This window comes from Notolabrus celidotus, chromosome 24, assembly GCF_009762535.1.
Source record: "Notolabrus celidotus isolate fNotCel1 chromosome 24, fNotCel1.pri, whole genome shotgun sequence".
Lineage (NCBI taxonomy): Eukaryota > Metazoa > Chordata > Actinopteri > Labriformes > Labridae > Notolabrus > Notolabrus celidotus.
In genome coordinates this window covers 3,029,683-3,083,644 of record NC_048295.1, presented here as the reverse complement: position 1 = coordinate 3,083,644, position 53,962 = coordinate 3,029,683, and the positions used below count along the sequence as shown (strand labels likewise).

Genomic DNA, 53,962 nt, shown 5'->3' with positions numbered 1-53,962 from the left:
AGTAATGCAACCTAGCTTGCAGAATTGTTTGCTACCTAGTTAAGGTGGCTAGCAGTGTGATTGCTAATTAACCCAAGCTGATCTTAATTAACTTTTCATAACACATTCAACAAACATGTTTTAAAGTCAGATACAGTCAAATACTCCCTGGTCTTTCACTTCTCAGTGTCTCTCCAGCTGCAGATGATGAAGGAGCATTAACAGGACAGCTCACCTGCTTCCTGGTGTGTCAGAGTGAGCACATGAGGCCACCCCCCCTCAGAGTGACATCAGAGCACAACATGTGACTATGATGAATTGCATTACAAAAAAAAAGAAAGTTTGACCTCATTGCACTAACATGTATTAAAAGATCTATTTGGTATTAAGTTATAATTGATCTGAGCTGTCGTTTGTAGTTTGGCTGCAGAAAGTAAAGTCTTTGTGATTCAGGGGATTTGGAGGCCATGCATGTTAATTACCATCTGTTCTCATGGCCCCGAAACAGTCTGTGAACACATAAATAACACAGGAGAGGAGGACTCTCAGGGAGGCAGCATGACTTGGATGGATGACTGTTATAAATTTGGAAACAGAAGGAGAAAGGGGGAAAAAGGAAAAGGAGATGTTTGCACCAGAAGGTCACGTTCTATATGCAGGGAATCATCTATTATCAAATGCAGAATAACAAGTGGGAGGATAATGTTGCATTTTATGAGTGAATTACTTCAAGATATAGACATGTTTGGATTTTACAAAAGGCTGAATGTGGGGTTGGACAGGTCACTGATTCATTAGTGATGACAGGGCTCCATCTAGTGTTCAAACTCGAGGAAGCAGCTCCTCTTAATCCTGGCAGGTGAAATTTATTCAAGTTTTGTTGAAGCTTGGTGTCCAGGTTTGTGTGAAACCTGCATTAAAAGGCCTTCCATGTGAAAAAGAACAAACATGCACCGCAGGAGAAACATTATAGTTTATTCAGACTTGTTCAGACTACCTGGATCATTTCAGTTCTTTCTGTTGACACATTCACTGGATGCAAATGGTCACAATTAGCCACTGACTGCTCCTTAAAGAGGCTGGAGGTCATGGTTTGCACGCCAACCAGCAGAAATACTTCAGAACCACTGTCACTTCTGTTTCAGGAGAGGACACCTTCATGGCAGAGAGCAACCTGTAGGAAGAGAGGAAGACAGGAAGAGAGACGGAAATATTGAAGTGGTAAATGAATCTGCGTCCTCCCTTTAGACCACACAAGACTAAACATAGGTCGACTCTTCCCAGACACAGAGAGCAGAGCTGTGCGTAAATCTTCCACAAAGTGTGATAGTAATTAAATACAATGTCATACTTTTTTTTTTATCCATGTGAAAGTTATGGCTCAGCACTTCCCCTCCATATATTTTGCTTGCTGGGCTATTCTGTCCTGTCACTGGCAGGAAGAATTAATGGCGTCTATATTATCAAAGCAGTAAAAGCCTTCACCGGTTAAGCTTAGTCAAGCAATGTTTGGCTTTTCTGATTAATGCCCGAGACTGTGACAGTATTCAAAGACGAGCTTTCAGCAGTTTTTGATGGTGATAAATGAATTCAGGAGGGAGATTAGGAGATCAACGTCGAGGCAGGGAGGGCACAGGGTCCAGGAGTTAATGATTAAACTCTTGGAAGGAGTTGGAGGTTAATATCTCACTTGTTCCTGATGTCGTCAGAGAGACGTTTGGCCTCCGCGGGGTCCTTTTTGAGCAGCTTCTGGTAGGTGGAGAAGGTCTCAACCATGCCGATGTAGCTGCTCAGAGGCATGGGGTTTTTAATACGGAGACACTCGTTCCTGGGAACAATAAAAGCTCACATGGAAACATCGTATTTATAATTATATTAGCCTTGTCATGGGGGTTACATTCATTAAAAAGGTTTGTGTTAAAGTCAGAAACACTCACCACTCCTTGTCTGTGTAGGAGCAGGACTCAAACATGTCCAAGTAGATCTTCTTTGAGCTTGATCCTATGTAAGGATCTCGGAATGGAAGCAGGGCCGCGTAAAACTGATGAAGACAAGATGAATCAGGAATTCTTGACAAAGTTAAATCAAAAACATACATTTGTCTACATTCAGGCAGAGACTGTAGTTGTTGGAGAGAGGTCAGGGTGAATAATGACAAAAGAAAACACCCCAAAAACATCAAAAGGATGTCCGTCTGTAGAAAACAATTTGAGATACTTGTTTCCTAAGGCCAGATAAGGCCAGAGGTTAAGGACACACCTCTTTACAGATCTTGTTGAGCATGTCAGATTGGTCCTTGTACTCCAGCTCCATGTCCATGGTGTAGCTCAGGAGAGCCAGGCACCCTCCCGGCCTCAGCACCCTGTCGGCCTCCAGGAGGAACTCCATCCGGTTGAACCAGTGAGCCGCTGTCATGGCCGTCACGAGGTCCACCTCACCTGAAACGAACGGCAGCACTTCTGCAGGAGACTGCCTGGGAAGTGGAAGAAGGACAAATGTTGCAAAAGTCTTTCGTGAGAGAGCAACCTGGAGGAGATTTGTATCATAAGGCAGCTCACCTCACCTGTAGGAGACATTTGGAGGACTGCTTGTGGTCTGTGCCATCTCCAGCTGGGCCTGGCTGATGTCTGTCCCGACAACCTTGGTGAAAAATGGAGCCAGCAGGATCGTCCCTTGGCCTGAGCCGCAGCCTACGTCTGCTGCAAGCTTGAACTGGTTGGGTGTCTAAAATGAAGGAAGTTATGTTCAAATATCTCCTTAGAAATGAACCTGAATCATGCTTTAAAAGAAGTCCCAGTGACTCTTCTTGTCCTACAGCCTGTGACATTAGGCATCACAGATGTTTGGATGTGACACCTATCTCACTTTGTCCACATGGGGGAGACAAAAAAGTAGAAAAATCCTCACAGGAGCTGTAATAAGAAGTGATGTTTAATTACTGAAATAGGGAGTACAAATCCAAACCTTGCACACAGCTTGCACAGATTTTTGTTTGAAGGGTCTCTGCACAATGCAAGGTTAAACAGGAAGTTTAGAAGAAATATAGAAGAACAGCAACTCAGATTAAGGGCCCCCCTTTTAATCACCTATCATGATGTTTCATCAAAGAGCAGGGCAAAGTGCATTCATTATAACTAATGCTGAAACCCTCTGAGTACAGAATAAAAAGGAAAGTTAGTCATGAAGAAAGATAACTGCAAAATATATTGATATAAAAAAAACATCAGCTATCATCTGCAGAGAACCTCAAACAGCACCAAAGCATACATATGCATGCCCCTGTTCAAACTTTAAAAACTCTAACCTGCACACTTACCCTTTTCTCCATGAAGCTCATAATCCTGCTGATTAATTCATGGGGAGCTACTCGGTACTGCAGGTAAGCTGCTGCATGATCTTTCCCCTCAAAGAGCTGCACAGACATGCTGGTTCTTTTGGTGCCAGAGTTGCCGAACCGAGCAAACACTATGACTCTGCACTTCCAGCTTGTCCTGAATAAAGCCTCACGTTACACATTAACCAGAGATGACCTGCACACCCTGGAGCAGTGCTGCAGAAAAAGAAACAAGGGTGCAATATTGAATAAGCATTCAATATGATTTAAGGATTGCATGATACATGAGGTTATTTACTGCAATGCACTTTGAGTGGAAAGAGCAAACAATAAAAGAAGTGTGCACCTTTATGAGAAGATGGGGGATATATAGAGTTATAACTTCAACATATAGAGAGACTTAAGGAATGCTCAAGCTGTATGCAGCCATTAAAATCACATATTTCTTCCTAATTTCACCAAAATAAACACTTTCAATTTGATTTCCCCAGTATTTATTTTTGCATGCACTAGCTTGTTTTCAGCAGCAGGTGGCAGTAAATCCACACAAATAACACCCAGTGCTGACAGGGAGACCAGAGCTGCTGAATGTGGGAGTGATATTAGTTTCTGCTCTGAGATCATCAATTGATTCCCTTGTTTAATCTCCATTAGCATGCTTTCTTTGGCATACTGATGTATTAGCCTTGGGCTACATGATGGTATGAGTATTTAGAGGAAAGCAATGTGTGGATAAAAATACGAGTCTGATTAACTTGTACAAGAATGATGCCAATTCTTCTAAATTTAAAGCTTGTCTGTTTGTATTAGTAATTTCACTTTGATAGTCATAAGTCTATTTTGAGTTATTATTTTAATGTCAAGCATACAGTTCAAAGCATATTTAGGAATTATTTCCGTTATAATCCCTCAAACAGTCTTGAATAGATTTGGTCAAAAGCTGAAAAGCTTCTTTGCCTAATGCTAGTCCTTTCAATTTTTTCCACTCAGAATTTTCAGCTGGGGTCTGGGATGGTATTCACTTGAATGCAGACTATTCCAGTCGTTCATTCATTGGATTTATTGACTCAGAATACCAGGCAGGCTGGAGAACTGGGTAGAGACTGGTTTGTTTCGGGTACACATTAAAGCTCCTGTGAGGAACCTGAGGTTTGTGGACAAATCTGTCATCTTCTGAATCTTTGTGACACAAAAATCTCATCTTGCCTTCTTTGAACAGTTGTATATGTCCCTGATTGTGAATACTTGCTGCAGAAAATGTAAATGAAAGGCTGTTTTTTTCAGCGTATCGTAAATCATCTTGATGACACCTTGAAAATTATGGTCCACAGTTAGTTAGTCTCCTGATTGATGGTCCTGTTTGCTTTTGTATGATGGAAGATCAGGGCAAAATCAAGGATGCAGAAGAACAGATTTTGGGCATGTAGGATGAAGTCAGAATTTTACAAGAATTCACTCCTAAATTTGAAAGAATGCACTAAATTTACAAGATCTTTATGTAAAATAATATAGAGGATATCAAAAGAGCTGCCTGTGCTAAAATGAGGAGCATGGAGCATCTTGTGAAGTTCTATTCAACAGCTGATGACAAATAGGGATTGCAAAGCATGCACACGATGCATATCAGCCTGCATGTTAAATATTAATAAATTAAGTCTGTTTCAGAACCAGTTAAGATCTTCTCACAGGAGCTTAAACTCTGCTAAATGGTCTGGAGTTCCCCAAGGCTCCATTCTCTGTCCTCCTTCGTTCAGAGTTAGAGGGACACATAAAGCTAAAATGTGCTTGAAATACCTTTAAAAGGTAAACTCAGACTTATGTGACAACAAAACGTGACCAAAGTTAATTAAGAATTACAAGAAAGTTCATCACGTGTATGTTCCCAATTTAAAAACAGTGTTGTCCAATCAACAAGCATTGATCCCTCCCAATCGTCCAATCAATGACCAGTGTCAGATATGCTTTGCAATTGGGCTTGTGTCAACAAATTAAGGAGGGGGTTGCAGAAGCCACAGGGGCCCCAACCCCTTCACCCCACCATGTTACTACGTCCAGCTCCTGCCTCAAGTCATCAGATCAATCAACTTTGATCAAAGCCGTCAGCTCTCCTCCAGTCACAACGCCATCCACACTTTGGAGGACGATTCAGCCCGCCCAGATTCGACTATTTTATCACACAGTTTCTTTTCAACCAAGTCTTATTAAAGTGTCCTCACACATCTCTGCACACACACACAAACAGAAGCCATTAAAAACACAAAGTCAATGGGCTCAGACAAGCCGCCTCATGTATTGCTTTAATATCTGCAGGCATTCCAGACACAGTAAAAAGAGCTATGGGAGCGCTTCCATCGACTGTGACGAGCAGTGTTGCTAATGCTGCATGGGGAATTCTCCTGGAAGGCAATCACGCAGGTAATCCACACGAGGAGGAGTAGAGAATATCAGAAATAGTGTTTAAACTGTTTTTGTCATGAAGGCAGGTGCGGGGGGGAAAAATCCTAAATTCTACCTGGTAAATAACAGTTTGACAGAGTGTAAGCAGAGTGTCTCTGAAAAATGCATTTGCAGCCTAAAATAGCAGCAGTAGTAAATACCTGTGCATCTTCTTTCTTCTGACAGCGCGAGCACAGAGACATGCGAGGTAGGGGGATGGATAGACGGGTATTGAGAGTAAAATCCCACTTCCCCGCGGAAATCTCAGCAGGTAAAAGCAGATTGCAGCTGTTGGATGAAATCCATGAATTTGGAAAACAGTCTTGTTGCCGCATTGACAGCCGTGGATTTTGGGGGGGAAATTTGTCATGGATTTTGAATAGGTTTCACAGCCCCCCTGGGTGCTTAAAGACACTTTTTCAATAAGGTAGCACGAAAACCCACGAATGTGGGGAAAGGGAGGCGTCAAAATTGGAGTTCTGAAGCTGCTTGGATGAGTTGTTTTTCAATATTTCGGGGGGATATGAGCTGAAATCCTGTGTAAACTGGGAAAATCTGTAGAGAAATTTCAGAAAAGAGTCTGCACCTCAGACTGCAACAATCTCCTTCTACTTTAAACACTAAATATTGTTCTTTATGATGGCTCAGATGAGAGTTCCCATCAGAAAGTGCATAAATATTGATTCTGGACTACATTTGCTCCTAATTGCCAAACAACCATCCTTAACTTAACAACAGGAGGAAGATTATCTTGTGCAAGTGTGAAACCAGCTCTGCAATCTGCAAGTAGAAAGAGAAAGTGAGAGTCCAACCCCTCCTGTTTTTTTATGGTTGAACTGTGCATTGTGCCAAACAGCGTTTGCAATCTCTGCTCGGATATGAACATCTTAAATCCTCACCCATTAAAACTTCACTCCAGACACTGTGTTTGCTCCACAGCCGGTTGTAAAGAGCAAATATGGAGGAGATCTCAGCGACTCCGAAGGCTGCGTTTTTATAGCAGAGACGTTCTCTCGCTCGCTCGCTCGCTTGTGAGATGCACTTGGAGGGGCTAATCCCGCTCTCCAAGGAGAGAGGTAGGTATTGGCTTTGATGATAGAAATGGATTAAACAGATTACATTAAAGGCCAGTCTAATTGAACCGATCTATCCTGATTCTGCCGCTGTAAGATAAATGATGAGAAGGCCAGATAGCATATATAGGTCGTGGGTTTGTGCGCCCCTGCTCTGGGTTTGTGTGTCATGTGGACATTTGCAGGAAAATACAGCCAAAGCCTCTCCTCCTATAGAGAGAGGTCCTGATCTGTCTAAGGATGAAATGAGAATTTTCATGTTCTGCTTTTTATGCAGGGGCTGTCCTCAACCAGCTCTGCAAAGAATAAAAGCTTCTTACAGCACAGAAGTTTGCAGATAACAAATGTTTTTAGTACTTTGGGTTTAAATTGCTGATTGTTGGTGCATTTAGGCGGAGGTGGGGATGGAAGGATGCAGGATGTGATGAGGGTTGCAGATACATGAGGCCTTGGTTTTTGCAAAATGTGGTTAGAGGCCTAGGAGTAAAGGCCTGTGGTCAGGTGATGTCAAAGGGGCAGGTTCAAACGGGCAGCAGGGGCGTATCTAGACTTTTTTGACTGGGGTAGCGACTTATGCAGAGGTGGCATGTTTGTCTAACATACAAACATTAAAGCCACTTCATTAAAAGAAATTCTGGCTCTGCTCCAAAGCATGAAAACACAGACACAGTGAAGAGCATCTGAAAGCTTCTCTTAAAGCACAAAAGAAGTCATCTTCACTCCAGCACAGTCTGTACATCTGTCTGTATCAATACAAGCACACACAATGAAACATGAGCTTTGAGTCTTGCTCTACCTTTGACATAATTAGCCCTTTGTATGTGTGTGTGTGTTTGTGTGTTTGTGTGTGTGTGTACCTGTCCTCTCAGGCAGCCTCGTTAGTGACAGTGTCCAGTGGAAACGAGCGTGATAGGCTGACCTTTCCTTCCAACCTCGTTATCAACGAGAACTCGTTAAGCAGGACTCTTTAATTAGCAGCCCGAATGGCAATCAGGGTGGAGCAGCAGACCTCTGTGGTCATAGACACGGATCAATGGTCTTCAGGGAGCCTCTGTGCTCAGCAACAGGGGGACCTTTACACATGTGTGCATGCAGCGTGGTGATGCATACATAGGCATGCATTTCCAATACAATACAAGCACCAAACATCCTGTCAGTCTGCTGATTCTGTCAAGAGGATTCAGCTTGTGCCTGATTTGGTGCAAAATGTCATCATGAAGTCTTCTTCTAAAAGAACTGTAGCACAAGATGAACATTAGGATTTTCATTTAGGAACAAAAAGACCCTTTTCCCAGGAGAATAGAAAAACATGGCGTCCCTGTACTTTTAGCCTGACTGTGAGGAGTTCTACTGCAGGTATTACAAATTTCATGCCACCAAGGTTCCCTTATCCCATCCTCTCTCTCAATAATAATAGCAGGAAACACCACTGCGAGACTAATATCTACTTTTATTAAAATCCGAGTGCAGTGGCACACTGATAAAACAGTCTCACCCCCCTGCTTGACGTGCACACAGGCTTCATTCAGCGCACGTGCATATCCACACATGCCCCAAAGTGTGTGCAAACACACGCATGTTTAAACACGAGCACAGATACACAAACACCGGGGTGAAGAAACGCGAGTCGGGAGCCAACAGCCGCCGCACCTGGTGAGATCCAAGTGAAAGTGAGAAGCATAAAAAAGAGCTGAACGCTCAGGTCTGTTGATCTATTTTTACCGCAGAGCAGGGGGCAGAGAAAAGGAGAGAGAGAAGAAGAAGAGAGAGAGAGAGAGAGAGAGAGAGAGAGAGAGAGAGAGAGAGAGAGAGAGGAGAGAGAGAGAGAGAGAGAGAGAGAGAGAGAGAGAGAGAGAGAGAGAGAGAGAGAGAGAGAGAGAGAGAGAGAGAGAGAGAGAGAGTCGTGCATAATGCATGGCCCTGTAGAGCAGCAGTGGCTTTCTCTCTGGGTTTCCAGGTGTCTTTGCTGTCTGTCAAACAGGCAGCATAGAGCAGAGCCAGGTGCTCTCACACGGCGCTCTGGTTGATCTCTCTCTGAGCGTGAGACCACCAGCTCACCCAGCTGCTCGTCCTCTCCCCTAAAGTCCAGATCTCAGCTGTAGCCTCATTCAAATGAATCTGTGACGTGTGAGGGAATTCAGGAGCTGCAGGGTGAAACTAGCACAGATCCTCCTGAATATATCGCCTCTGCTGGAAAGTGAAAACACTTTGGAGGCTGTTGTGGATCTTTGACAAAGTACTATTAAGGGTCTGCAGGATCTCTGGCGGCGGCTCAATTCATGAGCTGCTGCTTCACACTTGTTTTCAGACACAGGGAAATAAGTCACTCTGTCTCAGAGACAACACTGCCATAGTTTGACCTACATGTAGCTTTTAAAGGTTCCTTCAGGGCCGTAACACAGAGCACTTTTAAATCTTAGTACATAAAAAACTCTGACTTACATGTATGCAGACCCAGGGTCATCAATTTAAAGAAGCATGCCTGCATCGAGGCCTTCATCAGAGCAGGTACACTGTGTTTACCCGGCTGCTTCAAGTGAAAGTTAACGAGCAGTCACATGATCAGAATGTAAACTTGATTGTGTTAATTGACTTCCATGTTTTATACAGTCTATGCACTGCCACCACCTGGACTGGAGTGGAATCAAGTTCATGTATTTTGGGAAGGCCATGGTAGAGGTTCTTTAACTCTAGTCTTTCCAGGAAGCTGCTCAGCTCATCTGTAAACAAAGGTAATTGTTTGCTTATAATTTCTCTGTTCATGATGTAAGGGTAGGACCTTGAAGAATAAAGATTGTGGTTGTACTCTCACACCACAACAGAAGTGGATCTGGTTTGGGTTAAGGCCATCTGAGCATTCCTGAAGGGGGTTGGGTTGCTGCCGGGCATCACAAGGAGGCAGACTAATGAAAGCTTGATGAGGATGCTTCTCTGAATCCAGCAGCATGATTAGGCTTTAATTACCGAGGGCCGCCTCGACATATTCCCTATAATTGGAAATACCTAAGCACTTGGCTGCTCATGGCATGAAACCAAAGAATCCATGGTTCACAACCCCTTCGTAGGACAAGCCTCAATCACATTTTAGATGAACTCCACTCTGCGCGGGGAGATTTTGCGGCGGCGGCGCTTCGAATTGAAGCTTGTCTTTAGGTAGATTAGCTGCTATGTAATCTTAGAAAAGAGTTCTTGTTATCACCCGGGTTAGCAGCACAGAGTACGCATGGAATAAGATATTGTGAGGGAGGCTTTAAACTTGGAGCTCTGCTTCCAAGTATGCTGGCATCCCCACATTGCCAGATGTGACAATAACATCCCTATAAGGCTGCCAAACGCCTACAAGACACCCACAGGCATTGGCAGCTCCCTTGGTGAAATCTTCTGTTGCACAACCACAAGAAAGAAGGAGCCCTTGTGTTGTGCTGGTTAAACGAATCCCATCCCTCGCCTGAAGAATCCGTCTTTCTTCCATTACAGTCGCTTCAATTCAGCGACGTCACGCCATTCGTAGCGTCCGTCAATGGCGCGAGCTGCAGCTGAATCACTCTATGGAAAACAAAGGTTTGTGAAATGTGCACAGGTGTTTTGGTGTTGAATGGCGAGGCAGTGACAGTAGACGATTCAAGGGCAGGAGGGTGAGCCTGCAGCGTGAAAACAATAAGGCAGAATATTGAAGAGTGTCAAAAAATGAACTGTCCCATGATCCCAGTCTGCTTTTAAATGTGCCTCAAGGTGAAAAAATAATCTTCAATCAAGCTTTCTGTGCATACTGCTGTGACCCATGCATGGCACAAACAGTGTGTACACAGATTAACATCAAGTGCTTTGAATAATACCCAAAATGTAAATGCTATACATTTATGCTTTGCCTAACAAGATAACATCACGGGATGTTTTAATCCTATTATCCTACACCATTTACATAGATGCTATCTTCTGATGTTAAATGAATGGGAACAACAGAGACGACATGGTGACTGAGTACATGTAAGCAAGCGTTCAACAGTCGTGTTTATCAACCCCGGCTTTTCTATTATTCAGATTATTCTGCTTGGGATCCCCGGTGTAATTAGCTGGGAGACAAATCCACCTCTTTCCTGTGTGTGTCTGCACATTGATTCACCAGCTGTCAAGTGCTATTGGAGGAGAGGGAAAATGTGGGCAACATGTGCATGCAGATATTTGATTTTTGTGTGGTCTGACTCAGTTTAGGGCAATGCTTGAGAGGTTTCATCCATGCATAACATTACCATCCACTGAAAATGACTGCTACTGGTTTTGTTGATCCCGTCTCTACTGTGCAATCGATTACCAGCTACCAAATTCTAGTGTGCTAAGAAGTTAAATCCCAATTCTCAGAGACTGTGAATTCTAAATATGCTATGTTCTTTAATGCTAGCTCAAAATGACACCTTATATCAGCTAACATAGGTCACAAGAAAATATGAGCCTTGTGCATGTTTGTATCTGTGTGTCTTGCAGGTTTTGACTTCTTTCATTCTTCATTTTCTTGCATGCATAAGATATAAACGATCCTTTGTGCAGGACGTGAGGGGCTCAGTGTCTTATTGGGACTTCTGCACACTTCTCCATTCCCGGTAGTAATCCAGCATCAAACTGCATGACCCCACTTCACTGAATGTGTGTGTTAACCTTTCTGAATATGTGGCCATGTGGTCCTCTCTCAGCTGAAACACATTAAGACCATTTAGCTCTACTGTGAACTCACATACAGCCTCATTTCCATCACGCCGAGTGGAAATGACGATCGGAAAGCGCTCATGGGACGTGCGACCTTTATTGAAAAATGACTCCATCGTGTCTAATTTCATAACGTGTCTGCGGGATTGACGTAGTAGGTGTAGTTAGGTAGATAATATGGGCCTGTCTGTAATTACAGATAAAAGAACATTAAGTTCGACAGATACATGTAAGCTTCTTGATGAGGGTGCCCATTTCAATTAGGGAGCATTAAATGAAACAAAAAACCTTATGGGACTTTCTCACTGCCAGACCCAAGGAGAATTAATACACTGCATAGGGCCATTTACCAGGGAGTAATTACTCCCTAATTAGCCATTAGTTATTCGATTACCCTTTTATCAGCTAGTCATGGTCAAAAGGCAGGAATAGCGGATAAGTCATCACCTTGGTTGGTAACAGATGTAATTAACATGCCGTAGCTCCCTCAGAGGGAGGCTACGAGAGAGCGCACTCAGGCAGAGTGAAGGTATTTTGGCCCGTTTCCTGAGTTTGATCAAAAGGAACGATAAATCAGAGGCTTTTTTTTAGGACCATCCAGGGGAGGGTTTGCTGCAAATAGCAGAAAAAAGGAGGGCGTAAATTAATTTCCCTGCCCACTTAAACCCAGTTGGGATGCAAATGTTGCTCTAAAAGCTGCAGCACGGCTAAGCTGGCATGCTTTAGAAGTTGTCTGGTCAGTGAGGACTGGAGGCTGGAGGCTGGAGGCTGGAGGCTGGAGGCAGAGGGGTATGTAAATGTGCTCTGGGTGCTCATTGTTAGGAACCTGAATGGCGCAGTGATTGGGACTGGATAAGAAATCAGGAAATATTCTAGGAGGAAGATGAGTGATTAGGTGCATATTGTTGCCCGATGAAACCGCCATTAACAGACCAGGCAAGAACCATGAATACTCCATGCCAAACTGCTTCTACCATTTATTACACATAATTACATTCTTAAATAAAAACGATTCACCGAACAGTTCCTTGCATAGAGATATTACAATACCAATTTAAAAAAGGAATTATGAAACAAACCAGTAACAAAAATAAATCTTTCTCATTTTTATCCATAATAAAGAACATTATCGTACCCATACGTCATAATATACAAATGATAAATTTGAAACACTTTGTACAGCGAAAGAAAAGGAGAAAGACAACACAGGGAAAAAGGTGGAGAAGGGGAGCGAGGGGGGAGTCGGACAGTTGAAAGGGATCATATCTGAGAAAATGGAGGTGGTGGCGGGGGAGCGGGTGGGTGGGTGGTGGGTTTTTTTTGCGACGGTGAGGGAATGCTGGTAGAAAAAAGGGGGGTGCGTTTGATTTGAAATTCAGACCTGGTGGAAACAGAGGTGGTGCCACACATAGTAATGCGTGCCCTCCTCCTCCTGCTCCCCCCCGCCCTCTCTCTTCCTCTGCTGAGAGCGAGAGCTGCAGTCTGGATCTCTGACTCTCACAAGATGGCATGAAAAACGGTGAAAAACACACAAGGAGAACGGAGTGAGAGTATGTGTGTGTACTTGGGAGTACCTTCAAGTGTTTGTGTGGATTGAGGATGTGCTTGTGCATGAATGTGTGTGTGCATGCATGTCTGTAGTGTGTGTGTGTTGATCTATGTAGCATGTATGTAGAAGTGTGTACATTTGTGCTAAAAACAGCTACTATACAGACTTTGTGATCAGTGTTTCATCACCCAGGGGTCACCGTGTGAAGTGTAGTGTACAAGCGGACAGAAAACATCAGATATGCAAGTGATTTTTCCAAAAATTCAGAGTGCAAATACAAACAGACGAAGAACACACAGGCACAGCAGAATTGACAATCATTCATTAAGATGACACAGAACTGAACCGCATCCTCGGAGACAACATGAAACAACCTTTCCCGGTAAACACATTCACATTTGATATCCCAGTTTTTCGAGCTCTAGGCAAAACTCGCAAGGAGGGGTGTGTGTTTATGTCAAGTCCAGATTTTAAACTGCCTTTCATTTCATTATTCACATGTCTTGGCTTCTCAAAGTCTCGATTCAACATGAAAAACAACAACACATTCAGTGTTTTTTCAGTCCAAAAGCCTCAGCTGTTTGTGATCGGCACAGAATATGAACACATTCCCACACATTCGCAAGCATTCAGTTTCACAGGAGAGTGCCCTCCGTTTAAATACTGAAACACACAAGTAGAGCTGCCATTGATGATACAAATTTATCCCACGGGTTTAAACTGCTGTCCTTCATTTTATCTTCCACTTGAAGAGTCGGGCTTTGCAGCAGAACCACGAACCTGCTCGAACCTGCTCGTGACATTCTCGTCTGGACCGGGCATTTTAAATCTGAAATGTGTGCCGTTATCTTTGACTTTCAGTGACGCCAACAAGCACAAAGAACGACTGGTTGGATAGAGAAGTCGTGGCTTTGATAGCACTGATAGTGTTGTAGCCATTGGCTTTATATAACGGTGGACGACATGACATCTCCAAGTAAGTGAAGCCAAAAGAAGATTGTTGATTTGATGGTTCTTAGGATTATCTTGCTAGCTTTTCCTGCAGCATGAGGTATGTTTAGAGTACTTCCCCTGATCTGCTTGGAAGATGATCTACTTGACATCAAACTATCAAACATGTTCAGATATCCTGCATGATGCCATTTCCACGGCTCCACCAGCAAGATCCCTTCTGTGCACGCCTTGGCTCCAGTGCAAAGTGTCAACACACATCACTGTTGTGTTTTTGCTTTTCTTACGATGAAGGAGAAGGAGGCATGTCGTCCATGTTTATATAAAGTCAGTGGTTCTGGCTGTGACCTGCATCGTCTGTCTGAGTCCCTGGTTTACTGAAAAACAAACCAGTTGTTTAAACTTGTACCAGTTCATATCGTGGTCATGTCTTTGCAAGTGAAGGCCTGTCCCTGGATGTTAAAAATAAAAAGGACGCTTGTTTGTTTGCAAGTTGAGTCAGTAAGCATTTGATATTTATGCAGGGGGTGATACAGCTCCTACTTCCAGTGCTGCAGACAGATCATGACTAGATATGATTGAGCTGGGCTGCATTCATACCCGAAATTGAAATGCGCCTCTGGTATACAGAGTGAAATCAATTTTGTGGCTCCCTTGCCAAAAAGCAGACTGCTGTGTGCCTCACTCTGCCTCCAAAGTATTAAAAAAGTCTTGTTAAATAAATAAAAAATAAACACCTCGACACAGTTTTTCCCAAAAGACTTCGCAAGAACCCGACAATCTTTTGTCCAAGCTGCCTTTTTGTAATTCGTGTGTGCATGAGTTGAGTCATCCAGAAGTCTTTTCTGAGCGTGTGTGAGATGTGAAGTGCAAAATTTAGATTGTATGTGTGTGTGTGTCTTAATGGGGAAGAGCTAGATCATCACGGACAAGGTTAATTCCAGTTGTCCAGCAGTGTATGGATGTGTATCATGTGTGTGGGTTTCACTCGAGCTGATAGGGCGGTTATCACTGCTGACTGAGCAGATCCCTTCCTCCCTGCACCCATTTTCAGCCACCCACTGGAAATCTGCACTCATGACCTCGAGCTGGTCCAGAACGACCAGTTAAACGTCAAAAGCTACCAGCCGTGACTTGCTAGTTATTCCAAGTCCAACCACTCATTTCTAATGTGAAAAGAGACGACTGAATGAACACAAATGGTGTCTGGTATGATCTTACCAACCACACTCAGGGTTCTCATTGGCCTGGCAACATGTACAGACTAACAACAGATACATTCACATTGATTCGCTCAGAGAAGAGCCACCCAATTGATTGAATTTATGTGTCTTCCTTCAAGTCCTTCCGTGTCCAGCAGGGCAGAAATCTGCATTCAGACATATATGAATGATCAGGAAGTCAGCAGGAATGTTCTTGGATGTGCATAGGGCCCGATTAGGAGAGTGTCGAATGCTGCTTTTCTCTGAGATTAAGTCTGGAAGAGATCTGCATGGTTGGTGTGAACGGGACAAAACCCTCCTCGACCCAGTGGCTCGTTGGTCGCCAATCACTCTCAAAGGCCGAAGAGATCATTTCAGGCTTCCACAGTAGACACTTGTGTTTTTTTTGGCTGCATCTATTTCCAATGTGTTCTTCAAAACGGTCCTCTCAATCGTCTGTTTGAACAAATATGAGAATCTTCTCTTAGAAACGATATAGCCTTTATCATACATAGTGATCTTGTTTGCGTTCGGTGTGCTATCGCAGTCAGCTCGCTGCTTCGACTTGTGCATGTGGCCACCCACACTTATATGGCGTGTGATAGCCAACGTTTGGTGAGTCCCCGGTTGTCTCCCAGTTCAAGACAAAAGGGGCATTTTTACAAAAAGTTTGCAAAGAGTCAATTGTGCAACAGTTCCTGACAACATGTCTTAACAGCAGAGATCCAGGAGAGGAGGAAACACTCTGAGGAGCCATCTAGCATCTCTTGGGATGCTGGGTTTCAGCTGACATTCTGGGAGATGAACAGTCTTCCCCAGAGTAGATTAGTTAGCCTCATCCAGCGGTGACCCTCAATGGATGATGTTCATAAAGCAAGTCAGTCCTCCAGATGACCTCAATCAGTCTTCACAAAACATCAGAGCAACACACTCCCATCTTCAAGTCTTGGAAATCCAATCAACTTCTCTGTTCAGGCAAGTCCTCCAGTGCAATCGAATCAGAGGGTTTATAAATGGGTCCTGTTGATAGATCTGACAGGGTCAGATGAAAAATTATCAAAGTATTGCCCATCCAGTGTGTGATGGTAAACCCTTTGTCGAATCCCAACAGGAGGAAGCCATCTTTCTCCCCTCCACACCCTGGTAGACAATGCTGTTAAGCTACAGTTTGAGACGATCTGTCCTCCTCAGCTCGAGGTAAATATACAAACACCTGTTCCTCTCTTGGTGCACGAAAACTGCTTCACAAGTGGTCCATTGTGGCGTTGGTGAGCTTGCTGGTACTTTGTTTTTGAGTGCCGCTGAACGAAACAGGTTTGACATTTTGGAGGCGTTCCAGAGACTGAAGTGACAACTACAGCAATGGACTGCCAACTACAGGCACGTGGTCCAGCATCCATCGCGTGACAGCCCCTCTGTGACACATATGAAAGGGTGGGATGGAGCATCTGTATTGTCCACGTGTCAACGCTTGTGAGGTGGCGGCGTGTCACCGTGGAATCATGGACCAACTGCTCGAGCACAGATTGACAGAGCCGTTTTGGACTCGTCTATCCGCCTGTAGTCAGCGTCCCTGAGTGGCGCCTCCTTCTCAAGTCCAGAAATCTGTTGTGTTGTCGAGTCCTTCCCCCAGCCTCTCTCTCTCTCTCTCTTAGATCCATGGTGTTATTTTTCTGCAGATGATGCTCCCCTCTCCTTCCACTCCATCCTCCTCCATCCTCCTTCCCCTCTCTTCCACTCCCGCTGACCTCTCTCAAATCCCTCAGATGTGCCTCTTCATGTGTAGCGCCAAGTGATCCGACCGCGAGAAACACCTGCAACCAAAGGGAGAGAGAGAAAACAGAGAGCAGCTTGTTAGCTTGTTACCAATGCAAGGGGGAAGAAGTTTGTTTTGTCGATGGAGCTAAACGTCGCTGTTAGCTAGTGAGTGCTGAGCCACTAATGCACACGCAATTAGTATATGTGTAACTAATTCATAATCAGCATTTTCAGCAGCACTCCTAATGACTTCAGCTGCGCCATGAATAACTAGAGAGCACGCAGATGGATCTGTTGGAACAGTGTGGAAGAGGGGGCGGAATAAAAAAGCAGCACACAGAAACATGTGCTGGAAAACGATAGCTAAATTAGATGAATCGAAGCCTCTCATCTGAAATCAGGCTTGCAGGATTGCTGGGGCACGGCTGCCGAGTGAAAAATGAAATTACCCTGGAAGTACACTGGCCTATTTCTTTTCCAGCGCGGGTGTTAAAAAAGGTTGATTATTTCAACTTGATTGCCAAAAATTGACATAATGTATGCTTCAGCTGGTGTTTTGTGTATTCCACGCATGCTTACATAAATATGCAGCCATTTTAAAAGAGACCGACTTTTTCATCACCATTACTGGATAAACAGCGTTCTGCTGAATGCCTGCTGAACTAATACTACAGCTCGGCTCCCAAGAGGAGGCAAGTGTTGCTTTCTTTTAGGTAATTGGGAGCTGCGTGTTCTTGTGATTACTGTGTTAGGGAATATTTGAGAAGGAGACTTGTTTAGTAGTTTACCAAAGTGGTTCAGTTTAATAATGTCTGGCAGAAGAAAGGAAACACTACAAATTGCTGCCAAAGTGCTGCATTTTCTGAATGTTCCTTCAAATGTTTTGATGGAGGGCCAGGAAATGTGTTGGAACTGAGGGGCGAGTTGAAGGAAATAAGCACAGAAAAATAACATTGTGTTCACATAGTGTAGTTGTGAACACTATGGAGAAACACACAAAGTCCAAAGGAGGTTTGTTTCACAGTAATCCAATGTGGTTTTGATGCAATAATGTTTGGCAGAAAGAGGAACCGGTGCAGATTGCTGCCAAATTGCTGCATTTTACTCCAAATCTCAGGATACATGTTGAGGGAGTTTAACTGTATATTGTACTCTTAAACTGACTGCAGATTCAGCCTTAAAGCTACAGTGAGGAACTTTCAGCTTGTGTCGACTTTGGCGCCCCCTGTGGACAAAGTGATACCTCTTATTTCTTTGCTAGTTGCTCCAGTACATGTGCAAATAATACAAACATCTCAGCCGGCTGTCTTTCATTGGTCAAATATCTGTAGATCTATAACAGTGTGGACAGTCTACACTCAAGTAGAAGTACATCTTCTTGTGTAGGATGTCATAAGTTGCTCTTATACCTTGTGTGTGTAGTGTTTCCTGTTTTATTTTATAGTATACTCCTCATGTGCCTGGTCTTATTCTACTTCCTGTATTCCCCTCCAATTTGATTGCCCCTCATAAGTTTGACCCATGTCTGTGTCACCTTGCCTCTGTGTTTCCTCCCTTCTGGTCCCCCCCTTTATGTCTTAAGTGTTATACTCCTTAGTTGGACTTTGTGGGGTGTATTGTTCTTTAATTATCCCTCTGATCATGTCCTCATCTTCTGTAGCCTGTAAATAAAAGGCCCTTTAAACACAAAGCCTCAGACTCCAGCTCTTCACTTCTGCAACTGTTGATTTTTTTTGTGCCACCAGTTTGAAATTGGCTCTTTCCACTGAGACAGAAGCAACTGTCTGAGATGTCAACATGAATCAGTGTTTGGCCAAGAGGGGGAGTTACACTGTGATGAGCCACCAGTCATCTGTCTTACTGTCACACCTGCATGTGCATCTGTGTGTGAGTCTGTGTGTGTCTGTGTGTGTGTGTGTGCACGCTGACAAACACACATGAGGTAAAATGAATGGCTCGGGAGACAAGCACAGGAGTTATTCTATGTGTGTGTAGTGTGTGTGTGTTCGGTGAGACAGATGGTAAAGTATGAGTCACGACTCGGGGGCACGACACCAGCTGGCACACCGTGGGTCTGTCTCCCCCTCCCCACCTCCACCACCCTCAATCTTCCACCCTGTCTTCTCTGTCTCCCCTGTTTCCCCCTCTTCCTTCATCTCAGCAGGGTGTGTGTTTGTGAGTGTGTGATGGGCTGGAGGGGTTGGGCCCCTTGTGACACATGACAGAGGTGGGCCCGAATTAGGGATGTGCCTGCAGGGGAGGGAGGGAGGGAGGGAGGGAGGGGAAGGCAGCATCGGAGGGGGGGATACTGTATTTACTGTCTGTCCAGCTGAGGCCTGATTAAGTTGACTCTGTCTTGCCCTCTGCTCCCTCCTTCACACACTCATACACACACACACATATGCACAAATGGTGTGGACACACACACTAGCACTGAGGCAGAGTACCCCAGGTGAAGAGGGACTTCTTTTTGTCCTCTCATAATGAACACATACATGATTCAAGAGGTCGTATGTTCAATAACTTAAGCATTGTCACGTATTCTCAAAGAGGCTGCATTGTTCTTGAAGCAGTTTAATATCAGTAACTACTTTGAAAATGAGTGATATGTTTGTGATATGTTTATTTCAATTTATGGAGAAGTTTGGCTTTTTTATGATTTCAAATAACCCCTCTATAGGACAAAGTAAAAATACATTAAATTATATGTTTAACATGCTTTAAAAAATCTATTTTGGCAAAACTGTAAGTGCATAAAACAAATAAAGTGTTGAAAAAGACTCACAAGTTAAAACTAAATGTTAAAAAAGAAGAAAAAAATGACAGTATGCCAACTTTTTAAATATATGAGGTTGTTTGTGTCACAAAATACAGAGGAATTAAATAAAATGAAAAACAAATGTCTAGTTTTAAGTGTTTATTTTAATATGTATATGTCACATATTTTTTTACCAAGAATAAAAATAATACAAGGTTTCAAAATGTTAAAAAAGTGAGCCTTGTAAAAAATGTGACTCTTTGCATGTGTAAAAAATACAAAAACAAATTGACTGTTCATGTGGATTAAATATTATTCTGTTAAACTTTGCATTAAAAAATGCATTGGGACATTTTTATAAAAGAGAAATAGTCTTAAAATGTTTAAATAAACAAAAAGATTCTTAAATATTGATTTTAAAAAGTCCATGTCTAGTAGAACTTTAAAGCAACAATTAATTAAAAAATCCACTATTTGGATATTGGTACACAAGTTGTTGTTGTGTCAAGATATACAACAAACAAATGCATAAATACAAAGTTTCACTCAATAATTAAAGGAATGAATTATGAAGTTTAAACAGTTTGACACATGAATGTTTGTTGGAGCTTCTGGAATAATTAAAGCTGTGAAAAAGAAAAAGTAACTCCTACATGTACGTGTTGGGACCTGCTTTGTTGTATAAGACGTCTTCACCATAACTTATTCATTATTGACCTTTTGTTTCAGTCAGAATGTGTTTTCTTTGGGGATTTAATTCACTGCAAGGACTCACCACACTTCTTAAAACACGCTGTGATTTTTCTGAAGCTATAGGTTTTACAGTTCCAAAATAATCCTCCCTCTCAAATCTTCACCTGGGGCCCTTTGCCTTAAATACTATGGAGGCTCCTGCAGACAATATTGCTCAGAGCTCCCCGAGGTGTCACAGCGGGCCACATCACAGACAGAGAGTGTAATTAAAACAGGAGTAAAGATTTTTCTGTCGGAGTTGAGCTCCATCTCTTTGTAGCGAGTAATGGCCGCCGCGTGTTTGATGATTTTGTCACCGGGGCCATGTTTAGGGAGCACGACAAATTAACATTTTTTGCTGTGGTTCATAATTAAACAGAAGCCGTGGTGACTAATTAAGAAGCGGAGTGGTGGGCAAATTGCATCAGATTTAGTCTTCAAAGTGACACCTCTGAGGAAGATTAAAGGGAGATGTTCAGGTTTGTTAGGCGGGGAAGAGGAGGGGGCACAAGTTCAATTTCTGCACACTCTTTTAAAAAACAAACAATGCTGGAGGTGAGAAAGAGCAGGCATCATCACTCAGTCTCACTCATCTTTAAGGATCATGTGTGTGGGTGACTGCTCTCAGGGTCAGGTTTGCTGCCCTCAAGGTCAGATGGGTCTTGGATCACAGGGATCAGACCAGGAGTCATGCGGTTAAGGGGATAGTCTCTGCAATCAAGGGGCGAATTGGAGGCTTTATTTACAGTAACATAACAACCTGTAGTTTGGGTCACATTGGCTGGAGAGACACTTCAATTACACTAAAGCACCAAAACAATACAATCTAGTTGTTTGTACTTTGATTCTGCAGATTCTAAAAATATAAAGCATTGGTAAACACACTTTTATACATTATAACGATAGGCAAACATGCCAGTCTATGCATACTAATGTCTGCACTGTGCATGAACTCCAAGGGATAAAAAGTAGGCCCCAAAAAAGTTCAAATTAATATTCAACACGAGGGATGTGTGATGGTGCTAATGGCTTCTCCAGTCATTTTACACCTCCGTCCCAGAGTGAAAGCAGCCTCCATATCAAGGCCATGCAACACCATGTGAGAGGGATGCTCTATTAATATGCAGCACAGGGTTTAATGTGGGTATAAAGCATTCGGATTCCCATTGAAACACAGAGCAGGTTTGGTCTTGCATGTGTTGCAGAGGAACGCACATTAGTAATCCTGCCAGCGCACTTTCAAACTGGGTCAGCACCAAACACATCCAGGGTGTGTTACCGGCATCTTGTAGCGCTGTTTTACTAAACCAAACTGTGTACTAAACACAATGTGGAGACGTGGGGGCCTGCTGTGTGAGTGGAAGTACTTCAAATAACCTCTCGGAAAGTGGAAGAAAAACATATAAGGGAGAGGGAGAAGGAGGCTGAGATGTGTTTTGACAGACCTGTCACAGTGGTTGCACTTAAAAGGCTTGGCGCCGGTGTGTTTGCGGTAGTGCCTCGTCAGCTCGTCGCTCCGGGCGAATCGCCACTCGCAGCCCTCCCACGAGCACTTGTACGGCTTCTCACCTGGGGAGGAAAGAAAAACAACGCATAAGCACTGGTTCTGATCGCTCATCTGGCAATCACACGTCTGTTTGGATGCAGGAAAAACCACTGTGGTACCAACGTGGACCGAGGAGTCCAAATATTTGAGTCTTATATTTTGAGATTCTGAGGTCTACCTGCAGACATTTTTCTATCTTCTGTTTTTAAGGGCTGGGAAGAGAGCAGAGCAATGTTAACCACTGTGATGGAGAAGCTCCCACTGGTGTCGGATCTTGCTGAACACGCAGAAGAGGAGTGGAGGAGTGGAGCGAGTGGAGAGGAGGAGAAGGAGGATGAAAGGGGGGGAGGAGGAGGGATTAGAGGCAAGGTGGATGAGAGAGCGAGAAGAGGAGGTGAGATGAGACCAGGAGAAGGGGGAAAGTGGAGTAGGAGAGAAGTGCGGCAGAAGTGGATTAAGGCAGGAGAGGAAGGAAGGGAGGAGGGGGGGGGTGATAATTAGGCCAGTCACACGGCATAATGGCAAGGAAGCCACAGTCTGCCAGCTGCGTCCAGTTTCAAACATGTCACCTGCATCAGTCACATCCCATCTGGACCTCAAACAGTCACACTGACACACTGACCAGCTCTGCATGAGTGATCGCAGCACAAAAACGGGCTTAATGTGCTGAATGTGATTATCAAAAAGAAGCTAAATCAATGGATCAAGTGCTTTGTGGAGACTGAGACGAGTATTGTATGAAGAAAGTCTTGATTTGGTGCTATTATGTGTACCAGCTGGTGGAGAAACTCAAGCATTGTGTGCAGATTTGAGGATGGGGCAGGAGGTGCAAAAAATCAATAATGCATACAGTACTTTTGTGTTCCAATTAAAGGTACATTTCTCTCTTTTTAATGCTGCTTATTCGACCTGGAAATTCATGGCAAAGACCCCCTGAAATGCACACGCCAAGGCAAACAGGAAACAACACAAACCTCCCAACATGTGACCCGCTGAAGCACTTTCTATTAAATATGCTCGGCGAGCAGCCATGTTACTGTGCACTCCATTAACGGGAATCATGTATGGCTTGACGGTGAGAAGCAGAGGTGCAGTAGGTGACAGCCGTGATGAGGTGATAAATGAACGGAGTGAGAAAGGAATGACCTCGGGTAGGCAGTCATGAAATGGCATCAAAACAGCACTAATGAATACAAATTGATCACACTTCATTTGTCATGACTCGGCCTCACATTTGTTCCTCTTTAAGCACATCATCTTAGCGGCAGACGCGTCAATTTGATGCCAACGATATGTGAAAGTAGCTTATTTCTAAAACAGAATTAATTTTCTTGAAGATAAAGTTTAAGTGCTTCAAATTTAATGATCCAGGGTGATCCATCCTCCCATCCATTAATACCCCTTACCCTCAGTCTCCATTAATCTAATGCATATTATTATTGAATGCATTCATTTGCCTCTAAATCTTAAAAACATGGAGTGTGGGATATATTTATTTCAGAACATTTAGCATTACAGCAGATTAAATTGAAGCAGATTGTCAGACATATCAAGGAATTAGTCATATCCCCTCAAATCTATGAATGACACTCTATTCAACACATATCTAATGTAAAATTAGACATGTCTCCCTGTTTCTGCGTACTGTATGAGTTTAATTAATGTAGTATATGTGGAAGTTAAAGTTGAGGTGTTAAAGATCCAGGAATTAGCCTCATCCCGTCCTACATATCCATGCCTGTCTCCCGTTGTTGATTCTTCATACTGAAACACCGCGAGCAGCAGGTCTGGGCCATCCCGGTGCTGGCCAATGAAATTCCCGAGAGGCAAGGATGCCTGAATGTGTTGCCTAGCAACCTGAGCAAGGGGGTGGAGTGTACATATGTGTGTGTGTATGTGTGTGTGTGTGAAGGAGAGAGAGAGAGAAAGAAGGGGAGGGGAGGGGAGGGTGCGTTGAAACATGAGGAGGCAGTAGTCGGTGCAGCTGGCTGGATCTGGCAACGGCACGCCGCCATGCCACCGGCCAATTACCGAGCACGCTGGCAGAGTACGGAGGCAGTTGCCTAGCGACGGTAACCGTAGAGCCGAGCGGGGCGAGGGGGAGGGATGGGGAGGGTAGTAGTGGTTGTGGTGGTGGTAGTAGTGGTAGTGTAGAAGGAATGGGAAGCAAGGGAGGGGGGGGGGGGGGCACTAAGAGACCAGAGCCTGAAGCGGTACATCACCGCTCAGCTACCGACTCCTCCAACGATACGCTGCCCCCCGTCGCCTAGCAACAGAAACCCCCCCCCCTACCCTCCATCACCACTTCCTCCTCCATGCTCCTCTCCCTCAAGATGCCCTCGCACAAACAGGCGAGCAGAGCAGGTGTGTGTGCCTCCTCAAGTATTCAGATTAGGGAGGAAAACAATGTAACACACAGGCTGATTGATCGGTAATTTCAAATGTCAATCAGCGTCTTAATCCCCGGGATTAGCCTGAACTCAGCTGCATAATCTGATTATGCTCTGTTACTTTTTGGATTACTTTGCCTGCTCAACATATAAGAAAGATTCTGAAGCTAAGTGGATTATTTCTGCTCATTTAAGAGACAGTGCTGTTGTTAAAACCATTATTCAATCTGCAGAAATCATTCACTCACAAGGTCAGAATCCTGCTTTTCCCTCTTTTTCAAACATGCAATCACACTTTTCTCATACATAATCTGATAACTTAGTGTTTCCTGAGTCACTGTAATCCCATTATGTGTAATCTATGACTTCCGAATGCTCTCACTCGCGCGCGCACACGCACACACGCACGCGCTCGCTGCAGCCACTCAGGTGCCAGTGTTGAAGTTAATTGCATTCCCTCCATTAGCTGAAGCTGAGGCAGGGCACGCGGGTCTCTGAGGTCATTAGAGAGGCTCTCGGAGAACGCTTTATGGCACCGCACTCACAAGTAGCGCCGCTATTGTTGAGACGAGGGAGAGAAAGAGGAAGAGAGAAACAGGTTAAGAGGAAAAGATGGAGGAACTGAAGTGCATTAGAGAGGCTTGAGCACGGTGGAAAACAAGGCTGAGGGACGGGACGCTGCACCACTCCAGCCACTAATTTATCCAAAACATATTTAAACACATTTATTATAACTTTCATAATCAACCATGTCCTCAAGCTTTAGGAGTTTTTTGCATCTATCACTGATGAGTGATCCAAGCTGTAGGTATTTACTGTAAGTCTTCAAGTCAGCCTTACAAGGGGAAGAGAACTCACAGACTGCCTGATCTTTAGAGCTCATCTGAAAAAGCTGGATCCTGTTATAGTCCAAGTCCAAACATTTAAATGCCAAGACTGATTTGTAAAGCTAGTGTGCCGCTTATGGCTGAGGCCAGCTGTCACTCACAACCACAGGACCAAGAGGATGAAGGATGGAGAGACATGGTGATCGCCTGAAACAAAGCCGTGCAAAAGTCTGCAAAGTTAATCAAAGACTGATGCAGATTTTGAAGTGTTAAAGCGTTAAATATCAGTTATTGTTGAGTGTCCTTAGGTCCCAATCACACATGCTTAACAGCTTGGCATTGGTTGCAGCCACTTCCAATATGGCGGCCATATTGGGCCTCTTTAGAAACCAGTGGGCGATGTCTCTCTGAGGCCACGGCCATGTTTTATTCAATCTGTGGTTTCAGACGGAGGCTAACCTGAGGGTTTGTAAGTTAAATAAGAGGTTTTAGCTTCTAACTCATGCAAAATATAGACTTGTAGAGCTAAAAATCAGCATAAGAGGGATTTATTAAATCTAAAAAGTACCTGACAACATCAGTTTCTAGGTTATGTAACAGAGTGTCTTCAAAAATATCAGCCAAATCATTTAGCTGTCCTTAAATATTTGAACCTTAACCTTAAAGTTGCAGCTTCAAAAAATGACAGGCATTCAATCTCTGCAACTTCAGTGTCCAAAAAATAACATCATGCATTTCCACGAAGACCACAAGCACCGTCCTGAATTCATAGAAGACAAGTTTAATATTGGTCAGGGAAATTGCAGCTCCATATTTTCCTCAAATAGTTGGCCTGAGCTTAAAGAGGAAGAGCGAGACTGTGGCAACAAAGCAGAGCAATAAAAGATTGCAAGAGAGGAGCATATACGGAGACAGACGTGTTATGAAAGACTGATACAGAATGAAGCAAGAGAGAGAGAGAGAGAGGGAGGAAGAGTGGGATAACAGACGGAGCGAGAGAGCGAGGCAGACGAGGAGCAGAGGGAAAGAGGGATAGAGAGAGGGAGAGAGGAAAGGCAGCATAACCCGACAGTCCTCGTGTTTTACCCGTTCCCTCACCCTGCCCAAAATCTAATTGTACCATTCCTTATCTTCCATAAGCCTATTCACAAAAAGCTCTACAGGGCACTGTCATTTCAACTCAGCCCGTCTAATTCCAGATTAAATCGTAGCCTTTTCTCCGTCAGTAATTTATGGAAATAACAACTAAGAAAAAGAGGATTTGAGTAATGACATCTTTAAACTTGTCAGGATAATGGCTCAGTGAATGGGGGAGCCTGTGGCACTGCTGTCTCTTTTCTGAAGAGGGTCGCTCGTACTGTACCTCCCCCGTTCCTCTCTTCTGTCTTCATCTACTCTTTGTTTCACTTCACGTCACTCTCTTCCCTCCTATCCCGCGTTTTCTACCGGCTCTATTGTTTTTTTTTTTCTTTTGTCATCTTTTGTCGACATTTTCCCCTTTTATCATTCTACCTTCCCCGGTTCGAATAACAAGACAGATGTTCTTTGAGTAGGTGCTTTTATCAGAAGCACCTTACGTGACAGAGATAAGCCTTGGGGGAGGGCTCCTGCAGAAATGGAGAGCCTTAAAGGTGCTATATGCAACATTTAGGGACGTTTAACCGCTATCATATCAATTTAAAACAATTAACTGGGTTCTCAAAGGAGTCAGATTATCTTAGAGGGATTGTGATCAGACATGGATCGCTCTCAGATTATATTGTGCAAAAACAATTAGCTGGTAGGACAAAAAAGATAATCCAATTAAGAGTTTGAGTCACTGTTGTTGCATAAATATTAAACATTAACTCTTTAAGCTTCTCTGATTAGAGTAGCTACGGTTCAAATGTTTGATATCAAGATAAACTGAGTTCTTAAACTTTTGTGGATTCACCAGATTCAACAGGAGTCACCTTTACTGTTCCTTTAAATATTGAAGTTTTAAGCAGACTGGTTGACTGACCTGCAGGCCTACATTGTTAATGCTGCTCCAATGCTTAAAGTGGAGACCTTAGATACTTAACCTGACTAGGAATGAAGTCTCCTCTGCACACATAAAATGCTCCTGAAACAATGAATGTCAGAAACACTTTGCATAAAAATCAAAGCTATGTTCTGTTTTTGGTAAATTAAGTCTTGATACAAGTTGAACTAGGTAACAGGATAATTGAGATGCTTGTATGAATATTGTGACAGACCAGAATCAGCAGTGCTGGTCTTACAGAGCCGGCCCAGTTGGCCTAGAGTCCAGGCCGAGGGGTTGCAGACGAGACACACTGGGGAAATCAATGCCTGCATGTCTGTGCCCTTTGTTCCAGTCACGCTGATGCCTAAACCTGTGGCGTTGCACCATCAGTGGTGTGATCACACATACAGATTACTTTCCTCCTTCGTATCATACAACACTTGATTTTATTTATATCCTCATGCGTGAAATAAAAGTGGGACAGCAGCGCGGCAGGAAAGGAAGTCGTGTTTGGACTTTGAATGGAGACGGCTCGGTGATCCATCAACCATTAAGTGAAAGGATTCAGGTAGTGGGTCGGGGAGAATCACATTTGCGTCGCTTTAACTTCATTTAACGTGATGGACGCTTTCTGCTGTACCTCAAACGGTTAAAACACAAAGAAACATCTGTTCAGTATACATTCAGTTTGATATTCTGAGTCTTCATGCATGAGCAAAGCTGAATACCTAAGAGATGTCATTTTAATCTAATTTTACCCTGATTGCCTCTCTTAGACAGGGGGGAGTGCTACACACACATTGTTCACACCTTCCTGAGCAGACCACAACAGAAACACCAAAGAGTCCAAATCAACACCCCTATAATGTGTGTGGTGTGAACGAGGCCCAAAGGCACCGGGGTGCTGAACCCTAACCTCCCTAATTAATAACAGCAAACACAGATGCCAAGCAACAATTTTCCTTTTCCCTCTCCCTCCATTATCAGAAGAACCATGCAGATGGCCCCGCTTATGGTCTGCCTCCACAGATTAGAATACACCATTACACTGGAAACATATTTCCCTCCTCTTAATCCTATTGCCACCCTTACAGATTCTCCAACCTCAGATTGAGAACCACTGACCTAGACTTATAGAACGCACAGAGGACGGGGGAGCCTGAAATAAACCGGGGAAATGGCGCCCTATCCAGGTCAATCCATCCATCACTGCGCAGTTACTCAGATGGAGGACAGCTCCTCGACAGGGGTCTGAGTGGTTTGGGATTGAGATGGAAGAGCGGGAGAGTTATAGCTCCTGAACCCTCCCCCCTTCCTTCTTGTGAAGAACCTTGACAAGGAGGACCTGTCCTGGTTCAGCGCAGAGATATACTTAAGTAGAAGAAGTGGGAGAAGAGACGTGGGATCTCTTAGAGTTCGGGTTGTATCATCCTCGTTGACCAAAATAAAGGTCCAGGACTCCACGGCACTTCTCATATTCTCATAACTCTCTTTGTTCTGCTTCTATGTTCAGGAAATACACCCGGCCCATGTTTTCATCAGCGTGGAGGAGTCATTTAGCTTCAGGATTGAGTCTTTTAAGCCTGTCACCAACAATGAGTGTCAATCAGTTTCATTACCAGCAGGTGTATTAGGAGGAAACCTCTTGCTGCTTCGCTGAAAGTCACATTGGGTGACACCTGAATGTACAATCTGAAACTTCAGCAGCTAACATGCATATTCATAAACTTAATGTTGTGTAAAAATATGGTACTCACACTGAAAGCCAATGCATTTACATCTTTGTACAAACTCCTAAACTCTCACCTGTGTGTGTCCTCTGATGGGCCTTTAGGTGGGAGCTCTTGGTGTACACCTTCCTGCACCCGTTGAATTGACAGCGGTGAATCCTCTTCTTGTTCTCCGGTAGCTCCCCCACCCCGATAACGCAAGCCGCCCCTTCCTCTTCGTCCTTCATCCGGACAGGGAGCGCATGTGCCGCCACCAATCGTGCCGCGCTGAGCCCCACCTTCCTTGCCACCAGCTTCAGGGTTAGCGTCCCGTCAGCTGATGCCGTCAGTGTCTGGTTGGGTTTGACGAGATGCCGGCCCAGTTCTGGCGACGACGGCGGTGTCAGGGATGTGACGGCGCTCAGCTGGGCTTGGTGGACGCCTTCCACTCCTTCTGCGTGCTCCAGCTTGGGTTTGAGGTCTCTTTTCATCGAAGGGGTGGAGGGGAAACTCTTGCGTGTTGGGCAGAGGATCACCGGAGGTGGGCTCGGGGGTTCAGTGTGGATAGGAAGGCTGGGGAGAAGTTCGTCTGACAGCTCCTCCTCGCCGTCCTCCTTCAGGTAGGCCGGAGTTAAAAGGCCGTCCAGGTCTTGGTCGAAGAGCTCTGAGAGACGCTTGGGCTCCGTCTGCAGATAGCGCTCCAGTTCTAGGCAGGTCTGCAGGAGAGAAAGTGGAAAAAAGAGACTCAATTTAAACTCAATTCAGTGAAGTTCACGCATTTGGGCATCTGCACTGAGAACGCCCATCCACACTCTCCAAATCCCACTTGACAATTTCAACAGCCATCAGATCATCGGATATGCCTTTACACGCTGTGGAGAGAGAATCTGCATGGTGCCATCCACTCACCCAGACAGGCACCTTAGCAGCTCTGCCAGCTGTCACACTCGCACAGGCACTGATAGCCACCCAGACAGCCAGGATTACCTGGCAGCTCCAGCAAGACGCCTGATTACACACTGATTGATTGCAACCTCTGTAGCGCGGAACGAAAGCGAGCCGAGTGGATAGCAGGAGGCGAAGTCCTAAACTGTACAGAACTCCTATCAAACAACATTTTATAGAGCTTTGACAAGCCATGTGTGCACCGGCTTCCACTGAGCCAAGATAGGAAGATTTATTCAGCTGTAGTTATGCTCTGCTTCATCCCTATTACTCCCAACACCTCTCCCCGTGGAGGGCAAATAAAAAGGCTACATCCCCGATTTGTGTGAACTGGCATTCTGAGAAGTCTATTACTTTGCAACAAGCTGGCCAGGTTCTGTGAGGAGGGCCGGCGAGGGGGGAAGAGACGCTCCATGTCCAAGGATGAAGCTATTATGTGTGAATGGACGGCGCCAGTTTGATCCCTGGGATCGTCTTGTATCGCTTGTAGCCGCTAACCTGTTTTGACAGCTGAGATGGAGGCTAGCAGCTCCACTGGGCGCGTGCTACTCGCCACTTCATTTGTGTGTAAATAGGCACTGACAGACGGAGTAGCTAGTTCCATTATCAGGAATAAGGTTGTGCAGACTGAACACATCAGAGACATTTACAATCTCACAGCCCAGCACCCCCCCCCCCTCTTTTACTTTCCTTGTTTGCACCTTCTAAAAATAAAACTGCACCTTTCCATTCTTTTTGGAGGAGGGTGTCTGTTGCTGGGGGAGTGTGATTGTGCCTGTAAGTCGTCTTCTTCCAGGAACAGAAGGAGATTTGGAGTTTTTTGCATACTGACATGAAATTAAAAAAAGCTGCTCGAGACCATATCTGGAGTGAGAAGTGAAGATAAACCGTCGTGCCTCCTCTCATAGCTGCACGCCTACGTGTTTTATTTTTTTATCAGAGATGCTTTGAAATGCTACTTCTTTCATGGCTGTGTGAGAGGTCTTTACTGTCTCCTTGATGGCAGCGGCCAGTGAATCATGAATTAATTGTGAAGGTTTTTCCTCCCCTATTCTCTCTCCGTTCAGAACACAATTAAATATCAAAAGCCTTCAGTCATGATGAAGGGAAAAGCGAGCCTGTGAGGTGTCATGGTTTTGAGAAAAGCCAAACCTCCACCCCCCACCTTGCTCTCTTTTGCACTCATTTTCACCCATCTCCCTCCCTGCCTCACCCCTCTATCAATTCCCCAAAATCACCAATTTCCCTCCCTCTCTTTTTTCCCCTCCTTTCTCTCATTGTCGTCTCCTCCTCTCCCAAGGTGAGCACTAATTATCCGCTAAAACCAGCCGGTTAAAGGGGACTTTATTCAGCAAAACGCTTAGGACGGCAAACCAAGGTGAGTGTGTGTCGGGTGGAGATAGTTCAAGAGAGCGGAAAAGAGGATAGAAGCGGATAAGTGAGAAGAGGGGGGCTGAGTGGAAGGCGAAGAAGAAGGAGGAGGAGGAGGGGAGTGATGGAGGGACAAGGTGAAGGAGGCAAGGAAGGGAGAATAAAGGTGTTGACTTCATTTTCTCCGTGGGGGGTGAATCCTTTTTTGGAAGTGTGACATTTGCCATAACAGGATCTTGTCAGCGGGCAAGCCTTGGGCCACACACATCGACAGAAAAGAGTTCATGCACTCCAAATGTTAGGTTACGACTTACGGGGATGCGCCAGGATGTCTTCGGTGACACAGAGTGAGGTGGAGTGTGTGACAGTCATGCATACTGTACTTATGAGTGTGTGTTCATGTGTGTGCATGCAGAACGTGGAGGTTTGACAAGGTAAGAAGGATGAAGCAGGCTGCAGGTGAGGGGGGGTTGGCAGGTAAGACAGGCTTATTGCACCGCTTTTCTTTGCATCCATCTTTCTCCTTCTTTCCTCCCATCACTCCATCCAGCCCCTCCCCCCTTCTCTCCTTCTCTCCACCACCCTTCCTCCCGCAGGTGGTGACATTAACATTGTAAGGGAGAAGGTCATGCAGTTGATCAGCCATGTGGGTGTATGTACTGTATGAGGCTGCATGTAATTATGCTAGTTTAGGTATGTGTGTGCACATCATTTTGCAAGTGTATGTGCATGTGTGAGTGGCATAATGATGCTGCTCTGTGTGTAATTATGCACCTCTTGTGTGTGTGTGTTTGTGTGAACACCTACGCACATGCAGAAACATGTCTATTCGCTGGTCTCGTGGCCTAAAGTGCATGTGCAACTTGCTCCTCTTTGTGTGTGTAGGCAAATGAATCGGGAGCCAAAAGCAGCACACAATAGCCAAGATAAAGGAGCGCTCATGGCCCGCTTCAGCTCTGTTTGGACAAGCGCCGATCTGGGGAGCCAGCATCACTTGGCGCAGCATAAAGCCAGGGTCCATTTCCTAAAAGGCTTTCGGGATGATTCCTTCATGTGAGCCAGGATAAGCTGCGACAATCCAAAGGCTGCCTCCACCTCCACCTCCAATCCGGAGGAAAGCGCTTTGGTGGTGGGGCGGCCTGGGACGGTCCTTTCCACCCAGATTTAAGCTGGGAAGCACTGGCCTTCACTGAACATGCATCAACCCCTGAGTGGAAGAGATGTCGACCAATATGAAGGAGGCAGATTAATGAGGAATCAATAAGCCTTTCTGAAAGCAGACCTTTTGACTCATCATAGTTAGAGAAGCACAGTTCTCTTCACATCTCCAAGTCAGGTTTTAGTGTAACAGCAATCACAAAACCAGAACTCACAGTGATATGGGGAAAAAGGAAAACCAGCCAACATATAGTCATCCTTTGTGCGTCTTCTCCTCTGACACATCAAATTGTGTTCCATGAAAAAGCTCAATTAAGAAGTGTTGCATGAAACCCATTTCAGCCTCTTCTCCTCGTCACAAGTCATTTTAGGGTTACGTAACATCCCCGGTAATTGGCTGAGCAGGGAAAGGTTACCGCTAATAAGGTCAGAGTTGAAACAGATGGAAGTGCGAGTGCAGTGGTGAGGAGTAAAAATCTGAGAAGGAGTGCAACTGAAAGGTGTTGCTTCTTTGGTAATTATAGCATCCCCTCGGCTTGCCGCACGGTTGTTTTAAAGTTCCCTTGCATCAAAAATCTGTTGTCACTACGGCGCAGCAGCTAATGATCTGATTCCACCGACAAAACAAAAGCAGCAGTTTGTCATATCTCAGAACCTGGGAGCTACAAATGTCGAGAGCTCCTGTTTGAGTCTGTATCATTACTCCATAATCGTAATAGAGCTGTAAATACTTCACATGCATCTTTCAGGTTTCTTGCCAAATACACTTAAATATCCCAAAAGGTTAGCTGAGTTGAGCACAGCAGCTCTTAATTGCATGGATAATTAGCATAATGATTCTTAACTGCAGCTTCTGTCACTGTGAGGTCTCAAAATGCTTCAAAATATCAGGCTTTTAGCAGCTTCTGGTTTTTATTTATCAATTTAAGGCTAAGAAACTACACAATTTTGCAGAGCTACTACAAGAGGTATATGAGCAAAGTGATTCTCTCTGCAGTGTGCATCCTCCTGTTCATGAATGAACGTACATCCTTTTTGGAAAACAAAAATTGTGCATCAGAACATGAAAAATATGCAGAACTCTGCAGCAGCACAAGCTTCAAATGCCTGCAAAACAAAAAAACAGACCCGGACCCTAAGATGAATGCATGTTGCTTCCTTTTTTCAGTGCACACACAAATCCAGCACAGGCCCGAGCTCACACACGCTCTGAATCATGCATGCAGAACACAGCTCAGGTTAGTGAGGCTTCAAACACTGCGGGTGTGATAAATATTCGCTGATCACAAGACACGCTTCTCTCAAAGTCGAGAAGGCTGAGTGCTGTGAATCAGCCCTCTCTCACTATCTCAGACTCTTTCATTCCCCGTCTTTTAAGTTACATAAAGTCTCTCTCTTTCTTCCTTCCTTCCTTCGGTCTTTCTCTCTTCTCCCCTCTCCCTTCCACGGGGGCCCTTGGCCTGGCAGCTGATCCTCTCTCTCTCCCTTCCACATTTGGCCCGCGCCAAGCCGCCTGCCATCACCATCAAAGCGCAGGCTGCCTCCCAACTGTTAGCACCCCGCTACGTCGCTAATAAAAAGCCTGGGTTATAAATATGAACAGAAGAGCATGCATAATGCCCTAAAGGAAGGCCCAAAACACCACTAAACAGATAAACGTAATAGGGAGGATACGGCTCATTAATTTTAGGATGTTTAGTTTTTACAGATGCCGTGATAGAGACAAGGTGCTATGAATAATATTCAGGGCTGCAGCTAGCAGGGTTGAAAAGGGCAGCACTATAAGGGGTCCCTGTGCTGGAGGGGGGGATGCAGCACTATTGTTAGGTTGGGAGGGGAGGCTGTCACATCTTTTCAGAGATGACCCATGATTCCCTGCAGCACCTTCCTTTCAGAGTCCCATCATTCAGGATTATAAAGATACTATTTAGTGCTGGGGGATTGTGATCTTGGCAGGAAGTCAAGATTTGTAAGTTGCTTAAAATAAAACAATACTTTTATTTATTTTTCAAATAGTGATGTTTACACAAAGTCAAATTAAACATCACATTAATATGTTGGAAATTAACTAACTAGATTCTCTACCTTGAATGGAGCTACTTTAACTCCTCATGCCAAGCCAAGCTAACTGGCTCTTATCCCCAGCTTTGAATATATTTCATAAACCAATTCATTCCCAAATATTCTGCACAAATGAGTAATGTTTTTTTGAACCTCTTTAGTATTTTGTTTGTATTTATGTGGCGTTGACCTCCTCTGCCTTCATCACATCCAAACTGTGATTTCTTTTTTTGATTGTCCCCAAAACAAATTGGACAAAGACCACTTTTCAGCATCAAAGTGACATTCTGATTACCTGCGTCGGCCATTTTTAAATCTAGCAGGGGTTGATTGCTCATTTGAAAAGTGAGCAACACTCATGTCAAGGATAAATAAACATCAGGGCTCTTCTTTTGTTGTCCGACAGTCTGTTCATTGCTTGTTCTGTGTTTTATTTATTTTCTTTTACTCTGTTATCAACGTAGAAAATAAGAAGGCCTTTGTTTGATTTACAGAGGGTGAATGCAACTCCAATAAGACGCCAGCTCTGGCTCAAATCCTTCTGGGGACTGAGTGTGTGATTACCATTCGGGTGAGGCTGACATCAACGCCCTATTTCAGAAAAATGAAGCAGGGAAGCTGAGCTCTATTATCCGTTTGATTACATATTTATAATTTATGGCCTTACTTTACCAACTTGGTTTGAAGCGATCTTTGTTATTTCCACTTGGCACTTTTATTGAAGGTAAAGTTCAGGTTGGTACTTAATTCAGTGAGCCGTCTTCCTCGGGTGTGTAAGTGCTTTTATCTGAATGTGTCTATGCACGTTTCTTATCCCCTCATAGTGTGTTATAGGGGCCTATGTCTCCCATTGATCCGGTGAGCCTGGGCCAAGCCATCACTTTGAGGTGACAGCTAAATGACCAGTAGCCCAAGGCACCAGCCATCTCGCCAACAGCCTTTGTGTGTTTGCGTCGCAGTGCCTAATCGATACGAAATGATACCGCGCTGGAGCTCATCAGCGGTGGCCGTCACAGCTGACAGAGACGGTAATCTATAGCTTCACTGAGCAATACTTACACAACACATACACACAAAATGAATCTCCAAAAAAAAAAGCACTCCCCCTTCTCCTCTAAGCTTCCCTTCAGGGTTTTTAACTCCTTCCCCTGCTCTTGCGAAGAGCCCAGACCCCCAGACTCCTTAGAGAGCAGGATGGCGTCGCCGCTGGATCCCAGTCGAGCGAGGGGAACCTGCCTACAGGGCCAAGAGGAAGAGAAGGGTGGGGGGGAGATAGCGCTTCATTTCCCTGGATCTGAATAAGACGGTGCACTTGTATCACCCTGTTATTCTCAACGGAGACAGCAGCAGGGGGTGCAGTGTTTGGCCAGGAGGGATGTTGGCGCCCCAGATGCCCCCGATGGGACTCGGAGCAGCCGAGCAAAGGGGAGACGGAGGGAGCAGAGACACAAAGAGGAGAAGCTTGAGGGCAGATAGGAGGCTAATTTATCTGGCTCCTCTGGAAGAGGAGAGACTGACAGGTGGAAGATGAAGAAATGGGAATCTGTTGATGCCACGTAAGGGAGAGAATGAGAGAAGAGTTCAAAAGTGTCTCTCCATAGATTTAAACATACCTAGTGTTTGAATCATGCAAACCTGAACTCCAACACTTATTTAAACCCCTTATTTTGAGACAGATGTCTTCACATATCTGTGTGGTGTACTTGGAAGACAGACAAGAGCCGCCTGGTGTCAGGCAGGATGTGGATGTGTGCTTTTCTTGTTGTGTCTGCTCGGGGAAAGTGATGGGAAATGTCTTTCTGCTCCATTAAGCAGAGGTCACCAGGTTTTTTGCGCTCTGAGTGCTCCATCATTGTTGCTTTCCAGTGAGATGAAAGGTTGCTTTGAAGATCCCCATTGCACACAAACACACACATCATGTAAACCTCCAGTTACTCAGGGCTTAGCGGGGAGATGCCTCGAGTAAAAAAGTGAACCTGGGTTTGCCTCTCATGTCCGATTGCAATGTGCTAAAGCTGCATATCAAATTAAAATGGCAGCTCAAGTGCCGAAAATGCAAATCTAAGCAATCAGCCAAACAAACAACCTTTAATTTAGCTGCTTGAATTGCATTTCAAGTGTCATTAGCGCACCCATCCAAACAAAAATTGACTATGTGTAAAGATGGTGTCAGGTTTACAACCAAATGTGCATTATTCCCTCAAACTTCGTCAGCAATTTGTGATTTAACAACTCTCAGTCTGTTATCAGCTTGAAGCCCGCACGGTGTTAAAGCGCCTGGAGGTGCTGCGTCGCCAAGCTTTGACGGAGCAGCTGACGGCAGGCCCTGATTATTACTGCGAGGCTAATGTCGCCTGATAAGGCCGCGTGTGTAATTAAGCTGTTTCCTTGCCGTGTTATCTGAAGGTAGGTGAAGCTTGGCTGCCTGCAGAGATGGAGTTGTTACTCAATGACGAAGAAAAAGGAGAAGGAGGAGGAGGAGGAGGAGGACTTGTTTCCCTTTCTTTCTTAGGTAGATGAGGACAATACAGATCACACTCTGTGCAAACACTGTTCTGTTGTTGCGAAGTCAACAGACACCTAATCCTTCACAAAAAAACAACACAAGGGGGAAACAAGCCTGAGACTAAAACTCCTGCAGAGTGCATCGTATAAAGAAACACTTTGTGGATACGCTTTTTCACTTTCATGTCAAGATTAAGGAGAGGAGACGTCTGCACAGGAGAGATGAAGGAGGAACTAGCAGATTATCTTAGATTGGAGCCCGGTTCCAAGAAATAGTCTGTCCCTTAACTGTGCATATAAGGACAAGTTGCAGTTGAATAGTGAGTGTTTTTGCATGAAGGAAAGCTACAGATGTGTTAGCTAAGAGCTGAGTGTGTCTCATAAAAAGGCTTAACTTGTGAGGAGTGTTGTCGGGTAGATTATGTCACCTTCCAGCTGTTTCCTTCTCATCAACCCTGTCTTATAAAGTGAACAGATTCACCACTAAAAAAGAGGGCCTATATGTTTAACTCGTTATGTTTCCTACCCTCCTGAAATGGAAACAGCAACTTGAAGTTGACATATGGCTATTTGTGTTCCCAAACTGCTGTCACATCTGAATAATCCTTGTTTCCATGCAGACAAAAGCGACACATGTAGCCGCCAAACGCTGAAAGTATCTCGACAAGTAAACAGGCTGAAGTCGCGAGGATCTGCCGACCTTGAGAGCGATACAGACGTTAATAAGAGGCTCAGGGTACAACAAGTGCAGTGCGTATAAAGACCTCTACGGCTCCATCTAAATAGCTTGTGACAAAGTGTGGAAAATGTCTTTGTTCTGGTGTTAAGTCGGGGGATAGGAGAGGTGAGGGTGAAATGGGATAGAGAAGAGAGGAGAAGAGGAGAAGGGGAGAAACATCTTGAGACTGGAGGAGATGAATGATGGAGAGAGGAGGATGAGATCGGGGAGAAGAGGAGAATAGAAGGAGCATGGAGGATGGGAGGGGGGTATAATCCCGGCGAGTGGAGCCGTGTTGCACTCGCCGGGGAGGGGAACTCTGTCTCTCTTTAACTGGATTTGGGTGAGCTGCTGTTTATCGGCGTATGAGTCGCCAAGCGCTCCCTCTCAGCTGTCAAAAGCATCCTAATCTAATCAGGAGACATTTCAGCCATTTGCTTTCAACACGGCGGAGTGCAGAGTGCATGTCGGACACATTTGTGTGTCCATGTATGTGTGACTGCGCCAGTGTATGTGTGTGGGGTGCCGTGGATGGAGGGGGTCGGCGACAACAGTGGTTTTACAGCGGGGTTAGCAGCTTGCGGCAGGATTTGGGGAGTCTGTGCTCCGGATGTGGGGACCCCATTGTGTGCGGCAGGCTGGCTAATCTTCATTACCGCACACAATGACGGGGCAAGAGAATGGGGCCTTGGCTGGAAAAAGGCACGTCGAAAACAAAAGAGCGGCGAGCTGCGAAAGAGAAAGAGAGAGAGAGGGAGAGAGAGAGGAGGAGGGCTGAAAATAACAGAGGGGGGAGAGATAAAGGGAACAGTGGAGCGGAAAAACTCTGCTTCCTCCTCATACAGTGCCAGTCAGAAAGTGTAGTCGGTACCCCAATCACGTCCACGAAAGCGTGAAGTGGAAGCGTGGCGCCCTGCTTGCGCTGATAAGAGCCAAAATGGTTCGTCTTTACATGCCTCATGTTTTGGCCTCTGGGTTTACGCTTCTTGTGCCGTGCAGGTGTTGTGTAACCCCTCAGTGTGTCTGCCAAGGCCACAGTTTCAGGCTTTGTCACTCAACGCAACACCAAACCTCAGGGTTAGAGCAATGTGTGCGAGCAAGTGGGAAGAAAACAAGCACAGGCAGGGGAAACAGGTCAGTGGCACAGTCTCGCAAGGCCGAGGGGTGGATTAGCTCAGGGGGGGTCATGCAGTTGTAGTTACGCAAGTGTGTGTATGTTCTGTGACTTTAACGTGTATCCGAGAGCGTGCAAACAGGAGGTGGGGTACTGTCGTTCCGTCTTTATTCCCACGGCGATGCTTTCAAAACAAACCTGAGCGACAAAGATTAGCCCAAGCCGCTTAAAATATTGAAAGACGTCTTCCTCGCGCCAACGCTGCAGCTACGGGTTCTCCTCCAAGAGATAGTGTAGAAGAAGAAGAGGAAGAGAGAAAGAGATGGGACGTGTGTGTGTGTGTGAGTTTAGGTTGGTAGAGGAGGGGGAGGAGGAAAGGGAGGCTGAGGCGGTGGCGGCACGGCATGCTGAACCCGCTCACCCCCTCTGTGCTGAGCGGCTGGGAAAGCATAAGCGGAGTGCGAGGACTTTTCACCCCAATTTCATCCCGACAATGTGCGGCTGCTCAGCGGAGAGGCGAAGAGAGCGGTTTGATGCACTGAGGAAGGTGTTGCGAACTCATTGACTTTTGGCTGCGTGCGTGTGTGTGGTGTCTGTGTGTGTCTGTGTGTGTGTGTGCTCTGACTGCCAAGAGTATTCGGAAGCGGGTGATTGCAGAGCAAAAGGGTGAAACCTGGGATAAAAGCTCGGGGTGAAAGTTTAAAGGCTGGGAAATTAATGTGTTTTAAATGAATGGAAGTTCGTGACAGCTACAGTGCGACACAAGAACGAGCGCATGTTCTCAGTACTCTCACCAGCTGCTGTGCTAAATATTCCAGAGAAAAACAGCCACTTTCCCCACACTCAGGTATAAACACACACACACACACACACACATAAACCCAATAAACTCTGCCTGTGAAGCTCTCTTTCTTCCTCATACACACACACACACACACACACACACCAATGAAAATTATTGATGTGCTCTCTTATAAAACAGTGGCTGCTCCCTGAAGTATTCCTGGCAACATCACAGGCTGAAAATAGCTGCCGACCCAAATAACTTTCCCCGCCGGAACGATGGAGGAGCCAGACCACAGCCACCGGCGACTGGCTTTACTAATTGGCATCATTTTACAATGAAATAATATCTGGGGCAAATAGAGGGAATAACACATAGCTGTAAACTAAATAGCGGGATGTTGTGCTGTCTAGCCACACAAATGCTCGCAGCAGGGAGGGATTCGAGGAAGGGCGGGTTTGGAGAGGGGGGGTGTACGGGGTTCTTGTTAACATAAGTTATCAAATTCTCTTCCCTGAAATTACACAAAGGGGAATTGGGGAGTGAAACATTAATGTGACAAGATCATTTGAGTTAAAGGAAGGGGGAGAAATCCACAGAAGGGATCTCACATGTTTTTTAAGCATTAAATAATCACTTGATAGAGGAAGTGGCAGCCATCTTTCCCATCAAATAAATCCCCTTTCCAGGAACAAAAACAACTTCTGCATCAGAGAGTGTTTTTCAAACTTGCTCAATGTCTTGCCCAAGGCCCTGAGCAAATGTCAGCCCACATGATTCCACTGAAACCCCCTGTTTGGACCAAAAACACACCCGTGAACTACTCAAACACACACTTGCATGCAAAGTAGTGTCCATACAGGGAGCGGGAGGAAGGCATAAACACAGATGTCTTTTGGCAGCCCAAATCTTAATTAGCACCAGGAGATTCATCTAATCAAAGGGTTGCCAGCCCCATCATTAAGGCTAAAACACACACTGCTCTCCTCACATACCAGAACAGAACAATGGGTAACAGAGGTATGCTGTCACGCTGATGAATGGCTCTTCCCACAGGTCTCATTAAATCACAGGAGGGCACTTCCCCGGCCGTTTGAGGAGTTAAGCAGGGTGAAAAAATCTTCTCACCCCTTCAGCCTGTCTGCTTTGACACTTATACTGCCATTTTTTTTTTCCCAAGCTGGGTGTCAAAATAATATTTCTCCCAGTGAAAGGCTCTGACGTATAGGCTAATCCCAATTCAAGCTGAATCCGCCTGGTTCTGAGGATACAAGTCGTATCTTATTCAGACAACTTAGCCCTGCAGGGGGTTGGAATGACTGAGACTACATGACATACCCAGTTGGCTGGAGATACCAGTGTCTTAGGGGGGGAATTTGGGACCCAGTTTAATCTTCCAGTGAATGTAGGATCAGCTCCTGACAATGAGAAACATCTTTTATCTCTTTCAGACCCATCCATGTGAGTCGTCATCCTTGGTTTCAGGCTGCCAAAGCAGGTACGGTGCATTTGAAATTTAAAGTGAGGGGGGAAAAAAGGAAGCTCTAAGAAAGGGGTTGGAAAGGCATGAAAGGTACAGAAATCCTATTGGGGGCCATCTGATTCAGTCTTTTCAAAGATGGGCTACAGAATGGGCTGAGTGGGCAACTGATCCACAAGCCATGGTCTGCCAACAACGCCAAAAACCTTGGGAATACACTTAATTAATGTCAGACATTAGAGTAGATCTTTCTCTCTTTAGTTTACTTTATCATGTGACCTTTTTGAATGAAGTAACTTGTTTCCTTTCATGGCACAGCATGTCTGCCAACATATAAATGAGCAAGAAGGAACAAATGCACTAAAAAGAGATAAAGGAAGGAAAGAGGGATAGAAGAGGAAAAGCAGGGTGAGAAATCTTTGCAGGAATAGACGGATGGTTTGATGAAGGCAGGGAGGAGGACTCTGAGGGAGGTAAAAGGTCCTGACATTGGCCAATCAGGTGGACAGCTCTGGAGCAGCAAGCCATAGCAGGTGGAAAAACACCGCCAGCTTTGCATGCTGGACAGCCGCAGCTGAGTGTTGAGGCTGGCATGCAAAGCACACACACACACACGTGACTGCACCGGCTCCTGCACAGACACACCGTCACTTACATAATTCAGCCGAACGTCAAGCATCATTACCGTCCCCCCCCAGAGCTGGCATTGTTACGTCTTTGCTGAACTCTGTGACACCCTGAACGGGACCTCAGCCTGAGATAACATCCTTTTACGGGACTTTAACCGAAAGCACACACTCTTAAAAAGTCAACAAGGTCTGCAGAGGCGACTCAGCTGTGTTCTCCACCAATGACTGTCTCGCTTCATCCAACCAGTTTCAGAGCGCCGCACGCCCTTGCAGCTGTCACCACCAAGAGCTTAGGGCCGTGATTGATGACTGGCTTCAGATGACAACAACAAGCAGCGGTGTTTACTCAGGGCAAATTGCCCTTGTCTCTCTCCCTCTCTCCACCTTCCATCTCTTTCTCTCCTCCCTTTTTCCTCAGCTCTCTCTTTGGAGGGAGATGCTCCACATGGCCGGATCTCTAGTTTCTGGATGGCTATGAGTCCCTCGGGGTGGGATTAGCCTCCCAGACTGACAGCTAAACAAACAACTAGGCCAAGACTGGTCTTCCTGCTTGCCAAGGCTGCCTAGCAACAGGTAGGCAGTAAGATGGGATGCAACGCTTGGTATGTCAAAGCCAACGAGGGCTATAAAATGCCTGGACATGGTTTGAATGTGTGGCTTATTGAAAAGCCAATGGATGTACAAATATGTGAGCAGGCTGGATGATTAAACACAGTGTGGTCCACGCAGGGAGGAAGTAACCAAGGCAACAAACGAGCAGTGGAGGCCTTTACATACTTTTGCATAGAGTGATTCACAGCAGTTCAATTTACATGTTGTTTCAAAAGTATAGCACAGAAAGAAACAAGACAGTGAAGCAACAAGCGATGATGATCCTCCCCACAGCTAATGGTGCTTCTCTGAAAGGTGTTTGTTGCTCTCCTCTCCTCTGACACCTAATGAGATAATATCTAAGCGTCTCTTATCAAATCTGTCTCTGATATCTGGCAGCAGGTTCAATCTGAGTCTCTATCATCCTGTAGAAAGTTTTATTGAACAAACTGTGCTCCAAAGTTTTTGTTCTGATGGATTTGAATATTTCACCAGCAGTTTTCGTGCCATTTATTTGTGACCCGCTCTGTTTGAAAGAGCTTCTATTCAGCGTTGTGTCACAGTATGATTGCATAACTCTCCTGAGTTCAAGTTTTTGCAGAGAAACTGACTTTAAATAGGGGTTAGAGCAGGGCAAATCAAACAAGGCAGCTGTGACTTCTTCTCAGAATTCAAGAAAGAGAAACAGAGCAAGAGAGTCATGAGATAAAAGAGAGAGAGAGAGAGAGAGTTGGTGGTGATTCCAAAGCATAAAATGAGTGCCTGAGACTTCTCTTCCTTTCTCTTTTCTCCCTGCGGTTTGCCAAGCCGGATGGCAGCAGCGAAGCATGTCGGATCACTGTAAGGTGCTGTAACGGCTTCCCGATTTCGCCTCAAATGATGTGAAAGTCATTGCCAAGCCATGTGTGCTGGTGTGAGGCGAAAAAAATGACTGGCTCCTCTTCTCGCTGTTAATCAAACCTGGGGTGGCAGAGCGTTTTGCAGACGGAAGCCATACATAAAGATGTGCTTGTTCACCACGCTTCCCCCTCTCTCCCCCTTCTTCGTCTTTTTTCTCTTACACCACCTCCTCTCCCTCTATCTCTGACGGGCCAGTCACCGGAGCGTCAGACAAATGAATGCTTCCTCCGCGTCCTCTCTTTCATCAGCGCTTCCAACCTTTTCATCAACGCCCATAAAGCGCTTGCAGGCACCTATCACTGGCAATCGCCTCTCAGCTGTCTGAGTGATGAGACAGAGGTGGCAGAGTTCACTAAGCGCTCTTATGGCAGAATGGATGTTACTGGGTCAGGGGGTCGCTCGCACATCTCATTACACAAGGTACACAAACCTGTGCACCTGAATTGGAGGACATGTGCACATAAAAACCAGCCTGATCTGGAGAGTATGCATTGCAGAAACACGGTGCAGTGACAGAATGCACCTGTAAGTCCTCTCCCCTCCTGCAGTAAGAAGGCGTGCATCTTTTCCAAATAACAACCTTGTGTCTGAAAACACTTAGAAGCGTCCACCAGAGATGCAGCATTGTGTGCTGGCGCACAAAGGCTTCCTTTCATGCCTCGCTGCGCCACGGGCCAGGCCATGTCAAATAGATTCCGCTTGGCATCCATCTTCAAGATCTTCTGACTGCTATCGGGGGTTAGAGGCGAGCAAAACAACGCCGCGAGAAATCAATTTCATATTCGACATCTGAGCGTCATGAGGTAGCACGGGCCCGACGGAGCACTCTGAGGATGTCTGGGAATTAACTGCAGCCATAAAACACTGCTGGTTTATTGTATGAATAAAACAAACTATTAGGAGCGACTCTGCTGTGTCGTCTGGGGTGATATTGCAGCGCTACTTTTACTACCGTCCATCATATTTTGAGAGGCTTTGTGCAAACTGGTACACACGTCAGTTAAAGTAAAAGGGAATTAACTGAATTTATCTTTGGAGAGCGTCCAAACTTGATTTCCCTGAATTCCCCGTCTCATACTCGCAGTTGATGTGACATTTTAATAAAGGCGCAGGCGTGGAACGAAGACGCCACCAGGAGCTCTTTGGAGACAAATAAGATTAAGTCCCAGTTTGTCCTTCCTCCTCCTGCTCGCAGAATACTGAACTGTGCCCGTTACAGGATTGATTTAATTTTAATTTGCATAAAATTACATCAAATCGCAGCTAGTAAAAGGTCACAGAGAGCTAGCCGGGTTTCTCCTGGCTTCTTGTTTTAGGGAGGATGCATGTAAAGTCATGCATTCTGCTGCAAAGCAAAGTGACTCGGGGAAAAGCTGTTACCTGGCAGCCACGACAAAAGCTGAGCAGTGTGAGGAGAACGCACAAGTCCAGAGCTTACACAACAGCCCTGCAGAGATCAAAAATCCATACTGTGCTAATTCTATAAGAGGAAAAAAAAAAGAGAGAGAATGGAGGAACAAGGGATGGAGGAAGACGGAGACAGGAAGGAGGGGGCCGGTTGGCTGCGATCCCCAGATTGCTCGCTGTGTGTGAGAAAGCAGCTGTGGCCTACTGAGGATTACATAACAAACGGAGACACATTGCGCTGGCGTGCACGTATGCAGACATATGGATGCATATAGATATTCAGCAGATTCTTTGCTCTGACTTCTTTCTTCCTCCTATCCTCGTTACGATCTCTCAAAGAGGACCACACTGCCGTTGTATCTCTGCAGCTCTAATTGGACTTCTCACAGCAGAGGAAGGTGCAACTTCTCCTTTGGAGGGCTCACAATAAGGAAGTACAAAATCTACCCTACTTCTTCCTTCAATAACTCAGGACATCATGCTCCCTTCTTCCCTGTCTGTCTATCTGCGTGTGGACGTCGCTCCTAGGGGGGTTCGAGCCCACCGGACTGTGAAATGCGAAACCCTGCAGCGAGGAGAATGTGCGTGCTCTGCAACTTCCTCCACCTCGACGCTCGTCAGCCGCCCACCACCCCCCTGTCCCTCAGACGGAGCTGCTGCTGCTGCTGCTGCCTGGGAAATGTGCGTGTTATCGAGTGGCGAGCAAGAAGTGGATGTAAGTGGATGCATCTGAGCACGCCGGCTTGCATATAGAGGTCGAGACAGAGCGCCCTGCTGCTCCTTCTACATTTAGAAACACTGAAGCCACATTCACATATAGAAGCCCCTAATGCACCTTGCAGCCCAGCACAGACATTTCGCTTGGATAGGCATCAGGCACTACATGTGTGCACATGTGTGTGTGTGTTCAGCCCCTGAGGGATAATATATGTGCTGGAGGGTATGGAGTGTGTCCCGGGGTCAATGACAGACAGCTATTTGCGGTGTCCGGTTACGTCCTACCCATCAGGGTCAAGTGCTCTGGATGAGGCCACATCATCTGCGTGGCATGAAAAATCTATCTTATCAGGCTGAAACCCAACCCAGATGTTTCGTCTTTCATATTTCAGCTTTTTGAATCTGCTGATAAATGTTTGGCAATCACGCCGAACGAGGTTTCACCGCAGCGAATGCCAGTTTACAAAAGAGCCTCAGAAGCAGCCAAGAAACAAGAGAATTTGTGTTGGTATTAAGATGCAAAATAACACGTGCATGCTGCGCTTTGAAAGGAAATGGGTTTCACATATAATGAGTTAGTTATGACCAGCCCTGCTTGTTCCAAATCCAACTCAGCCCTGCTGTTTATTCCAACTCTGAACAACCAACTGTACAGGGATTTGGAATGGAGACAGCACCGTTCAGTTTGGCACTACTTCGCTCCATAATGGAACAAACAGCAGCCACAAATGTCGACACTTTCCCCCCTTTTTTCTGCTCCCCATCCCCCTATAAGGGCCTGAATCATGCCTCACAGACACCAACAGGGGACACAGTCATCATTCTTGCCATTGCATCTCAGGGAGCCATTTAGGGGCCGACTACAACGGCCTCCTATCTCGCCATCAGACCACCATAAAAGCATCAGATTCTAAATTGTGCCCGGAATACAGACGGCCGGGGTGGGAGGGGGTAGTGGCTCTCGGGGCCGGAGGCAGAGCTTTTAAGGAGAGCCACAACTCATAATTCATGTATTCAGGAGGGCTCGGTGGCATCTTCATGTCGCTACACTGAACACAAGGATCGCTTTGCCGAGAACATCTCTGCTGGGCTGCGTTTGGGGAAGAGAGAAGGGGGTATTTCGGGGTGTGGGGCAAGTTATAATCCCTGTGTTCACATGGACTCAATGCAATCTTCTTATTCCAAACATGGCTTGTGTTCTAAGAAGACTCATCCAGTGACTCAATTTGCTCCAAGGGAAGTCTTACAATTTGAAGAAAGTGTTTCTAACCCTCAGCTTTGGGTGATTTCTTCTATTGTTGTTGTTTTTTGAAGCTGGCTTGTGAGGAAAATTCATCTTTGTGCTATGCAAGTGAACTGAGGTACCTCTCTGAGCCTCTCTCTATCAGGACAGATAACTTCAGTTTCGGTACAACCAGTGCTTGATGTGGGCCGGGATGCTCTAGTGCACAGGACCACCACTTCTAAATTTAACTCCTGGACTCTTTTGGTGTACCAGCACCAGCCAGTACCCTTTCCTGTCCTCACTATATTCCAGTTTCAGAAATGTAGAACAGAACTCTTGTGATGCTCTGATACTGGCTGCAGGATACACAGAGAACCAGCACTTGTTTTTTCCTCTTACAGCTCTGCATGTCAGTCAAATTATCCCACACTGAAGTCAATTTGAAAGCAGTTTTTATCCATTAAATCGAGAAAAAAAATGTTTTTTTCTCCTACACAGTAAAAGCAGAAGGAGTCAGGAGAGACAATTAAACGTGGTGATGATATTCCAAAATGGACGTTCTCTTTGGCAGAATAATCTGCAGACAGACCGTCAAAAGAAAACTGACATTTCCAGCCTCCACACATGAACACACAGATAAGAGCTTTCCCAGCTTTCTGCCTGCACATGCAGCTCTCTTCTCCTCTCCTCTCCTCTCCTCTCCTCTCCTCTTCTCTCCCCTCTCTCTCTCTCTTCCATTTGCATTAGGTATTGATTTTGATTTGCAGGCTGTGGGTGAGAAACAGGGAGAGACAAGCGCTGCATATGGTACACGTAGGCCTGTGCAATTTGAAAAAATCCACTGACAGTGAAGGCTGGGAGGGAGTTTGGAGACTTGTTATGAAAAGATGCGTCGGTGGCGAACAGTAGGATGCCAATTAGGCTGCTTGGGCCACAACGAATGGATATGCGGTCACGCACCGGTTTCTCTCTCTCCTTCTCTCTGTCTCTCTCTCTCTCCTCTCTTTCCCCCCGTGTCACTGCCCCCTCCTTCCCCTCTCTTTTACGCATGGAGCAGAGAAGTGGGGAAAAAAAGCTGAAGCTCCTATTGCATGAACAATACGAGCATCATATTTCCATGCAATGATTTTTTTTTGTCTGTCTTGCCCGGTCAGTCAAGTGCAGCATGGAGAGCATCATCATCAACATGAGCAGCAGCAGTGCAGGTGGGCTCAGAGCTGCAGGGCCCCCATGTGGGCTCACACACAGAAAACAAAAGCCTGTTTGGAAAAACGTTGCAGAAGAAGTGCAACAAAATTAAGAGAGTGGAGTAAAACTTGTACGATTGGGCTGATTAACCTCAATCTTTTTACACCCTGAATGTTTAACACCATGCATGCATCAGAAAAATACGACGTGCAAAACTTAGAACAGCTTCTGGAGGAGAAATAAGCAGAGAGATCCTGATAAGCTGCAGATTTAAGGCTATTAACAACAGGGAGGGGATGTTTAAAAACATCACTTCTGCAAGTAACAACAGTCATTTCCACAACACTACAATCACAAACAAGCTTGATTCAATTTTCCAATTAGCTTTTTTTTGTCTGATATAAAAGACAAGAAGCAAACTGTGTGAGGGATATAAGACAATCAAAGAAGCCGGGCTGCATGGTCCTTACTTGGGCTGATATGATGTGCTCAAACATGGAGCCTAAATGCATCAAAAGTGCAACTACATTGAGTTTCTTGAGAGACAAAAATGCTCATTGAGACTCAGGAATCCTGAAAATGTGCAGTTTTTTGATAAACCTTGCACCAGGAGTGTAAAAAAAGACAGCAGCTCTATGATTCTGAGCACATTTCAACAGCTAACACACACAGGCACACATGCAGGTGTAACACAAAGCTCACCATGGTGACATTTTTGCTGATAAGAAGCAGCAGTTCAGGTGTATTAGGACTGAGATATGGAAAATGAATGCTGAGTTGTTAAATTCTCATTAGTGCATGCATTAAAAGTGCACGTTCATGCGTTTCTGCAGGGAAATATAGAATATTAAGCCAGGAATACTCAGACATTTCAAATTATGAGCCTGCAAAGGCTTCATGATTGCATTTCTACATCTACCTGCCACATTTGAAGAGAAAAGAGGAGTGTAATGTGAGGAATGAAACATCAGTAATGGCCGTGGAAAGTGCCGGTGCGTCTCCCCCCTCCCTCCACACGCATCTATCACCATGTGGCCGCGTGGATCCCCGTGCTCCTCTCTCCATATTCATCCCCTGAACTTGGATGCAGGAAGTGTGTGTGAAGGAAAAGAGGGAGGGGGGGTGAGACATGTAAAAGCGAATATGCAGATGGCACTGGATGGACTGGCTTTGCACATTTTTCACCATTTAAAGCTGGTACAAAGCCAGACATGTTAGGGTATCTATTATGAATAAGAGAGGGGACTTTCTATGCAGAAGGGGGGGGTCACAACTCGCTAATCTGAGGGATGCAGATGTATTATTCACGACCAATTCAGTCGCTATTATGGGATTCGAGTCTTCATCTTCCCAAATCGCATTTGACAGCTTTATTACGCGCCCGCGTGCGTTCACATCTTTGCCATCTCTGTCAATCTGGAAATTGTCAGATATAAGAGTGATGGGAAGCATTTCATCCCTTAATGTCTCCCTGAACTACACACACACACACACACATCCCACGCGCTTTCGAGAAGGGGGATCAGGAAAAGTTGACGCCTGCATCCCCATCTCTCGAGCGCGTGAATCCATCAGCGTGCGGACCGGCTAGAATAGGAAGTTGGCACACAATACCTGCTGCCAGTTTTCCTCCAGGGAAGGCATGGCGGAGAAGTAGCCGGTGTCGTGCACGAGCTGAAGTTCCTGAAAGATACTGTGGTTCGCTAAGACATCCATGCTGACGCTCGGTGCTGGAAACACAAGAACGATCCACACACACACAAGAGAGAGAGAGAAAAAATGCCTCCTTCCTTGGCTGTGTCACACCTCTACATCCACTTCTTTCATATTAGTCCATGAGAGGAAGTCAAATGCGGTGTGCAGAGGCTGGAAATGTGGCGTTCAGGGTCCCCGTACCTGCGCGCATCATCGGACTCGGTGCGTAAAAGAGACTGGAGGTGATGGAGGCTCCATGCGTATCCGTGTTGCCAAACTAGACACTGATAGGGAGCCAAAGGAGGGGAGGGGCTTGGTAAACGAGGGGGCGTCGTTTTGTTTGTCAATCAACTCCCCACTTTGTCCATTTAAGGAGAATGGGCGGCTGAGGGGTGACTTGAGAGGCGCTGGAGCAGAAAGAGGCGGGGCTAGGCAGATTGAGCCCACCTTACTGGCCAGGATGCAGCGTCACTCAAGCCATATATGGGCTCGATAGGTGAGCTATTTATGGATGGGTATATTAGATTTGGATGAAGGTCTAAAAGGCTAGTCTGAGAGGAGAAGCCGAGGAGTAAACATCTTGAGTTCCCAAACAGGAGCTGGAAACAGCACTAATAGGCTGCTGTGTTGTTGTAAATATTTAATTATAATACAATGCAGGATGAGGCAGACGTTTATAGGAGAGATACATCTCTGTGCTAGGCTCAGAGTATGAGTTGATGGCAAATGTATCATACTTAATGGAGTTCTAATCTCCTGTAATGGTTGTACAGTGGAGACTACATTATGAAATATTGTGCATATGCTCTCCATAAGCAAGATTTACTGTGTTTACTGTTTAAAATCTTGCATCATGCTACCACTTAAAGTAAAATATCTTTAAGAGTCGTCACTTTAGATGTAAAGTTGCATAAAAAACTCATCTATAAACAACAAGGTGCATGTAAAATGTTCTTCTTTACATTCTGCCAGTGAGTAGCATTGAAAAAAAGTGCATCTCTTAATTGCATTTTCATCAGACTCTCTTAGAAGTTGTTTTACATTAAAAGGATTGTTCATTTTCATCCTTAAGAGGCGATTAGATGCTTATTTTGTCACCCACATAAACAGAAATCAGCTGTTGCACTTTGTATGCGCTTTAAGTAGGAGAAATGAAAAATGTGCACCAGTCTTGTGCTTCCTTAATCTAATGTTTCATCTTAATAAGGCAAAATTGGTGTATATTAGTATGCAATCTGAGTAAAAAGAAGTGCAGAAAGTGCATCAATTTAATGTGTTTCCAATGTTTGCTTGTGTTCATACCAGGCCTTTACTTTTGTACATCCTCACTAGTGTCAAAGATTAAAAGTTGCACAAACTTTAATCTATTTTTGCACATGTTTATGTTCTGTTATTGATCAAAAGCTGCACATTTAATGAGCTTTTACTGTAAAAGTATCATTGCTGTTTTAATCTGACTCTCACATTTTAATCCTACAAGGCAATGAGACATTTATTTTATCAACCCACGTGGATAAAGATCAGCCTCTGCTCTTCTTCATGCACTGTGACCAAAGATAAGTGACAGAAATTGCACCTCGTGTGTGGGACATGATAAATAAGTCTCCAAATCTGCCTCAATAAGTCTTGTTTGCTGGTGTGAGTAATGCCATGTATCTGCCTGCCCCTGTGTAAGCCACCAAAACTGTACACTTCCATACAGGCTCAACACACACGCACACACACACACACACACACACACATACACACACACACTGAGTGTTGTAGAGGTCTGTAATCTCATTACAGTGCTGGGGGGAAAGGCTGGCCGAGGGCCCCGGCTTCGCGATTTACACATGGCATTTTGGGAGGGAGAGCTCGGCTCAGGAGGACGATGAAGCTCCCGCTGACATTTATCCATTTGACACAACTCACTCTGTCTCTCTTTGCCTTTTCCTTTGCTTTTCTCCCCCCCCCCTTTTTTTTTACGACTCCTTGCTCTTTACATCTGCCGTCTTACCTCTTCCTGCCGCTCTCCATCCATCCCTCATTTCGCTCCCATAATCCTGCACCGCACTGTTCTTCACCTCTAGAAAAACATGACAGAAGAAGCACACACGACAGAGGACATACATTCAGAAATACATTCAGACATGGATGGCTGTCATGTGCATGGAGGTCGTTGGTCAAATGACAAGTGGAACAGGAAGAAAACAACAATCTTGTGCGCCTGTGTGTCCTGTTTAGCCGGATCCCACATGGCTGACTGAGGTGTAAAATATTCACGAGATAAATCCTGTTATTTTTATGCATTGTTTATGGGCTCTTAGGATGAGCTTAAGGGGCAACACAAAGTGGGAATAGGTTACAATCTAAGCTCAACAACACATTGTGTTATGGGACAAATAAATGCCATGTCGTTGAGGAAATGCTTATTTAAAACCTCTCCAATGACACAAGGAAGAGACCAAGAAATCCTGTCTTTCCTAAGATTTATTTTGAGGCTGTTTTCATTGTTCGCAGCAAAAAAAAAGCTTCTATTAGCATCCTAAATCACTGAACAGCATGCAGGTTTCATGAGTGGTTTAGTATTTTCCTTGTTTTGTAATCTGTCTTTGATTTCCTGTTTTATTTTGTAGGCTTACCTTGTGTTTCATGTAATTTCCTCCCTCTGTATCCTGCATTAAATCCTTTTGTCTTCCTTGTGTTGTTTAGTAGTGATCCATGTCTTCTGTTTCTCAAGTCTGTTGTTTCCTGCTTTATTCTGTACTTCCTGCTCCCTGTGAGTCCAGTATTAGTTTTACTTCCTGCTCCCTGTGAGTCCAGTTTTAGTTTGACTTCCTGTATGTGTCCCTTGATTTCCTTGATTAGCTTCACCTGTGTCCACACCTGTTGCTCATTAACTAGTGTGCATTAAGTCTCTGTGTTCTTCCTTTATTACATCATCTCTTGTTACTTCCTGCTTCTTCCTGCTTCACCTTCTCATGTCACCTAAAACTGCAACTGTTGCACCATCCCAACCATGCAGTCCTCATGTTTGTCCTGCACACACTCGCCTGGTCATCATCGATCGACCTCTCCTGTCATGTCGAAGGCATGACGTGACGTGTTCCTCAAGTGACAGTGAGCTGACAGTGACGAGACGTGCATTGGCGCTGTGGTCTGGACACGAGCCGCCTGACAAGTCTCATATCGTGTCATTAGTGGAGTATGAAGATCACGTCTGCATAATTTATTGACGACACTTGACTGTGAAACAATATCTCCGGCTGTATCATCAAAATTTATTGGTTTGAGGTCTTGAGTCCTTAAATTTGAAGATTTCCCTACATTTAAAACGTTATGATGTGCTTCATGGATACAGAAACATTTAACTGAGCAGCTCACTGATATAGCTTCCAATATATGTTAGTGGCAGCATACAAATGTCACAGGAAAAACTATAAATCCTGCAGAATCTAATTGAAAAAATATTGCACAAGGGATAAAATATCAACCGTAAAGCGTGCCTATAAATATTAAGGTCACTGTGAACTTTATTCCTCAGTTTATGACACTTTATATGTTCCTGCGTTTGATTTTTACAGCAGTTTTATTCCATTTCGTGTCCTAATTTCCTTTTTAAATCAATCTTCCCTTTGATTTTATCTTTGTCTGTAAAACAGAAGTTGTCATAAACAATTCCCTCAAAGGAAAGCGCATATTTAAAGACTGAAGTCGGCGAAATGTTCATTTCACAGCTCTCCATCATGACCCTATCACCAGAAATTAGCAAAATTGAAAGCCCCGTCTTAGTGCTCTTACTTAGACGTCTACACTACCAACTCCTCCTCCTCCTCCTCATCTTCCTCGGCCTGAAGCCCATGCATATCATAGATAAAAATAAGTGCTCACCATTATCCGTGGGCACACAGCGTTATATTGTGGATGCTGACATTGCTCTTACCTGGCAGTTGGTGCTTTTACTATATTAATAATGGAGCAGGCACCATCCATCATGGGGATATGAGGCTGCTAATCATGTCAGTTCCCTGCATATTCACTCCTTTCATCAGAAGAGGAAAGGGGGAGAGGCGGAAAGGAGGAAGAGCGGGAGAGTGGCGGTGAGAAGCGGAGATAAACAAAGAGAGGGGAAACGATAGAGGGGGGAAAGAGAGAGATGGAAGGGGACAATATCAATGTGCTGAACACATGACAGATGCCCTTGGCCTTTTGCTGAATGGCTTCCCTGTTGGCAGGAGTTAACCAGTGTATTTAAACAGGACAAGACGAATGGGACCTCTACTCCCCCTGCTCGCTGAACCAGCCCATTTCTATTCTAACTCACAGCCTTTCCCCCATGTGGGAATGCTAATATGGTTAGCTGACATTGTCAGGGTTAAAACTTCATCACGGCATTTTATTGTATATTCACTGTACTGTAACTCCACCATTTTTCAAACCTGAGGCTGGGAACTTCCACTGAGCCTTAGGGGGAGTTAACCCTTTAGAAATGAGCTTGTAGTTGTCAAAATGCAAAAGTGATATCAAAGTTATGGGTATCCT

General features: G+C 45.0%; 2 protein-coding genes across 4 annotated transcripts; both read right to left on the bottom strand.

Annotated features, from left to right (window-relative positions):
* Window positions 1-933: 933 nt before the first annotated feature.
* Window positions 934-9,390, bottom strand: si:ch211-93g23.2 (uncharacterized protein LOC100005086 homolog). Of its 2 annotated transcripts, XM_034677422.1 has the most exons (7): window positions 9,265-9,390; window positions 3,296-3,529; window positions 2,543-2,703; window positions 2,239-2,452; window positions 1,917-2,020; window positions 1,670-1,807; window positions 934-1,153 (listed from the first exon to the last, which is right to left on the bottom strand). In XM_034677422.1, the coding sequence occupies exons 2-7, from the start codon at window positions 3,401-3,403 to the stop codon at window positions 1,066-1,068; spliced, it is 813 nt and encodes a 270-aa protein (XP_034533313.1). In that variant the 5' UTR covers window positions 3,404-3,529; window positions 9,265-9,390; the 3' UTR covers window positions 934-1,065. The 2 variants fall into 2 exon arrangements, with proteins under 2 accessions (XP_034533313.1, XP_034533314.1); XM_034677423.1 differs by lacking the exon at window positions 3,296-3,529 and having other exon boundaries at window positions 2,538-2,703.
* Window positions 9,391-12,487: 3,097 nt separating this feature from the next.
* On the bottom strand, window positions 12,488-52,255 carry klf7a (Kruppel-like factor 7a). 2 transcript variants are annotated; one of them, XM_034677566.1, is made up of 5 exons: window positions 52,063-52,255; window positions 51,438-51,506; window positions 29,048-29,666; window positions 21,919-22,042; window positions 12,494-17,039 (listed from the first exon to the last, which is right to left on the bottom strand). In XM_034677566.1, the coding sequence occupies exons 2-5, from the start codon at window positions 51,459-51,461 to the stop codon at window positions 16,988-16,990; spliced, it is 819 nt and encodes a 272-aa protein (XP_034533457.1). In that variant the 5' UTR covers window positions 51,462-51,506; window positions 52,063-52,255; the 3' UTR covers window positions 12,494-16,987. The 2 variants fall into 2 exon arrangements, with proteins under 2 accessions (XP_034533456.1, XP_034533457.1); XM_034677565.1 differs by lacking the exons at window positions 51,438-51,506; window positions 52,063-52,255 and adding an exon at window positions 49,358-49,735 and having other exon boundaries at window positions 12,488-17,039.
* Window positions 52,256-53,962: the final 1,707 nt, after the last annotated feature.

Coding starts and splice junctions, on each gene's coding strand:
- si:ch211-93g23.2 (XM_034677422.1), bottom strand. CDS start 3,403: ATGTCTGTGCAGCTCTTTGAGGGGAAAGATCATGCAGCAGCTTACCTG. Junction 2,704..3,295: donor TGAGCTTCATGGAGAAAAGG/GTAAGTGTGCAG, acceptor CCTTCATTTTAG/ACACCCAACCAGTTCAAGCT. Junction 2,453..2,542: donor CCTCCAAATGTCTCCTACAG/GTGAGGTGAGCT, acceptor TCCACTTCCCAG/GCAGTCTCCTGCAGAAGTGC.
- klf7a (XM_034677565.1), bottom strand. CDS start 49,459: ATGGATGTCTTAGCGAACCACAGTATCTTTCAGGAACTTCAGCTCGTG. Junction 29,667..49,357: donor TGGAGGAAAACTGGCAGCAG/GTATTGTGTGCC, acceptor TCTCTCCTGCAG/ACCTGCCTAGAACTGGAGCG. Junction 22,043..29,047: donor CCATCAGAGGACACACACAG/GTGAGAGTTTAG, acceptor TTTCCTCCCCAG/GTGAGAAGCCGTACAAGTGC.